Raw genomic sequence first — 72,089 nt, 5'->3', positions numbered from 1 at the left:
AGAATCATAGAATAGTTAGGATTGGAAAGGACCTCAAGATCATCTAGTTCCAACCCCCCTGCCATGGGCAGGGACACCTCACACTAAACCATATCACCCAAGGCTTCATCCAACCTGGTCCCCTCACCATGGATTAACCTGCGTGGGATGTATAGCTTCCTCTAGGGATACAGGAAGGACCTGGACTCAAGTGGAAAAAAGGAGCACAGATCGCATTTGGAAATCAACAGACACTCAGATTAATCCCCTTCGAGATGACAAGTTTCTTCAATTATGTTAGTTCTCCTAATGATAATATAGCCTAATGATAATATAACATAATCCGTCCTCCACGGGTGCAGGAACAAGTCTCGGTTTACTGAATTCAGTTCCCTGGTATTCTGGGGAGGCTTTTCAAACAGATCCTCTTCAGAAATGTACCAACCTATCTATGCTATCTAACCCTAAGCTTTTTGCCTTTGCAGCTTCTGCATGAAAACATTTCTAGAACTTTTCTACTGTAATGGCTCCTGTTTTTCTGGTTTCCAGCCAATGTAGCCTGTTTTTACCCTTCTCTTCCAGGAATGCATTTTCCCATGTCCTGCCAAGGGGAAGTTCTCTTGGTCTCATATTCCTTTCTGTATGTGAAAAATGATGGTATCCACTATCTAAACAAGATTTAGATAGAGTTTCTGAGGGCAGCCCAAGTTCCAGGATTCTTGGCGATTAACCAGTTGCTTAATTTTTCTATTGATATGGTGGTCTTGCTTTTATAGCAAACATATGCATTAGCTGTGTGTTCTCATATTTGTTAGGATCTGAGAGTGTTGAGTATGGTAATGTTAAATTTTCATTTCCTTAAACCAAAAGACATAGTATGGCACTAGATGAGGATTTAATTCTATTTACATCTCTCTAGGACAGATCTCTCCCTGTTCCTCCATCTAAACCCCCCAAACCCTTATGTACAGTGAACAAATGAAGTGACCATGTAATACAGAGAGTGTTTCAAAAGTACTTCCTGTTTAACATTTCATAGATTGTTTTTTTCTAGGTACCTGAGGTATTGCACGCTTGAGTGAAAAAGACGATAGTTTTTATCTGTCCATGACTATTTTTTGTGTCTAAACAAAGCTAAGCCTGAATTTCAAAGAATTTCTGAAGCAAAGAGTATGATTTTTCTGCAGCAAGCTCATATTAGGCACAGCTCTGTTTTTAACTTCTACAATAACAGATCAGTTAAAAATTTCTCTTAGTATCACAATGCTGTGCAGAAATAGTGAAGAAGCTCTTCTACCGGAAGCTGGAAAACTTTGAATAGTGCCATTGTGTTTTCCCTACATATTTTTCCCATTCTTTAAGGAAATGTTAATCACATTAATTTCAACATTTTAAAGCTACACAATTTCAGCCACATTTTTTTTTGTTACCATTTCAAAGTGGAAGAAACTGGAAAGAATTTATTAAACCTGGGCTATATTTTTATATGAAAATTAACAATTCAGAAAATAAATCTCTGCCAAATGACAGATGAGTTTTTCTATGGGACTAAAAGGGGCGATTAAATTTATATTGTGGCCTTCCACCTACCCCCTACACTCACCCCAGCCCTAATTAGGCAGCCTGGCCTTAGCAATTCAGTAGTTTTATACATTAAGTCATCAAAAGAGTTTATAAATTGGCCCAAGTTGTTCGGTCACTAGTGGGATTATGCTAATTTTGAGTCACTGTGAAGGCTGTTTCCAGCCTAAAAGATGATTTCATCATTATTCTGCTTTAACAACTACTTAATAAGTCCCCGTGACTTCAAAGGTTATTTTATTCTAATTTCAGGCTAAGCATATTCCCCTAGAATAGCAGGTCCCACTGGTCCCTTGCATGCTTGCTTGATTAATATTTCATTGCAACATCCGCACACAACCAGTCACAAGCGGACAAATGAAATTAACTTAACATGAAGAATCCACTGACCACAGAAAGCATCATTTACAAGTCTCAAAGAAAAATGCATATGCAGTACTTACAAAATCTGAAGCCCTGCTGCTGACCTTCAGCTGACCATGCTCTTCTCCAGACTGTTATTTATACTGCTACATCATCTTGTGCTTAATTTATGCTGTTAAACATTAAACAGCCTGATAAAAATTAGAACCAGCAAAAAAAAAAAAAAAAAAAAGAATAGAGGAGGAAACAGAGCAAATATTGATGAAATAGGATTTCTGAGGATCATTGCTGCAATTCAGCCAATGTAGCTGTTTCAGTCATTTAAATAGTAGCTGTGACTTTCTGTCTGTTTCCAATGACCATGTAGAGGAGCTCAATGCAAAATGCTGTGTAATTAGGATCTTACTCTAAACCAGGAGGTTGTGCCTGGAACCATTGGAAACAGATGTTAATTCTTGGTGTCAGAAGTCAGACTTTCTGTGCTGTGTTGAAGCATACATGAAGCTGACGATCACACATCAGAGCAGCTAAGCGCTCTTCCAAAGTCTGACCAGAGCTTGATCCTCAGCTTGAATATGGACTCTGAAATAATTTGCCTGTACCTTCTCAATCTGACTGTAACTTCATGCCATTGAAAGGATATGTAATAAACATGTTTTTCTGATGGGTTTCCTATTCTGACCGATGTGGTCCCTTCATATATCTCAGTTCTGTGTGCATCTTGAGTTTCTGCTTTGGGCAGCTGGTAAGAATACAAGTAGCAAATCGCTTTTTCTACCTCCACACATGCACATACTTCCTGTGTACAGGCACTTCTTCTCCTTGTCTGTCTCACACGTATTTAAACTGATGGAATGAAAAAATTACTACTCGTTTCTATTAACTTTTTCCAATAGAACTAAAATGGTGGTTGATCAAGCTGACAATTTTTCCAGGTAACAACAAAATCCATGATTAAGCGATGACATGAAATACATTTCCTCATATGTGACGACTCTTCTTCCTTTGTACTTGTTTACTCACATGTGTAATTTTGTCATTACAAACAGATAAACATGGAGACAGAACATAGATAAACCTTGTCTTGACACTCCCCTTCTTTGTTTTCCTCTGTTCTTTTCCCCTTTTCTTTTTACTTGTTCCTTCTAATTCTGGCTATGAAAGGTCACAAACACAGAGATTATTTTACTCATCAAAGTCTAGGTGAATGACAGGTCATGGTGGTCAAGGACAAGCTGTGTTACAAAATGGTTATAAGCCTCTTGGGTTTTTTTCCACTTGTGAGGCCTTTTAATTACTGTTTTGTTTTTAATAATGTTAAGCTACATTTTAACAAGGCATTTCCCTAGCATTTCATTATAGAAGCAGCAATAGGGTGCTTTGCCAGCTTTTAAACTAAAACAGTGAACAGATGCATGAGTGCCATGCGTACCACACATTGCCACAAGCCACTTACAGTCCCACCTCGCTACTGACCACAATTTAAACTCTAAAACTATGTTACCAAACCACATTAACTAGATTCATACTGTTCATTCATCTACTGAACTAGATCTTGCTTCTCTACTACTTATTTTTAATAGAAATCCAGAATACCAAAATAACAAAACATGGGTCTACGTTACCCAAGTCTCTGTTACTGCTGTGTGCTTTAAGTAGGTCAGTGTCTATACCACATCCCAATTCACATATTTACTTATTTAGTATAGACCTGTATAACATTTCACACATTTATCAACACCTTGCAAACAGCTTCCTGCTAGTTTGTTTTGTTTTAAATAAATTATTCCAAAGCATGCTTAAAAAGATCTTAATTAATCAGTGGCTGATATATTCAATGACAACAGAACAATTCAACTTGTCCAGTGTTTTTGATGTATTTCCACACCTTAGATAAGGAATTCTAGTTTTCATGTCAATTATTATTATTTAGCAATAATAATAGGTGTTCTGGGATTAGGGCTCACAGACATACAGGTTACTACAAATAAAAAAGTATTTATCCCTATAGATCTATTATATCACGAGTAACACAAATATTTGTAAGTATAAAGGACACAGACTACAAATATATTGACATATCGACAATATGAAGGAAACAGAATGTAGAATTAAGAAGGAAATGGACATTGCCTTCCCCTCCTTTCATCCCTGGTACTTATATGGTGACGAGAACATTCACACAGAGGGGAAAGCTCTGCTCACAGAACTGGTCTTCATTTGAATTAGCATCACTAGTATGAATTAAGTAGGGAGCAAGAACTAAAATAAATTAAAAAAAAAATCTACTACACTAACAGCAATGCTCAATAGTAAACACTCATCACCATTTTTTGGTTGGAAAACCAATGCCAGTTACAAATTACCTACTAAAATATAGCTGGTGTATTAAGTGTAAGGAGCACCAATAACAGCTAAACCTTCTACTGCTGCTTCAGAAGAGTGCAGATTGGCAGGTATGATACAGGACCTACAGCAGACTTGAGGTCTCCTTGAAAAGGGGCAGGACAGTAGACAGGTTGTTCTAACACTAAAAACCTTTATTTAGCACCCAGAATGTTTAAAAGAAGGTGTGTTTTTCATAATTTCTTCATGTAACATCTTGACAGGGAGTTTCTTTTCAGACTTGAGTGTTTCTGTAATACTAATATTAGTAACAAAATAGCTTTTGGAGATTTGCATATCAGTGATTTCCAACACAGGTCTTGTGAAAGAATAGTATGCCTTCCATTTCCTTTGCCTTCTAACCTCCCAAATAGTTGACAAAATAACCATGTTGCAATCTTTTTGACTACAAAGGTCTCCAAGAATATTTTTCCATTGCCCAAATACTGTTAAGGATTCTGGAATGATCAGGATCTGGGACTGCGTAAAGAGAGAACCACAAAATTTGGGATAGATTGATAGCTGTGTTGAGTATCTCAGCTTTGACTTTGGAAACATCACTAACACTGTCTGACAGTCTTCAGTTTTTTTGTCTGTAAGACACATCTAACTTCCTCATTGAGATAAGATGATGTGAAAATAAAAAGTTACTTTCAATGGCCTTGAGCATCATTTCAGTTCTTTATTGAGCTTAACAAAGACAAGATTATTTTTTATCTATTTGATACCATAGCAACTCCTTCAGTAACAGTGATACACAGTCTGAAAATCTGTGGTCTGCAGGATGAAGCTTTATGCCACTTCAAAGTGAAACTGTAGATGTTCCTCAGTTGCAAGCTTCCATGAAAAGTCCCCTGGACTTACAGAAAGTGTGTTCTTTCCTGGTGTGCTTAGCTCCTGTATCCAAGAGGCGTTAGCTATGTAGGTACATTACCACATGGGGAGAGGTGATTAAGCACACATATATTCCAAGTATTAATAATCTGAATGCTCCACATGACATTGCCCAAGCCAACACTTTTACCAGAATATTTTGCTTTCATGACTAGAAAATGCAAACATCTGTTGCCAGTACTTATAACACAAGAATCTTGAACAGGAAAATAGAGAAGGATAAGATCATTGTGCTCACTAAAAAATTCTTCACCCACCAGTTTCACCAGCAGTGACCATTTCACCTGACCCTCTTCATCTACAGCCAGTCTAGTGTTGTGATTTTGAAATCACACTATTCACCAAAAGTAAGGCATCTGAATCCTGCTCTGACTGCTTAAACAAAGAAAGGAAGGATGATCATCCTCAGCGGATGGTTATAAGCAGACAGGAAGCTAAGTTTATACAAAGTGAACTTGTGACTGAGCTGGGAAGGGAAGCAGAAACTCCCAAGTCCCAGCCCAATGCTGTGTAACTACTGGCCCATCCTTCTTTCTTAATAATGTTCTTGCATTAAAAAAAAAAAAAGAAATAAATTAATCAATTAATTATGGGTTTCCTGAAGCAATATAGTACTTAAAATTGTAATAAATGTGTGTCTATACAACATGAAAATATAGTTAATAAGAACCATCCCAATGAGTAATTTAAGACTTAAGCAACTAACATTATTTTGAAAGCCTTCATTAAAAAGTTCTTCTTCACCTTCCCATTTGGTCCACTGACCCTGCTATCTGGGACCATCTCGTGTGAATTGTTTCTTTTACCTCCTCTGTACTGAGCGATACCAAATCAAGTGCCTACCTTTAATCATACATCTGATCCAGTGAGGCTGATCAAAGAGGATTGAAGTAAACAGTAGTGACATTATTGTGTGACTCAGCAGCTCAGCTGCCCAAGCACACAATATAGATTTTGGCTAATGCTCAAAGAAAGGACCCAGAAAGTGGTCTTGCCAGCCACAAAGGCAATTTACCTTATTACTCCTTGCCAGACTCTACTTATACAGAACAACTCTGTCGAAAATGAGGGTACAAACACAGGACTCCACCAGGGAACAAATAGAAAAGGGAGGCAGGTCTCACTTTTATTTTGAATGGACATAGTGTAGATTAAGCTTTGCTCTAGCCACTGCTTTTAACTATGCTGGGAGAAAACTTAGGCCAAATGCATGACTTTTAAAAGTCCTATCCTAGATCAATATGCAGACAAATAAAAAAGCCATTTTCCTGTGTAATCAGCCATTACACAAAAATCTCAGATTTGTTAGTTTTAACAGAAAACTATTGGAATTGCTACTATTTCAGTACAGATCAAAACTTCCTTAACCCTAACTAGGAAATACTCTGTCTAGTACCTCCTACATAGTGATAACTGCTCTGACATCCTTTTCCTGCCTTTCTTCACATAACCTCCACTAACATGCAGACCACTCTCGTCTCCTTGGTACACCATGCCTCTACCAATGGCAAATACAGCCTGTTGAAGAATCATGGAGGAAGGCATTCATAAAGGAGTCAGAGAAAGATCCTTCATCAAAAGTCAACCTCTGGGGACAAGGAAAAGCCCAGGCTGATTTTCACAGAATACCCAGGCGTCTTCTTCCATAGAGCACCAAAGCACTGTGGCACTCCTAGGGCTGGGGTCAGCCATAGAGAGCAAAAAGCTTAATCAGGTCATAGGAACTTCTAGGTGGCAATGTCCTGATCTCAGGTTCATTGATCAGCCAGTGAGAGTTGGAGGTTGGGTTTTTTTTCTTTGATGATGCAATGTTTTTAAATTAATGCCTTTGGTAGGACTTAGGTGGGTGGGGATTAAGAAAACCAGTTTGAACTGGTCTCCAGCCTTTGTGAATGCTCCAGCTCTCATACTAATGATGATTGAATTAATGTCTTAACAAACACGTTTGTTTTTCTAATTCGCCTCCACACTCATAATTGCTGTAACTCCAAACCCAACACCCAAATATTAAAGCACAGATGACATCTAGCATCCCATGTTCTTTGGAACTCGGAACTATTGAGATTCCTCCTGAGGTAAACTGTGAAGCACAATGCCTCTCACCAGAAAGAGAATCCTGCAAGCCAGGAATGAATCTAAGAAGACTCAGTCTCCAAAGAAGGCATTTCTTTGCCAGCACATTCTAACTGCATTTCCCTTCGTAGTTTACTGTAAACCCACTTCTTTCAGCTACTGCTCCATGAGCACTCAGTGTAGACCCAAAGTTACAAAGTCCATGAGTCCTATGGGCTGCGGGTTCTTACTTCATCTTTGATGTTAGCAGGCTTATAGCAGAACTACAACTTCAGTGCTGCATTACTTACAAACTACTTCACAAGCACTCACTTCAGTTTTTTTCTGCGTCTGAAGAACTTTCATAGATCATGCAAATATCTAGATTCTTCCTGTAGCCCTTATTGTCCCCCTTAAAAATCCTTTCTCAGAAAAAACTTCTTGGAAGTTTTCTGAGGGAGCAATTTCCATGTAAGGAAGCAGATTAGAGAAATCAAAGTATTTTCAGGAATGTGTTGGTTTGTCATTTTCAAACAGAAATTATGAAAACATTCCACATTAATTTTTATTTTATAAGATGCTATCAGATGATAAACTTTTCTACAATTTGCCAATAAAATGGAAGAAAATTTCAAAAACATTTTCCAGAAAATTGTCAAGATTTTAAAATTTTCTCACAACTTCAGAAAATTCAATGTCTTGAAATTTCTCTTGGGAGGTGAATATAATTTATTGGATGTGAATATAATACCAATATGGGACTATGGACATTATCTAAAGGCTATTATAGCTAGAAAGAAGGTAATTTTGCAATAATGTCTAGATCAAGCACTTTTTGCCCAGGGAGGTTGTGAATGCTCCATCCCTGGCAGTTTTCAAGGCCAGGTTGGATGAAGCCTTGGGTGATATGGTTTAGTGTGAGGTGTCCCTGCCCATGGCAGGGGGGTTGGAACTAGATGATCTTAAGGTCCTTTCCAACCCTAACTATTCTATGGTTCTATGTTTTCTTTAATTCATGATGGAAAAAAATTTACATCAGTTGTAGGGGACCTGAACATCATAGAAGTCATTATTTTGCTACTCAAATTTTTATTTTAAGTTGCCTTTTTCCATAGACTAAACCCAGATTTGTCATAGACTGTATAAGGTGATAAATGCAGAGGAGGAATAGTTTGGAGCTGGCAGACCGAGAGCTAATTCTCATTAAAAAAATAATTAAAAAAAAGTTTGATATGAATCTCATGGGAAAAACTGGCTAGTAATGAGATACAGCCACTGAAAAACAACATATATTCAATAGAGAAATGTAAGAAAAAACCCCAAAAACATTAAATAAGAGCTATGATGGATCTGGTTAGAGTCTTCATGAAGGTTCACTGGTAAGTAGGTAGGCATTTGTGTGATTGTAAAAAGCATGATCAATGATTGTAAAAAGACCAAAACTGCAAATAAACATACAAATGCAAATTCACCTACTTTAATCATTCAAAGCATGATTAAAGACCCTTGTAAACCAACCAAAAGAACATACTTCTTTTTTTATAATGAATGCTCTTAAACTACTGAGTCATGTAGGTCAATTGATTTTTTAGATACTTCCCACTGAACCACTGAGCTGATAGAAGTGTTGCTGTTAATTGAGGAAATAAAAATGCTTTTAACTGCCAGTCCTATACTGTTGTTTTAGACACCCTCAGGCATAGAAAAAGGAAATAAAACACTTAGGCTCTGAGTTGGGCCCATAGATTCACAGTAAATGTAAAGAAAAGATTATCCAATTAGCTGTATAAAACTGACACCCTTAGCTTAAACTGAAGATTCATCTAGTTCAGTATCCAGAGCTGCATATAGTGTACACAGTGTGGGCATACCATGGCACAGTGAAAGGAAACACTGGTATTTCCTTTCTCTTTCTTCCTTTCTTCGTATCTTCCGCTGCTTGGTTTCCTTTTGCACTAACACTGAGCATGGAGATGACATTTTCAGTGGCCTAACCAGCATCATTGCAAAATCTCTATTCTGAGTAGCAATGCCTGACTTAAGACAGCACAACGGCATATACAAAGTGAGGGCTTCTTTCGTCCTATTATTTCCTATGTATTTGTTGGCAGTGATTTTCCTTTGCCATTTTGACAGTCACTGAGTACCATGAGACCCTTACCTATCAACAAGATAGAACCACCAGAAAAATATGTCACCTTGCAGTTCATTGAAGTCCCATCTAATCTCTTTCTGTGAATAACACATGCATGATCTTATTGCTTATAAAAGCTCTTCTCTCCATACTCATTTAGGGGTTTTTGAGATCCTTTGTTGAGTAGTCTTATCTCTTTTATGAACTATGTGACATATGTTAGTCGAACCATGACAATCTTCTTCACACATACTAACTCTTTAAAAGAATCATTTGGTAAAGGATTCTGGCTACAGCTGTAAAAAAAAAAAAAAAAGAAACCAATAAAAAATGCCTCTATAAATTAACAACAAAAGGAGGGCTAAGGAAACACAGTGACAAAGGATGAGGAAAAGGATGAGGTACTTAATGCTTTCTTTGCCCCAGATGTTATCACGAAGACCAGTTGTACTTGAGGTACCAAGACCCCTGAGCTGGAAGATGGTGATGGGGAGCAGGATGGAGCCCCCATAATCCAACGGAAATGGACAGCTACCTGCTACACCACTTAGACACACACAAACCTGTGGGGCCCAATTGGGTACACCCAAGCGTCTAAGGGAGCTGGCAGAAGTGCTCACCAGCCGCTTTCCATCATTTATCAGCAGCCCTGGCTAACCAACGAGGTCTCCGTTGACTGGAGCTTACCAAATGTGATGCTCATCTGCAAGAATGGCCAGAAGAAGGATCCAGAGAACTACAGACCTGTCAGTCTGACCTTAGTGCTGGAGGTTACGGAGCAGATCACTTTGAGTGCCATCACACGGCACGTACAGGACAAGCAGGTGATCAGCCCCAGTCAGCACAGGTTTGTGAAAGGCAAGTTCTGCTTGACTAACCTGATCTCCTCCTATGACAAGGTGACCCGCTTAGTGGATGAGGGAAAAGCCATGGAGTTTGCCTACCTGGACTTTAGTAAAGCCTTTGACACCATTTCCCACAGCATTCTCTTGGAGAAACTGACTGCTCATGGCTTGGACAGGTGTACTGTTCACTGGGTAAACAACTGGTTGGATGGCCAGGCACAAAGTATGGTGGTGAATGGAGTTAAATCCAGTTGGTAGCTGGTCACAGGGGGTGCTCCTGTGTTCTCAGTGTTGGGGCCAGCTTTCTTTAATATCGTAATCAATGATCTGGATGAGGGGATTGAGTTGAACCTCAGTCCGTTTGCATACAGCAGCAAGTTGGGTGGGAATGTTGGTGTGCTTGAGGGTAGGAAGGCTTTGCAGAGGGATCAGGACAGGCTGGATCAATGGGCCAAGGACAACTGTATGGGGTCCAATAAGGCAGTGTGCCAGGTTCTGCACTTGGGTCACAACAACCCCATGCAATGCTACAGACTTTGGGAAGAATGGGTGAAAAGCTACTCAGTGGAAAAGGGCAGGGGTGTTGGTCAACAGCCGAATGAAGATGAGCCAGCTTGTTCCCAGGTGACCAAGAAAGCCAACAGCATCCAGGCCTGTGTCAGAAATAGTGTATCCAGCAGGATCAGGGAAATGATTGTTCCCCTATACTTGGCATTGGTGAGGCTTCACCTCAAATACTGTGTTCAGTTCTTGGCCACTCACTCCAAGAGAGATATTGAGGTGCTGGAGAGTATCCAAAGAAGGTCAACAAAGCTGGTGAAAGGTCTGGAGCACAAGTACTATGAGGAGTGGCTGAGGGAACTGGGGTTGTTTAGTCTGGAGAAGAGAAGGCTCCGGGGGGGACCTTATCACTCTCTATAAGTCTGTAGTAAGGTGGGTGTTGGTTTCTTCTTCCAACTAACAAGTAACTGATAAGACAAGAGGAAGGGGCCTCAAGTAACACTAGGGGAGGTTTAGATTGGATTAGTGGAAAAATTTCTTCACCAAAAAGATTATAGAGCATTGCAACAGGCTTCCCAGGGAAGTGGCTGAGTTACCATCCTGGAGGTATTTAAAAGACCTGTGGATGTGGCACTTAGAGATATGGTTTAGTGGTGGGACTTTATGATCTTTAAGGCCTTTTCCAACCTCAATGATTCTATTATTCTGTGTTGGGCTTTTGGTATTTTTCATCTTTATCCATGCAACTACAAATTCTACAATTTCCAAAATACCAAAGCTGGGCTGACTGTTCTGCAATTCACTGCATGCTTGTCTGATCTTTTTTAGAATCTTACATCACATTTGTCACTTCTTCTTTCTCTGGTACAGAGATCTGTCTAACTGATGCATCACAGTTGAAAGCTTAATATTTTTCTTCTTGAGACAGTTAAGAGCTCTTGCATACATTCAAACAGTCCTGGCAATTTATTTTATTGTTTGTATTGTTTTGGTGTTTTTTTTTTAAAAAGTATTCTATTGTTACCTTAACTTGAAGTAGCTGCTCAGGCAAAACCACTGCAGAAGAATTAAACATGGACTGAGCTTTTCTGTTTTGCCAGTATCCCACTTGAGCACTTCTTTTATATTTTGAACATCTATGGTTCTCTCGGGCTATTTGGCAAATACCTTTCTGAGGTATCTGAAGAAGAATGTATTATTATATGTTATTAGGCTGTAAGGTCTTTTTTTTTTTGCTCAAAGTTGTCCTTTTCTTATTACAGTTTTAGATTTATTATTGTGGGGTTGTTCTGCATAAATATGCCAATTTCTTTTTTTCTTTTTAAGTTAGTTTTTTTGGATTTACATACAAATGCATTATTATACATTTTTATGGGAAAGCAAACTGCAAGACCGAATTATTTCAGAAAACTGTGACCTAGCAAGATCTGCAGTGCCTCTAGGTCAATAAAAAATTAGGAAGGTTTGTAAGAACTGATAAAAAAGTACCCTTTGTCAAGGTTTGCTAGGGATCCAGTGATGTAATCAAGGCCAAATGAAACCAAATTGACCATATCTGGTTTTCAGTTTGGGAAAAACTATATTTATTCCTTATTGCCCAATGTGAATGCTGCACAGATGAGTCTTCAGCAATTTTTATTTGAAAGTGGGCTCCTCTACAAGAATTTTACAGCCTCTAAGGACTTTTCTGGTTTTCTTCCCATAATCTATTTTAAAAGTATGATCTAGATGGTCCATATTTTGTTTCTGGAATGACAGCAGCCACACATGCTGGTAAATAGCTATTAGAGGGAGTCAGGAGAGAGCTTTTTAGAAGAGAGGCAAGACACACACATGAAGCTACACAGAAGCTATTCAGAAATAACATACTATATGCTTAACAGGGATTTACTCAGGCCAAAGGCAGAGGGCTTTCTGAAGCTTACAGGCATTATTGTGCTGATGTAATGTATGTGAGAAGTATATTAATAAGTATTTGTTCACAGCTGTGAAAAAAACCTGCTTGAATCATACTCAAGTCTTAACTCTGAATTAAAAAAATAAATAGCAATATTAGAAACTTTTTAATGTCATGTTTATTCATTGTAGTTCTTCTACCATAGTACATTTGTCTGCATGTTTCAAGGCTATACAAAGACTGGTGTTAATTCTTAATACCTATTAACAGACTAACCCATTTTAGTCAATAATTTACCCCTCCTGCAACCAGAGATCAGATATATACCACGAACATGAACAAAGAAATAAAATAATGATAGAAGTTGTGAAAACAGAAGACAAAAAATAGGAAAGTAAACAAGAAAAAAAATAAATAAGCATGTGCATTATGGATGTGACTTAGTATTGTGTACCTTAATAGTAAAAACAGATCTTTATAATATTGTGGCTATACTAACCATGAAGTGGATGAGAAACAGAGTACCAATGTTGTATTACTGGGCAGTCTGGGAACAGAAGGGGTTACATCAAGAGACACAGGTGTCACTGATGCAGTATAGGTGTTACTGGTAGGGTGCTTGATCCTACAGACAATACTGGAATGGTGCTGACTACCATGGGTAATCTCCCAGGGCTAGATGATGATGGTACCTGGGGGGAAATGGTTTATGTTTCCTGCTGCTTAGGAGCTTCTATAAGCTGGTTTAGGTGCAGGCATAGGTTAGAAGTAGTCTTCTGGCTGCTCTGTGCTATCTGTATGATTCACAAAGGCTGGCACCAGGGCACTTCACTGAACTGCAGAGATATCATCTACCTCTTAATTTCTTAGACCCAATTCTTTGACATGGAACATTTGCCCTGAAATGAGCCTGGCCTATAAACCCTGATAGAAACAGTGGGTAGGCCAGTATACATCTGCAGGGGAAAAACACACCTTCTTTGTGACCCCTTTGCAGCAGCCTAACTGGAAGACAGCTGAAAGGCAAGTATGTTGTAGACTCACTGGACAACTATGGTACTGTGCAAGGTAGTAAGCATAATGCATGTTAAGATCTATGACAAATATAAACTTCATGTTGGTAGGAAAATGGGCACAAGTAGTAGAGTGCCGTAACTTGTACTCATTTGTCAGTCAATTCAAAAAAAAGGTGAGAAGGCAGCCATGAGGGAAGAAGCAGGCTTACACAACCCTCTCCACCCACATGCTCCTCATCTTCCCTGCTAGAAGATGTATATGTGCTGTCAGTATCACACAGGCCTATTTTGTCCCAGATCTAATGACAGTTCTGCCTGAATTCAACCTTCTTAAAAAAAAATAAAAAAAAAAACCAAGGCCCAAACAAATATGTAACTATGACAACTTAAACTGATGAAGAGTCTCATCTACAAAAAATAGTTAATAACATCAGTTAAGAGATGGAGAGCCCTCGGTAGCCATGCCATACTCATCAGGTCAAACACTTAATTTAACAGTGGTGATCACTGCATACTTAATATGTACATCAGCTTAATCTTTTTTCAGAGGGTTCACAATTTTTCCCATGAATAGTATATTGCTTTCCAAAGTTATGACCATTAGGAAGGGCCTGTTGAATGCAATCGTAGCTGGAACAGACATAGGCACTATTTCCATGCCTGTGGCTGCTGCCGCTTCAGTGCCAGTCTCATCCACCTTTACCACAGCTTTATGAATAGCCTGTGAACAAACAGACATGTTACAAATCAAGGCAGTACAAAACTAGGCAGCTAAATAACAGTTGTGGTAAAAGTACCCAAAGAAGTTACTGGTAAGAAGCAAGAACCAGATGTGAGTCCACTGCACAAAGACAGCAAAACTGGAAAAAAATTCAGCAAGTTGCCTGCAGCATAGCTTTCCTAGCAACAGAGAGAAGTTCAACCCTGGTGCAGGGGAAAGCCCCTGCTAGTGAAAACTTTTGCTTTGTTTTTTTTATTCTCTGCTCCCACCCATGCAGATATGTGGAGCTAGACTGAAGGTTAAGAGAGCACAACCATATTTAATTGTCTATTAAAAGTTCATATAGTTGAAGAATTAACATGCAGATTAGCACAGTGAATCGTATTCTGAAATTATGTTTCCCATGTTCCTTAATGTCTTGGAAGATATGGAAGCAAAGTAGAAGGGTGAGAAATGGAGGGCTAGAGCAGAGAAACATATGTTTTACCTGGCAAAATCAAGACATTCACAGACCCTAATTCATTAACTTCCACCTGAGGTCATAAGGATAGTTGTTTTGTTCATATTAGATAATGAAATTGTACTGACTGTCAGCTTTAAACTCTAGGTTTATCAAAGTGTGACTTATCTGTAGCTTTTGCCTGGGCCTGACACTAATGAGAGCTTGTTCATAGGCTTGAAGTCAAATGTTTTTAATAACTGCATTTTCTTTTCCCCCAAAGAGTTTAAAAGCAAGCATTGTTTTTCCTCTCCCCTCCCCTCCATAAAACATAAGTAGTGATACATCCTACAGCTCCCTACTTGTCCACAGGCAGGCTAAAGAAGGTAGACACAAACAGAAGCAGCAATATAATGACTGTAACAACTTGCTGCAGGAGGGTACCAAGGTGTGGACATGCGATGATTTGTTCATGTCTGTTTTATAAGGTTGCCCCATGCAGATCAAAAAGGCCTCCTAGATTATAAAATTACAGACTTGAAACCTGCTCCAGCTCAATTGCACTGACAGAGCAAGCAACATGGGCAAAATATTCTGTATGCCAACAGCTACCTTTTCATATGATGCAAAGCCTCTTTACATGAGTTTTGCATCATGAATAGTTGTAAAGGAAGTGATGTAAGTATCAGTAAACATGGTTTCGTAAACCAAAAAGCAGTATGACTTACCTGGGAAATTCTGTGCTGGGGCTGCCCAGTGATCCCAGACAGGTCAGCCTTATCAGTGAATACATCCATGATACCCATTTTATATAAGATATCTTTCAGGTTATATGTCCCATAGAGAGTGAATTTTGGAAGATACACATTTGCTGAGCTGCCAGAAAAGAAGCAAAAGAATATGGTGAAACTTTTTATCAGGTTTCATGGTATAAAACAGATTCCTGAGATACAAACACCATTTTGCTTTCTCCACAAAGACATTTTGCTTGCAGATTCTCTCTAGCCTAGGAGATGCATAATGATATTAATATGGGGAGAAGAAAAGGTTTATATGCTGGCAAGCTGCTTGAGAGGATAGGTTGTAGGTTGATGGCTGTCAGTCTGCTGTAAGCCAACACATGAAGAATGAGATTGACCTAGTGATCATTCAGCTCAATGGAATAGCTATACCTCCCTAAGGGACTTCATCTGACATTTTCAGAAGTTAGAGATACATTATGCATTCTGCAGGAAGCTCCTTCATCATGCCGGTTACTGAGGATGCAGAGGAATCATCTTGTGAAAAAGTGTTTCTTTCAGGTGTCTCATGCTGGGCACAAAAACTCCAACACATCCAAGTTCACTGGCTACTTTTGAAAGAAAAAAAAGAAAAAAGAAAGAAAAAGGTAGGCCTTGCGTGTTTATCATGTAAATCTGGGCAGAGATGTATGGGTGACGAAGTAGAAAACAAAATCACATTGACAGAATACGGCATATAGTTAGTCAATAGATAATACCTTTTATATGCCAAGACCAATGTCTGATTTTTTTTTTTGGGGGGGGGGGGGGCGTGGGAGAAAGGGACTAGTTTGCTGCTTTCCATAAAATTAATCAAAGTTCTATATTTCTGACTCATTCCTCCCTTGCTCTTTCAATCAGGACCTAACAATTCCTTTTCAAAGGTTAAAATCAACATTTACAACTAGATGCAGTATAATGAGACAAAGGTTAGTGATAATGCTGACAGAAGGTATTGTTTTCTGGTAAGAAAACAGGAGAACTTAATGAAGCAATCCAAAGAGCTAGTCATGTAGTGGACAAGTGGGAAGGCAAGGCCCCATACCTTCAGCTTAGCACAGCATTAAATGCCAGGTCTGGCTGGTACCAAAAAATGAAAGTGTTAGTGGATTGATAACAGGTGGGTGATCTTGTACTTGTCTAATTTCTGACTGTGCTGATTGCTGTTTCAAGGAGGATGTGTTGAATCATCTGCCTTGCTATTAAATAAAGACACTCATTCACAAGCCCCCACTTGCTTTCAACATGCAGGAAAGGGAAAGCCATATGCACACAATAACAATGCAAATGCAATAGTGCAGGAAACATTGGGATACACTTTTCAGAAGAGAAAGTGATGCTTTCTCCAGAGTTCAGCCATTAAATAGATCTCAGCTGCCTGTACTGGCAATACATTGACACTATCCCATGTTCAGCAACCGAGAGCTGTAAAAACATTCCTCTCAATGCCTCTGCAACTGTGACAATTTCAGTTTGCAGACAGAGAAACAGGGACAACACAGCTTGCCCAAAGTCCTTAAATAATTTCATATCTTACATCAAACCATCCATCAAGACCTCCCAGAGACTCCAAAAATAGCAAAGGCATCGGTTGCTCTGAAAACTTTAAGGAAAAGGAAGAGTTTGTGTCGTTAGTTTGCAAGAGAAAACAGCCATGATGAAAAACAGGGAGCTGCATGTCTTTCACAGTGATGCTTGCATATAAGACTTGCATCTTCCATTCATGGCTTTTAGGCATATTATTCCAGCTTTTGGAGGGGGGGGGGGAGAGTATGGAGAGAGGACATATAAATCCTTCCAATCACTACATTATTTGTCCTACTGTGATTTTAGTCACAAACCACATAGCTGTTCACAGAAGTTTCAAAACTGAAGGTGCACAGAGAATTGCATACTTTTTTCTGTCTTTTTAATGAAAAAATAGATAATTTTAGTAAGATTTAGCATTGAATCAGAGTTAAGAGTATGACATACTTTTCTGTATAAGGATGTCACTTTTGTCTTGAGAATTGTTCATCTAAAATATGATTTTCAAATATGTATGTAGGAAGGTTTTTAACATGACACATCAAATTCATGAATGAACACAAAGACTTGATTTTGCAAACATGTTTTGCCTATGCTTTTATACATACTTTGTCCCATCAAATGCTACCACTACACATGATACTGAATAGAAAGACTCTAAAGTTGTTTTTATAAAGCATATAACCTTTCTCTCTTCTAGTCTCAAAGTTACCTTGAAGTAAGTGTAGCTTTTTCCGATTTTGCCAGTCTTCAGAGAACCTGAATACAGTAGCTCTGTTATTTGTCACTCTTATTTATGTATATATTTATATGTATATTATATATACACACCTTTATACCCTTATAATTGAGCTTTGTCCTCACAATTCCCAAAAGTTGTTATTTCACCATTAAACATGCAATTATGGGTAACTCTCATAGACAGAAACAAAGAAAGAGACAAGAAAAAGGGCTGAAGGAAAGTGATAGGAATTTACTTATAAATGGGAAAAAGCAGAAGACATCTTCCCAAAAATGTAAGAAGTTTTAAGACAGAAACCTGAAAGCTATGGAGAGTTGAAGACGGAAAACAAAATGTGGAAACAGCAAAAGACCTAAAGCTGTGAAGGTTTTCATTTGTACTGAATGTGAAAACAGAGGGACACTAGAGAGCCAGATTTCAGCTTTGGTTAGTGACAATTCTTCTGTAGATTAAAACAGAATTAAAAATAGTATCCTGAATATGCCCAGCACATTGGAGCTGATGTGTTTCCTTGCCTACCACCTGAAACAAGAACTGCAGAATTTTACCTTTTTGAGACTAATGTCCTCCACCTTGACATACGTTCACAAGACAATCGTTTCTCCAACTTCTTCATTTTTCCTTGATCAGGCAGAACAAAAAATGCCGAAGCACCACCTTTGTAATCCATTTGCACCACAGTGGAAGACAGCTGTTCATCATAGCCGTGCTTGAACTGGCCCATTCCAAACATCATTGGGACTTCAACAGCCTTGTTCCCATCCACATAGAATTTGTTCTTCTTAGTGTATTTTGTATCAAAAGGTTTTTCCCATTGAGCTTGAAATATAAGAGGCACAGTTATGGGATATTTTGAGGACATGAAACCGTATAACTTTTCAGCATAGGACACATTCATAGATGACAGAAACTGGTACAGCTGGATCAGCTTCAAAAACAACCCAGTTTGCAATGAACACTTGACTTATTGAATACTCAGAATAATCTAATAGCAGTACACAGTAGGTAGACTGTGATGTAAAACATCTCTCAGAAATTACAGCAGGTTGCAATAGTTTCCATTTAGATGAGAATTCATGTGTTCTAGTGTGCTCTTTTCCTTCACGACAACAATTTTAAGAAGCCTATAAAGCCCTCTTATGATGCAGCCTTTATCTCTTTTCTTTATTCCCACGCCCAAGTAGACTTGTAAAGAGTGACATGAGGGATGAATTCTCCATAGAAATGAAGGAATTCAAGTTATTTGCAGAGAGAAGGGTTTTATATCTCTCTCTAATTTATGACAAATAAATTCATATATAAATTAAGTTTATCAGACTGCTGGGTTAAAAACCAAACCAACAACAGAAACCTTTTGAACTGTCTGGAGTGCTTACAATATTAAATTTTCAAAAACGAGTTGCTAGACATAGTGAAACAAACTGTCTACACTGAAAATCTGAAAGATTCTTAGCCTCAGCAGAAAGGAATATCTAACCCAAATTCTAGCCATCAACCTCATCTGTTTCAGAGGCTGAGCAGATTAAAAAATGAGGAAAACTTGGGGGATGGGGACTGTTTGGTTGTTTCTTAAGAAAGCAATGTTACTCTGTAGTAAATTTTGCCTTCTAGAACAAACCTAACTTTTAATCAATTGCAGTAGGTAAAAGTAGAGCCATAATGCAAAAATAAGTGCTATCAAGGAAACCATGAAACAAGATGCAACACCTTTTGATCTCGGATTTCTATTTGAACAATGATTACTAGGCAGCTTGGTACAAATGGAAGAAATGTCATCTGCTGTTTCCACCATCTGTAAAATAGGCATAAGCAGTACTTATTTGGTATTTGGAAAGAGTAAAATTAGATTTAGATAGTGCATGTCTTGGGCTCCGAAAATATAAATTAACATCTAACAATAACCTGGAGATGGGAAAAAATGATCGTTTTATGGTTCTTCATTAACAGTGATGTATTCTACCACCAGGCGTAAAATAGGCAGGATTTCTGCCTTGATATGCTTAAGAAAAGAAAAAAAAAAAGAACAATGAACCACAGAAACATGAAGGACACAAGACCTGAAACACTCAAACAATCTTGATCTAGTGCTCAACTCAGTTCAAAAAGAACTTTGCTTGATTAAAAATTGAATAGGGTGTTAGGATTTAGCACACAGATTAGACAGAGATGATATTCCTTAATCCTTTTCTCCTGTTTCAAAGGAATTCTTATTTCTTCGCTCTCCTATCTCTTAGCAGACTACCTTATAGGGATGGCACCTTTCTCAAATACTTCATAGTGTTTAAGTTGAAAAAATGAACCTCAAAGTATGATGCTTTATGGTAACCAGGTTGCCCAGGTCATGATAAGGAACTGATGTGTACCAGAGTGGAATAGCATGCCCACTGGCTGATGGACAGTAAAATATTGCCAAATTTTGTCCTTAGGGAATGACTTCTACACTACAATATACTGTAAAAAAGGGGTAGGCGAGTCACCAGTACTGTGCAAGGAAGGTTCTAATGCACAGAGAATGGGCAAGAGCCTAGAAGTATAGACTGGTTATAGAGGTACTTGAGCTTTAATAATCCTATCCAGGTTAATCCCAGCCTCTAGATCAAGTAATGGTAAGTTACTCTCAATGTCAAGATAAAAATACTTTTTATAATGTTTCTATTAATGCTATTCTTTATCCTATTTTCTTTAAAACTCAAGAGCTGAAACTGAATCTCCCCCATCTTTTGGAGCAACTGGGAAATTATTTCAGTAATAAAACCCACTTATCTTTAGAACATGTAAAAGTTATTCGTAATACAAAGTTATCTTTAACACAAGGTTTCTCAGGCTTCTGACCTAATTGGGCTACTAAATGTACTGCTCCTTCTTCAAACATGTTTCAAAGAAAAATCAACAGCTATTTTGCCTGGTTTGAAAGATGGGCCTGATGCTAAATAAAAACCTACTTTGAAAACAGTATTTAAGACAAACAGGTATGTGTTCAAGGGAATTAAGAAACATCAATCATCTATATTTCAAACAGTTTAATTTAGCTGTGACCAGATCTTGAGAGCCTAATGCAGGGAGCATAAACACATATAAAAAGCAAAACAAAACAAAAATATGGTTGTGAATTACTTTCAGGGGAAGCCTCACACTGGAGAGGACAGTGGAAGCATCCCAAGGTTAACAGTTTAAAAAAAATTGTACCTCTTTTAAAAGAGTAGCATTTCTGCTACACCACCTCTGTTTCAAATCAAAAGCTAATGATATTTTTATCGAATAAATTACAGAATATTGTTTTTTTTCTGACTACAATTTCTTTGGTTTTATAATACAATAAAATAAGAGAGAGAAGGTTTGAAAGAAGACATAGTATCTGATTATGTCTGATTGATCCTTACAGCCTTGTTTCTCCTTATTAGATAAGCAGTCTGAAAAGCTTAGAGAGGATCTGTAGACTGTGTCTAAGCTGACTGCACAAGTTAATTTAGAAAAACAAGCTTATTGTCACTAGGCTTCTATCTAATATTGGTGAGTCCACCTCTTCACTGAAAAATATTAAAAAATGTTAATAAAAAAAAAGGTTGAAACTTTGTGCCTCTAGACACACAAGAAAAACAGCTGTACTATTGATAAGGACACAGTTAGTAAAAAAGAAAATGAGGAAAACATGAGTGTGAAACTAAAGCTGCTGTTACATGTTTAGCTTTGGATACATGAACATACTCAGTAATAGCAAAACTATAGAGTAAACATATTTTCTTTCAGGTAAGATGTTAAGTTTTATTTTAACAGTGTTCTTTTAATTTTAATTTACTTCCAAACTAGGACTAGATATTTTACTTAAGAATGCCTTCTTCAAAGTAAATTTCACTTAATCCTCATCAGGAAAGAAATATGTGTATTGAAATATATAGGAAAATTTGCCTTAAATCTTGCTGAGAATGATCATCACTGTTAAGCAGAACATAATTTCCAAAATCTTTGTTCATAATTAAGTGTAAAGGAGGACCAAAAGGAAAACAAGATGTGAGTCCCTCTGCAAAACCATGTTGTAAAATCACGTAAAGTCCAAGACTGATCTCAGGAAATAATATGTTAAGTAGGAGAGTATGATAAATATATCTTACCGTTAAAATAAATATAGCTAATAAGGAGAATTTCAGTAAGTGGATCGAGGTTATTTATAAGGTCCTTGATTTTCCCATTGGTTCTTGCAGCTACGTATTCGTTGATCTTTACCTGGGCTTGATCAGCCCTCTTGAAGTTCATAGGATAAGCTTCTCCTTCATAGAAGTTTCTGAGATTACCTAAAAATTTATCTTGTGGCTTCAGTCTGTCAAGTACAAACAGGACATTTCCCATATTCAGCTGTAACCCCTCATTTTTTCTGTTTACCATATTCATGAGTTGGCGATAACCTTCATGTATTTCATTTTCAGAAATCTCACGTGGGTTAAAGCTAAGGACCCTAAGAATCTGTGACAGTGTGTCTGATCTGGCACCCAGAGTCAGCATTGCAAAGGCAGTAGAGATGCTCAAAGGAGAGAAGAAAACATTTCCACTGTTTTGTTGAGAAGAAATCTCTTTGTAGAAACAACATGCGAACTGACAAACACTGTTCCCTACAATGAGCTGTGGCTTATTTCGGTTTTCTTGGCCTCTTTGATTTTGATTTCTTACACCTTGGTTATTAGGCTCATAGCAATAACTGTTGGAATGAATCCAAACAATTAAAAGACTTAGGAAAAATAAGATCTTCATGTTTCTATGACTCTGTAAAAGAAGAAAACAAAATGACATTTGGCTAAAAAAATCGTTTCACCTTGTTCTTAGCATTAAGTCAATCTGTTCACTGTACAGAGCTAGCTTGGTACCAGTGATTCCAAGCCATTCAAATTCAGGAATATCAGCTTTCTATTTCAAGGAAGCAGACTCTGGAAAATTACTCAACCTACTGAAGAAGTTATGAAAGAGTAAAAATTAAAGTCAAAGAGTGATGAAGTAATACCAAATACGCCCTCATTAAGGTTAGGCTACAATTCCTTTGAAACTGTTCTGTACCCAGTGCTCTGTTCTCAGTGTGGCTTTAAGTGATAAAAAGCTGTAAGCAAAAAAGTACAGGTCTACAGAGCAGAAAGTAAGAGATCGAGTCAAGACTAGTCAATTAGATTTAGGAAGATGAAAAATCAAATCAGAAGAAAGGCACAATATTACTCCTTTGTGAGAAGTAAAATATTACATATTTTTGACTGAGCTGGGTGTAAATGTATAGGCAGGGACCAGAGAGAAAGTAAATACATTTGTTAATGAGGACGTGATGAACTATTATGGTGCTTAAATAAAGTTTGAACAATTGAGCACCATTAAAAAACAAAACAAAACAAAAAGAAAGCAAACAAGCACCCCCCCATAACAATAAAAAACAAAAACAAAACAAAAACAAATAAAATCAAACTTCCACATACCTAACAGAAGAGAGAAAAATGCTTTGAGCAATTAGGAAGATATCAAAACCCTGGAAATACAGTGTTGATCACTAAGTAAGAGAAAATCAGCACCCATGTAGAAAAGTAAATGGAAACAAGCGTGCCTATTGCATGCGAAGACATGTCCAGCTCAATGACTGAATCAAATAACATAAAAATAATAATAATAAAAAAGAGGAAACTTTGGAACAATCATGGTGTTTATCATCAGAAAGCTAGCAAAAAGTGGTTTTGGCAGAAAAAGCTGCAATCGTAAAAAGACGGATGAGTGAATTCTGAAGGAATAAAGATACTAAAAGATGCAGATAGAACAGGAAAGCATTTTCTAAAGCAGCATGGAAACCATTCATTTCACATCTGTGGCAATACTTTTAACTCTATAAATTAACACTGTACTACACTTGGTCCACCTACTTTTGTCAACAGAAAGAAGAAAAAAGATGTGGAATATCTGGAAATCCAGAACATCTTCCTCTGATACATAATCACTTTATCTACAGAATCTTTATAAAATAAAGTACTCTTTAGAGGAAAATGTAAGGATTTTCAAAGGGGAAAAATACTTTAGGTTTCTGATTTGTAGTGAGAAATGGTATTCAGACTCTGCCCTGTAAAATCATTGAATCCTTACCAGCTCCCACCATGACCCTATATTTGTGTTCAGTTTCCAGTGTCTTCATTCTCTAAAATCCATTGAATTCAGAATGTTGATCTCTGATTTAATAATATATGGTATATACATATATATTATATATATATACTATAAATATTCCTTAATTCACACCTCATTAATATTATAGTTATAGCAATACTACTATTTCTTGAGGGACCTAAGACCCATGATAAACCACTTTCAGACAGTTCACTTTCGTATCTAGAACACATTTAAATTTGACCTCTTTGATTTGTTTGTGATTTGCTCCACCATCACTCTTACTCCAGTTTTATCCACAGTTTTTTTCAAACTCTCTAGAAGCTTTAGGGAGCAATCCTCAAGTCCCTACTTCCATTTCATTTAATTTCATGCCATATATTTGTTATTATCATCCATTTACTTCATTTAACTCTCTAAATCATTCAGAGATGCAGTTTTCCTAAAGAGTTATACCGTACAAACATGCCTATCTCACAGAGGATTTACCTTTTTATTTAAAAAACCAAAAGCATAACAAAACAATAAAAAAGCTTTAAACTGTAACTTGAATACGAATGTGGTAATTTCTCAACCAATTATTCAAAACTGTTTCCTTCACATAATGTTTGACAATTTTTCCACAGAAAAAAAATTCATTACTTACAAAAAGTCAAAAGGGTCCTGTTGTATTCACCAGATCTGCACAGGTCCTTGCTCAGTTGTTTATGCTGCTGAACACAAAGCAGGGTATCCTCTAGTAAAGGTTAAGATCATCCAAGAGCTGTGACTCACACATTATAATTTTAGAGATTAGGTAGTGCAAACAATGTTGAAACTAGTTTTACTGGACACCTAACTTTGCTGAATATATGTTTCACACGTGACTTCTTATTATTCATGACTATCTGATCGCCCTGGTTAGATTCAAAGCAACTTTCTTCAAAATGAATCTACTGTTTCTTAATATCAAACATTCATACACATCTTAGTTGCCCAAATCTACTATTTTATGAACAAAAGAGTCATCAGAGGTAGTAACTACAAAGAAATATCTTGAATATAATTTCCAGTGACTATAGCATTGTTGTCACTAAGGCAAGAGGACAAGGCTTGATGCACTGGGACAATGTGAATTTTTGTGACATAGTCTTCTTGTCTTCTGCACATCCATGCCTGGGCTTGATTATCTCCAGATGAAGCCAGTGATGATTTGAAAAGATGTAGGGCTTAAGACACCATTCTGCTACATTAACAAATGCTGCTGTAAATGTGCCTGACTATCTACTCCCACACAGGGAAGCTGCTGGCAACAAGAGCTGTGATAGCAACTGCTGGGCCACTTGCATGACCCTGTGCCTGGGAAGAAGGAATGTGGCTGGGTTGCCATAACACAAAGGTGATCCCAGTTACAAGCATGGCCTGGGGACAGGGGGCGGAAGCCTAAGAACATGGGTGTTAAATAGAGCAAGTCTTTACACCAGCTTACTATCTTGTGACCTGGGACATAGGGAGCAGGCCCCTCAGATCATGTGCCAAGTTCAGCTGGGTCAGATTCGACAGCCTGGTATGCTGTGCTCCACTCATTACAGCAAATTCCTGCAACTCTGGGGCAAGCTGATGGGCACAACATGACAGAAACATTGAAGAAGGGAACTCTGGAGACCTTATAGAGCAACCCTTTGCTCAAAGCAGGGTCAGTTACAGCGAGTTTCTCATAATAGAGTCCAGCTGGGTTTTGACTTCTTCCACAATAGATGGAGATTCCACAATATGTCTGGGCAACCTGATTCAGTGTTCAATGACACTTCACTACAATAGTTTTTTTCTCTACATTTAAATGTAATTTCTTGTATTTTAATTTGTACTCATTCCCCCTTGTACTGTCACTGGATGCCATTGAGAAGAAGCAATCTCTTTCTTTCCTCCTTCCATCAGAAATCAGATACACATTGGTAAGATACCCACAGGCCTTTTCTTCTCTGGGCCAACCAGTTCCAGCTCTCTCAGCCTCTCCTCAATATCCTAGCTGCTACAAACCCTCAATCACATTTATGGCACTTTACTGGGGTCAATCTACTATGCCCCAGTCCTTTGTGCCCTGAGAAGCACAGCACTGGGTGCAGCACTTCAGGTGCTTAGATCAGGGATGAGTAGAGAGGAAGGATCACTTGCCTTGACCTGCTGGTGATGCACTTCTTAATGCAGCTCAAGATGTTGGCTGCATTTTCTGCAAAAGGTTGCTGCTGAGTCATGGATTACTTGGTGTTGAGCAGAAATCTCAAACCCCCAAGTATGGCATCTCATGTCTCCATTTCTAAAATTAGATAATTTCTCTCATTTTCTCTTCAAATTGCAAGGATTTCTGGGGAGGGACCAACCCTTCTTATACACAGACTAGACGGAATGTTGATCTCCATGCTGTGTATAAGCCTGGTTGTAACACTAACCACAGCAATAACTCAGCAACATTTTCTGGGAGGCAAAGTTGCAACCAGTGAAAGTTGTTGATTATTACAACCTATCAAGCAACTCAATAGACTGAAAGAAAACTCTCTTAAACAAGTTGCTTATGAACTAAAGCTTGAGAAATAGAAGGCTTTGAGACAGTATGCTGGACTCTCACATGGTATGTTCTTCACAGATGGCCTCACCTGAAAGAGATACAATTTTCACTTTTTCTTCTATACAAGCCAAGAATCTCACTTAGAACTAACTTTAAATAATGGGCTGCAGTTTTCAAGGTACATAAAAACTGATTTCTGATGAAGGAAGGAAGAAAGCCCAATTAAATATAGACGCCATACTAATGACAAGGTGATGGATGAATGACTAAGCTAGATTTGAACACACCTAAACCACACCTTGGGACACTTGCAGGAGAAAGCCTGTTACTGAACATGGAAAAGCCCGCCCTGCAATTGGAAAGAAAGCAGAGAAAATCAATACAGGATCAATTTATATTAATAATGCAAAACTCTGGACAGAAGTATCAAAGCAAGTCCAAACTTGTTTTTAATGTGTTTCCAGTGTCAAGCTATGAGAGGAAGGTGTAAAAAAAGATAACTGTTCCTAATCCAACTGCATAATTTCTGTATGTCATGAAAAAGTTTCAATTACTATAAACAATCTATAACTATAAGCGGAATACTGATTTACAAAGATTTCAGCCATTATGTTTAGGTTTGAAGACTGGGATATTCCAGGGTAATGTTGAATGTGTTGAAGATATGACATGGATAGTGAACATGAAATTCCCTCACATGCACTGGAGACTTTTCTAAAACAGAGAAAGCTTGTAACAGAGCCAGCACTGAATTGTTTTTATGTGCTTAATCCCCAGCTGGCAAAATTTAGTGTAAATACATCTACTTTGAGCAAAGAGGTTTAAAGAGGTTTGTTTATGAAAGGTTCCTCTTTCTGCTATACCCAGTAACCACTGGTGGCACGAGCAGGGAATTCTACTGCATAAGCAAGGCCCAGAGCCTCTCCTTAGCCTGTGCTAAACCACAGATACCAGGTGTGTATATACTTCAAAGAGATGGAAGAATCTGTTAATTTGTTGTCCCATTGAAACTAAAGCACTTCCTCATAACTATAATTAAAAAGGGAGGCAACAGGGACTGCAAAACAAATTTATATTAAGTTGTACTTTTCCGGAGCTGGCAGTACTTTCTCTAGAAAATATAATATGGGAGAGTGTTCAGATTATGCAACCTGTGAAGTGTGATCCATCTGATTTAGGACCTCTATTTCCCTGCAATAACAAAAATACAGCGTTTTATAAAGGATTCACATCTTGAAGGATTTCTCAAAAACTATGGCTCACTAGGTAGGGTGCTATTAGAGATGACCTACAGAGATAGAAAGCACCCCAAGGCAGCTCTGTTAAGTTACGGAACTTTTCACAATCCCTTTAGTCCCAGGATTTCCTACCAGTAAATCCATTTCACCACACAAAAAAAAAACAGGTTGAAGAATTGAGCAAACTATCAGTGATTGAGTTAGCTTGGAGTGGACTGGCACCTCCAGAAAACATACAGCTATATTCTTTATGGTTCTGAAACTATGTGAAGCATTTCTCCACCTGGGAACATTACCCTCACAGCCTCTTTGGGATAGAATCACACTGGCATGCAGTGTTTGAGTCAAACAGAATAGATTTGCCTGTATTAATCTCTCTTTAAAAATTATAGGGAAACAAAAATACAAGTGATTGACAAACACCACCACCACCCCCCAAAGGCTGAACTATTCATTTTCTTCAATGTCTCGGTTTTATTTCCAAAGATCTTTCTCAGTCTCTCAATCCTTTCTCATCACTCTGTCTTTTCCAACAGCAGCCCGTACACTTATGTCCCTAAGCATCCCTATCCGTGATTCCCTTAACTTTCAATTTTCTTCTCCTGAGCCCCCAGATATAAATTCACACTTTTCCTACATTCACTCTTGAAGGACCTGTGCTAGTCACAAGCAAATACACACACCTTACGTTTTCACATTTCCCAGATACACTTTGTGATACTTTACCTATCACTGAAAATGCACAGCTGTAGCTAAAGACAAGCAACTGTTTTTTTACAAAGTTTTTCCTGAATTAGGTCACTATTCTCAAATCCAGCCGTGTTTTGTCAGAATGAGAACACCTTTCAGGAAAAGGGCAGAAGTGGGTATGGCTTGGCAGCTCTTCTCTCTCTTGCCCAGCTTCCCACCTTTTTTATTCTGGAGAGGAGGTAGGGAAGTATCCCAGCAGGTTTACTGCTCATGTCTTCTTCTCAAAGCCAGGGAATTGTTTTTGCCATGAATTTAGCTTCTTTAATCCTCAGCAAGTACTTCAGTTAAACATGTTTTTTCTGCTACAAAACAAAACTCCTTTTTCTCTTCCCAAGCAGTCTGTGAATCACTGTCCCACACTTCTTATGTTCTGCAATTTTAACAGCTTGCTTCTGCAAATTTTCTTTGATCTGCTTTTGGTAGAATTTTACAGCTTTTAGGTTTCTGTCTGCTGAGAAAATCCACGTAAGACCATTTTCCTCTTAGTTTCAACAACCACATTGTCCTAAAACACTAACACCTTGATAGCAGAAACTGAAGTTAGTGGCTTTCTGCTGTTAGTCTTTATTACCAGCTCTTGCCATTTCAAATAATAGAGGAGACAAAAAGACTGCAGAAAATAAAATCCCCCTATATTCAAATTGAGATTCACAGCTGATCACAAAAAGAAAATTCTCAATATTAAATGAATAAACCACACAGGGACAACCATCCCAAGAATATCTTAATTTCTTTTTTTTTTCTTTCTTGAGGTTTGACTTCTATTCTGAATGGCTTACTCAAAATAAACAAAACTGAAGAATTTCATTTCCTGCACAGATAGTTAGACTGGCAGCAATCCTGAACTAGAGTACTCTTCTGTCACAGTAAAAACATGTCAGACACTAGTATGTTTTTCATCAATGAATCTCAAGGTGCTTCATATCATCAAAGAAATATCAACAGCCATTTTGTAGAAAACATGCAGACAACAGCTTACTCTTGTCAGCACAAACAGCAGAAACTAGGCAAAAGGATGACAGTCATCATGAGATCATTTTTTTGGTTTTGGACAAGATCAAGTTCTTATGCATTTGGTTAAATGCTGGCTTATCTGAATACAGTATAATACCAATTATCTAAATACTCTGGAAACAGATGTAAAAATTTAGTTATCAACTATTGCTCATTCAATGTATTTGGAGTCATTTGATTAATTATATCTTCTTGTGGATGCAAGGGGAAACAAGACAGTCTAACCTAACCTTCAGCATAATACTTCCTCTAACTACTTCTGCTAGACGTGCAGTGAGACACCAGAGATTATGACCAGAGGAGGGCAAGTAAGAAGCTGTGTCTCAGAAAGGAGGAAGCACTTTTCTCCGTGTAGAACTGAAACATGGAGAGGAGACTTTTCACTGTGGGTTTAAAGGGGAAATAAAACTAAGAAAAGAGCTGTGATAAAGTAGGGCTGAAAAGCAAACTTTTCCATTTTTGGAGCCAGCCCTAGAGATTGATGTGCTCTGCAAGTCACTTGGTGGTCACAGAACTGAAAGCAAGCGAACTGAGGCAGTGACATGATGCTGAAACTGCACATGCCGCTAGAAGTCGTGATGGTTATGCTGATATGGCTGTGTTAATATTCAAATGTGAAAACTGAATTCTGCACAGCATGTTGTTTGCCATATATTCACACCAGCTAATTTAGAACAAACCTAGATGTCTAGCATGACATCATACTGCACAAATTGAATACAAATGCCAACTCTCTTATCCAAAAACTACTTCTGAATGGAGTTCAACACAGAAAAGATCAGAGACAGACTGCTGAATGCACTAATTAGCCCTACGTAGCAGTTCCAACATTTTCCTAAGGGAAGTTATGTGGTCCAGAATTAATCTTGTAGACAGTATTTTGCATGCTCTCAGATAAACATGAGAATCTAGAGTACTAACAAAATGGGAATTCCAGTCAGAAAGACACACCCTGTATCAGAGTGCCACACTGATGACTCCGTGACTTCACTGCTCCCGATACCTGACCTATGTAGTTTAGGGCTTCCTTAGATATCTCTGCAGATGCTTTGCACAGAGTAGACCTATTCTGGGAAGTAGGCAAATCTGGCAAGACTAGTTCACGATGCCTCCTGTGACAACCAGACCAAGGTAATACAGATCATACAATATGAAAAAAAACAGAATAAAAGTTTAATTGACCATACAACTTGGAGAGAATTTACAAGCCACAGCAGTCACATTGCATAATAAAGCCCTTGCCCTTTCTGACTACTGATCTGAAGGAATTTTTCATAGAAACACTAGAAAACATCACACCAGGAGATGAATTACTGATAATTAGAAAACAGGGAGGTCATTGCTCATTTTAAATTGGATGCTGGTACGCAGACCCATGTGATAATTAAAGTTCTGATATTACAAAATGATCTCGGGGTAGCGGAAATCACACAAGTGAAATTAAAAGTTTGCAGCATCAAGCTGATGTACACTGAGGAAATGTGTGAATTACAGGTATGGATAAATAAATGGAGGGAGGAAAAGTGTACTCCTTCCTGAAAGCAGGGTCTGTAAAAGTATATTACATCTTTGCTTACAGGTCTTAAGGCAATGAAAGGGAAATGAAACAAAACAACTCAGAAAAAACTTGAGCACATGTCCTTGAGCAAAGCACTCCCTGGAATGCAGATTAGATCTGAGAGGTGACCTCTCAATGGGACATATTTCAGACTTAAACAAACATACTTCTTAGAAGGACATACTTCATACTTGAGCAAGAAGCAACTTCTTCCCTTCTGGGAAGCTGCAGGTGAAGCTGGTTATTTCACACTGGTTGGAAAAATAATGTGTACTTTTTTCAAAGGATTTTTTTCACTCTTGAGCAATAGCCTTAGGGTGAAATATTACAGCTGCACATGTGCTTGTTCTACTAATCCATTGCACCAACTCATTGTTCAGGAGATAACGCTGTTTCCAGCTATGTTATTACAATCATTTGCAATTGTATTCAGGTGCTAAACTCCATTATCTCAACTCTGACAGGCTGAAAAGTTAAGTTCTGATCTGGACTTTGCACTGCTTAGCAACAGGAAAACAAATGAGCAAAATGGGATTTGTCAAGTGCAGATATTTAATTTAGCAGAAAACAAACATTCTGTATGTGTTTAATGTCTTTAAACTACAGCCAAAGGAACTGTAGGTCTGCATAACTCCAAAAGAATTAAATTGTTTACGTGGGATGTTAGATGTGCCATCACTTCATGATCATGATGAAAATCCCACTTATAAAAGAAATTAATCATCATAATGAGCACATGTTCAGTGGTCTATGGAGGTCATCATCCAAGGACAGACATGTATGCTGAAGATTAAACAATACCTCCAAATTCTCAAAGGATTTGCTGCCCTTCCTGAAAAGGCTTCTGCTAGGCAATGCTGACAATAACCCAGAGAAAATGAGCTCTAGGACAATAAGCAATGGGAGCAAACATGAATGATACTGGAAGAGTGAACTACTTGTCCAGAAGGCAAAGGACTTCAGGGATATACCAAAACTTGGTCAGTCAAGGTAACCAATAATCTGTTTCTGAGTGGCTGGAACTGTTTGCAATGTCATTGTGTGACTAATATGTCTGAAGTGGGAAGAAAAGATCTAGAGATTAAAATTGTACCTATCATGGTTTAATTCAATGGACACAGAAAATGTGGGATGTATCACTGAAAAAGTACTGTGAGTTACATCTGTGGTACTAAATGAAAAGGGAATTGCCTTCATTGTAATTGCCATGTAACATGCAGGAGATGAAGTATGGCCCAAATAATTCAGCTCAATTGTTCCACAGATACTTTTTTTGGCAGCAATCTATGAAAATCTTCAAAAGCTAAATACACCTTTATACCTGTTTGGAAGCAGAGAGATTATAACTGCATTGACAGTGGGCATGGGAAAGCTAGTTGACTTAGGATGTTCTGTAGACAAATGATGGCAGATCAGTATCCTTAATTCTGGGCATATCTATTGCTTCACAAACAGCATGCACCTTTTCAGATCCTGCGTGCATAGGCACCACCTCAGTATGCTGGACATCTTTCTCTATCATCTCTATCTACCAAGCATGTGCCTATGTAGCTCAGCAAGAAATCTCTCTGATGGACTGGCAGTTGGGACAAACTTTCTCTCTCTTCACAGAAAAGATTAACACATGTGGGTACCAGTAATGTGGATTTGTTAGGAAAATTCCAAAGTATCACAACAGGGATCTTCTAGAGAAAGAAAAAAAAAAAAAGAAAACCAAGTAACTTTGTTTTCCTCAGGCCATTACAAGACTGAAACTTCTCACAGACACATGCCCCTTTTTCCTCTTCAATCAATGTACAAGAATGTATGTATTATAGATCTATGTATGTATCTATTTTTAAAGTTGCTTAATGATGGGCTGTGGCATGAAGGGAAAGAAAAAAGCAACAGTTGCTCAAGAGCTGTTAAGTAAAGAGACACTGCAAAAGCTGCTAAAGCAGGAGGAGCTTTAGCAACTGTAGGACAGAAAAAATATAAAGGAACTCACATTTTGGCATCATCTGGTGTTGGCTACTGCTTCCTGAGGAGGACCTCACCCAAGCAAGCTAAATGACAACAGGAGCCCTTCTCCTCCCGATTTCAGCAGGGTCTGGATCAGGTCGGTCCTGCAGCACCTGCTGTGCTCCACCAGGCTTCCCGGCTGACTGCAGGGCAATCTGCAGGCTCATAAACAGCTCATGCGGTGGCAACATGATGTCAAGACTTTACGGTTTGCCTCAGCAGTTCATAGCCTGGTGCAATCTCAAGACATTATCTCTGAACTCCTGCAAGATTGCAGCAGCCTACTTTTACCTAATCCAAATCCAGCTGAAGTCAGCAGAGAAAATGCCAGCTGCTGTTTTTTCAAGGGAATCAAGTAAAGTCTCTTAGAGTTTCATTCATATATATCACAAACTTACCATTTGCCCACTGCAACAGTTTCGTAAACCCATAGGAATTAAACCAGGTTACTGCAAGACAAGGAAGGTAGGAGTTTGTAGGTGCCAGATACTCTCTGAGCAGACCCTGTATGTATGATGAAATCCTGCAGTAAAAATGCACTAATTTAATTTTCTTTCATGTAGGATCAGGTTACCTTTTGTTTACTGGAGGGTAACAGTGGTCACTGAAGTAAATATGTATAAGGCAATGTCCAACAAGGCGGCTCCTTGTACTCCAGTGCAAACAATACAACAACAACAACAACAAAAAGTAGGCAGCATCTCCTGCTTTTGTGAGATCAGTTCCAGGATTATTGGCTTAGTTTTTACAGACTCCTTGAGAAAATGGGCTGTATATTACAGATAAAAAGGTATGCCTGTGTTATTTTTTTTTCTCATCGAGTCATGATGAATTTCCATTTCTAAATAACTCTAAGCCCTAAAAGACACATTTTGTTCCTCACACCTGCCAGTTTTAAGGTACTTATCCAATGGGTTTGGAAGCTTAATGGGAATCCCGTCATAGCTCCTCTAAAAATACCATTCCAGGTTTTGCATTTTTTAAAAGAAAATCTGTGCTTGCCAAAGTACACATTCTCCAAATAGAGCAACCATTGTCAGCAGTCTCTGCACTTTGGCTCAGTATAGAATCATAGAATCATAGAATAGTTAGGATTGGAAAGGACCTCAAGATCATCTAGTTCCAACCCCCCTGCCATGGGCAGGGACACCTCACACTAAACCATATCACCCAAGGCTTCATCCAACCTGCCCTTGAACACTGCCAGGGATGGAGCATTCACAACCTCCCTGGGCAACCCATTCCAGTAGCTCACCACCCTAACAGTAAAGAATTTCTTCCTTATATCCAATCTAAACCTCCGCTGTTTAAGTTTCAACCCGTTACATTGACGGGAAGCATAAGGTAATATTTTCAGAAATGCCATAATGTTTACAGAGCCTATGTCCTATTTTCAAAAGTGAATGAAGTTTAAAGAAGTCAGATTTTCAAAGGTGTTTAGTACACAAAGAAATCTGAGTGTTCAGCAGTTTTTATACAGGCTTGTAACCAACTTGAGCCCTTTAAAAGCAAAGGGATATTTTTATTCCTTATTTTTATGCGAAAAATATTTTCAAAAATTCATTCCTTGAAAACTGCAGTTCCACTGCTTTAAAGAATTGGATTCTCAAATATTAGAATATTTTACTGAGCATTTGTTGCATTTTTCAGAAGGAGAACAAATAAATAAAAAGAGAAAGGAAATCTGCAATTACAAATACAGTTCTGGTAATTACATATTCACAGTTCGTAGAGTTTAACAATTAAGCCATAGATAACAGATATTTCAGTGCTAACAACAGTAAGTATGGATTTAGTTGGATTTCATTTACTATGTTATATAGTTTCTTCTCCCTTGCTTGGTGAAGCAAACGACAAGGGGCAAGTAGTATTAACACATTTTAAGTGAAAACTAAATGGAACCACTGAAAACATGAACTATTCCTAGTCCTTTTACTTTTTTTTAAAAAAAATCTAATGCAGAACTTTGTAACAGGAGATAAAAATAGAAGATCACCCTCCGTTTTAGAGGCTGAAGTTCCTCCAAATCTCTCATGAATGAATGAAGTATTATAATAAATACTTTCTTTGCCTTCTTGCAATAACTGAGTAAATCAATGTCTCTAACTTATGTGTAGAAAAACATTTCAGTAAAAAGTAAACATGAAATACTATTTGGCTAAAATATCTTCCAAAAATAATCCTGATGAATATTTCAGCCCACAAATTAGTTTCACAATAGCAAATGCACTGTATTACACACAAATGCAATACACTTTGCCCCTTACTAAGATGATACTGAGTTTGGGGTTGCAAATAATACTCTTCTAAACTCCCTTTCTGTTTGTGTACAACCTTCTGCTATCATAAATATATATCACACAAACAAGTTGCTAAGAGAAAACATAGATTGTGAAATTACAGTACATTAGCAGCAACTGCTGGGGTGCCCATGTAATCTTACCCCCATTGAGTGTACTGTAGTTTGCACCTCAGTGGATGGGTGGCAAAGACGTTACATGTACCATAAAGAGAAGCCATTGGGTGGGGTAGGTAACATACTGTAAATCCACACCCTAACTTGCCTCATGGTAATTTGTCCGTGAAGGTATCCCTCAGGTTACCGGGAGATGAATATTTGTTCACTCTTCAAAGAAAGCAAGGAAACTGTACCAGATGAAAGACAAAGTGAAATGTTTATATAAAGTAAAAAATACTTCACTGTTGCAAATAACTGAAAAGCTGCAAGTCATATGTGAAAATTTATCTCTAAGCAGAGTTATTTGAAACTATGTGTAATATTCAGTCATAATTAAAAACTGATTATAAGTTTTTCTAATAGAAATCTATCTTCTGATTTTCAAAAGTAAATATTAAATTTTGAAACCTTTATGAACTCAGAAGTCCCTAGCATGAAAAAGACTTGAAATGTTCAAGGTCCATGGTGCTGACCCTTCCAAAAATGAAACAGTTATACCCTGAATGATCTAGCACTACCATCTGTAGTAAATCCAGTTTATAATTCTGGAACTCTGCTAACTAGGCAAACTAAATAATTTTTAATTTTTCTTATGACTCATATATGTGTTTTATCACATGAATGAGCCAAAACCAAAACACTGAGAGGGCATTTTTGTTTCCTAAGGGTTTGGAGTTTTGGGGTTGGGTTTTTTTCACTAAACTTCATGATTCTAAAAAAGGCCCTGTTTTTCAAACATATTTGTATTTGTAAGTGCAGCATTACCAAATTAACAGTCATGCACAGAATGAGTATACGTATCAGGAGAGATATTTGTTTATCTGTGTGTCCTGGTTTGAGCAGTAGCAGTCATATTTCTCCTTCTTGGTAGCGGGTGCAGTGCTGTGACTTTCTGTGACTTTGACTTTTGGGCTGAGAACGGTTGCTGATAGCAAGTATGTTTTGAGTTACTGCTCAAATGTTTGGTTTGTCCAAGGCCTCTTCTGAGCCTCATGCTCTGCCAGGGAGGAGGGGAGGCCAGGAGGAAGGAGAGACAGGACACCTGACCCAGGCTAGCCAAAGAGGTATTCCATACCATAGCACGTCATACCCAGGATGTAACCGGAAGAGACCTGGAAGGGCTGGAGCTCTGGGGGGGTGGAGGAGGTATCAGTCAGTGCTCGGTCGGGCAGGGTGGGGTGAGTTATGGGTCGGTGACTGGTGAGGTGTTGTATTCTCTTCACTTGTTATTGGCTTTATCACTATTATTTGTAGTAGCAGTAGCAGTAGTGATTAAACTGTTCTTATCTCAACCCGTGGGGGCTACATTCTTTGGATTCTCCTTCCTAAGTCTCCGGGAGTTGGGGGAGCAAGGGGAGAGAGTGAGTGAACGAGCTGTGCAGACTTGGTTTTAACCACGACACTGTGTAATACACTCACTTTGCATTTGAAATTATATACAGCAATGTTTTGTTGATAACCACATCTCAAGTTTTATTCAGTTGAAGTTTAGTTTTAAAAGCAGATCAAAATTAAAGGTCAAAACCCTGTGGCGAGCCTTTTGACAGTGTGTAGGTCCTATTTAAATGGTTTTTACCCTTGAGAGAGAAACTACCTCAGCTGAATAAGAGTTGCAGGAGTCATCTTAAATTTTAAAGGATATTTTCAGCTAGAAAAGAGAGTAGAAATACAGGAAGAAACAGTTTGCATAGAAAAGTTGTGGCTGCCTCATCTCTGGAAGTGTTCAAGGCCAGGTGCATGGGGCTTTGAGCAATCTAGTCTAGAGGAATATGTCCCTGACCATGGCAGGGGGGGTGGACCTAGATGATAATTAAGGTCCGTTCCAACCCAAATCATTCTATGATTCTATGTGTTAGTATTTTTTACATACTCTTTTTACTCAATATATATCTCTTATTAAAGACATACTCTGTGCAGTGTTATACCAATTAGTATCTAACAGGAGGAGGAAGTCTGGGGAAGATAAAAAAGAAAAGCAACAGGGAGCAGAGAGGAATTGGCAGAAAAGTAAAAGACTGTTTATTTGAATGCCTGAATCTTCCAGCCCACAGAGCCTTAAACTGACTGACTAACTGCACCACTGCCTTCACTTGCTAACTTAACTTTTTTTGCATGCAGATCAGTTTTGTATGTTCCCAAGAACTCTCTTTTTCAGCTGGAATTTTGTGGCTTGAAAAGGAAACAGATGGCGGGGTATTCAGGAAAATTCATGATGCAACAATGTTGAACACAATAACTGCTTTGAACTACATGGAGATCTGTAGTATGGAAGGCCAAATAGAACAAAATCTGCCATGACCTCGAAAAAGCTACAATCATTTGCTTAGTATCAATACAAGGGCATAAAATAACAAGCACAGAGCCAAGCTCAAGCTCAACAGTTAGACAGGCAATCCCTACATATAGATGAAGGACTCTGCTCTGCTCCCCCCTGATACAGGGCTGTCAGACACACCCGCATCAATGACCGGAGAGAGATTTACTTAAGTGAGGCATGCAGGGCCAGTACAGCAGCGTAACATACAACAGCACATCATGCATTCTGCCAGGCAAAACTTCATAGCTATTTGAAGAAGTTCCTATTAACCTCTTGCCTCATTCTCAGTACCACCCTGAAGGAAGGAATGTGTTTATGGCACAAGTTAACAGGCCAGCCTACACCCTTGTCATGGCAGAAGGCACAGCCCAAGGAGCACAAAAAGAGGTCAAGCCACAAGATAAAACCCACAACAGAAACAAATTGTAGAAATACATGCCAATACCAACTTCAAAGGAGATAAAGCAACATAAAGCACAAACAACATCAGACCCAAAGATATCATCTGATGCAGTAAATTCTCATAATGGTAACAGCAGAATCATGCTACATGCTCCCTAACACAGCAACACAGTACTACATGGTTCTCACAAGTGATTAACTCTAGACCAATAGGACACTGGTGGAGACCAAGGTACAGCTGGAGAGACAGGGATGCTACCCTGAAAGCACAGAAAGCAAGACTGATCAGGTCAATTCATAACAAACAGCTGAGGAAGCAGTACTCCCTCTTCCCATACACTCCAGTCTCCACCTGCTTTATAGCACAGTCTTTCCTGTTCTCTATCATATACTTCCTCATCACTTCCCTTTTACCACACACAACTTTTCACTCTCCCTGAGATTATTCCCTCACGTGAGTTTGCTTTGATCACTCCCATTATAAAAACATCCCACCCTGGGCCAACTTGTTTCATCAGTATCACTCCATTTATCACTCCATCTTCTTTTCATTCTGAAGCTATTTGAACACAGCCTTTATAATTTCTATTTAGGGTTTCTCTAATTGTGTGGTTCTTCTTTTGCAACTGAAGCTCTTTTTACCAAAATATTTAATACTTCTTCTGTAGTCAAGAGGTACATCAGTAACCTGTGATTTATGAGAAGGGAGAAGGTGAACCTGTATACAATTTATACATTCTAGTTGATTTTTTGCAGTTGTTATAAAATTCTTCAATCATGGAAGGCCTCATTGGGAATCCACTATTTGTTTACAAAGGCTGCAACACATTCCTCCCAGACAAAGCACAATAATAGGTTGGTATGACTTTAATGATAACCTATTCAAAGAGCTCTGCACAATTAGTTGGATGAAGTCTAAAGAAACCAGCTGAATAACTACTCTGTGTGAAGTGCGGAGCAGAATGAAGGAAACCAGGCCTTCAAGGAAGGAAATCAGATTCAGAGGCTGGATAGAGTGACATTAGTAATGAACAGGAAACCTGGGCAGGAGAGATGGGTTCTGCATAGCTGAAGGAACTTAGGCCTAAATTAAAGCAAACAAAGCAAAATGCAAGGGACAAGGCATCCAAAAGCCTGAGGGCAAAAGACAGTCTTGTTCTCTTTGGACTTCTATGATTTCATCTAATTTTCTCCTGCCTTCCTTAAGTATTCTTTCAATATGTCCCTCAAAGATGACATCCTGTAAAAAGTCAAGGTGAACACAGACTTTTGGACTACTCATTGAACTGATAGCTGAAGTCACAAACACTTGGTCTTTGGCTAAACAAATCTTTGAAGAATCAATTAAATAATCAATGCATCACACTCAGTTTTGGGTCTTCAGTCAACCTTGTGCAATGCAGGTCATCCCCCCAGTTCATCAACCTGTCCCAAATGCGCATACCTTTAAAATTCTGCCGTGACTTAAGGATACAATTTTCTAGACTCTAAGGGGTTGTACATGCATTTGCATTTAGTAGCACTCCAAAGGCACAAGATAAACAAGACAGAATTGGTTTACTGGTCTTGTGTTTTGCTTAATAGGAAAACCTCAGAGATTACAAATCCTAATAAAAATTTCATAAATATGATGCCTCTTCTGCTAATTCTTGCTTTCTTTAGGAAACCCAGAGAGTCCATCTGTGCTCAATAAACCTGGGGAGGAGGGGGAGAAAAGGGCAAAGAAAGCAAATGGCTTCTTTAAAAAAAAAAAAATCTTTTTTCTTCATATTAACCTTGTATTTGCTTTCTCTTAAGAATGTGTGACTGACACTTTGCAAGGTCAAAGGCAACACATTGTTCTGTCTCTACCTATGATTAGCACTGATTCCTTCAGGATACAATATAACAATGAGTCAACTAAAGGCTGACACTTCCCTCCCACCGTGAGACAATCAGTATTTTAGAGGGTTCCTGAGACAGGTTGCCTCCAGAGTTGGCCAGTCCTTAACAGAAGAAAAGCATATGATTTTTTCAGTTTCTGAATCCATGTATATTTCTGTCATCCTGTCACATTCATGTTTCACTATTTAATTCCATGTTGCATGCAGAACTATTTCCTTTTGCTTGTTGTAAACATGGTACCTAGTAATTTACTTGGGTTCCTTCCCCTTAGTTCTTGCACTAGAGAAAACACAAAGGGAAAGTGATTCTGAGAAACATGAGCTGAGTGGAGGGATGGGGATGGCTTTCACACTCCTGCCTGCCCTCTGACCTACTCAAATCTTCCCCATGAAAGACCTGACCCATGGAAGACACTGCCCATACCTCTTCACTCACAACAGATTAAAGAAATTGAATGTCTTTCTTGAGAGATTCTGTCATATAATTTTTAGACATTCAAGCAGAGTACATCAAGGAGATCTATTAATCTGGGAAATGTGATTTGCTAATAAATGAACTATGCTGGTTGTTCCACCATACATCATAATTATTTCTAAGTCCACTAACTTCATCCTTTATTATAGTTCCTAATAACTTGCTTGGTATAAAATTTGTCCTTCATGGTGCACAGTTCCCTGGATCCTCCCCTACCCAAAACCCTTTAAAAAAGTCTAGGATCACATTTGAATGAAAGTGTGGTGATGTTCACTTGTATTTTTCCCATTTGCTCTACATCTTCCAGATGACTCATCCCCTAAAATAATTTCCTGCAGCATGTTTAAGTAGATTTCTTTTCAAGAAGATTGCTCTCTTGAGAAACCAAATTTCCTATTCTCCTTCAGAGGATCTGTTTCACTGTACAGGACATATGTCAATATTGACTCTGCCTAACCATCCTCTGTTACTGTGTTTGTCCCACCACCCAAAACCTCAGGCCCATAGGAATCTATGGAAACTACAGGAAGATCATGATCAGCTTTAAACTAAAACTAAAGCTTGTAATCTCAGATATAAGTAGAGAGAGCTCATGATGCAAAGAAAATACTTTATCTTGAAGAGCTTGTCTGTGATGTTATATGATCATTATTCCAAGTTCTAATGGGGATTCTATAGAATACTTTGTTTTTCCTTCTCCTCTGTGCCTCTTTGTTGGATATGTAATTCACAAACAAGAGCAGCTACGCTATTACTGAATCTCAGGTCCTCCCCTTTTAGCAAAGCTGAAGACTTAGCCTGTCTCTGTCATCTCTTCATTGCCTATACTCCACATCGAGCTCAGGAAAACAGAAAATCTCATATATTTCTTAAAATGAATATTCACTAATTACTACCATGCATGTAAAGCAGGGGCAACTGAAGTCTGAAATGTCTGCTCAGCCACAAGGTGATGACATTTACTGGGAGACATGGAAGCACACACCAGTAGAGCACAAACACCACTAATGCAAAGATTAAAACAGCTCTAGTCTTTCCTCTGAGGAATTATGTGCTTAGACACCATTACAGTCTTGTTTGCTTGAAAGACTCATAACTCGCATCTTTCTCTCAGATCTTCTTAAGGTTTCCACAAGCAGTCTGGTTTAAGCCCTGCACTTTCTCTTTTTAATGTAACATGTCTATATCTTGCCACTGCTGCCCATATGCACAGCAAAATTTTTACCCAAGTATACCACTGAGTCCTTTCCTATTCCTGACAAACATATTTCCGCAAGGATTTTTCAAAAATGTGACACTGTCCTTTCCCATGCATCTCTTCACTGTTTAACTATATCAAATACGAACACTTTATCTTCTTTACAGAACCTTTGCTAGTCTTTCTATGTCCTAAATCTCTCACTGAGTGTCAAAGGACAACTCTTACAGCTTATGATTCTCCCCATCATTCCCATATTACATTTTCAAAAAAGTACTTTCATATATTGTCACATCTTGACACTAATATTTTGAGGGAGTTCCCTTTAATAACTGATACAGCCATTTAGCCACAAAGACAACAAAAAAGTTTTCTATACAGTCATTAGCAACAAAAAGATGTCTAAGGAAAATCTTCATCCTTTACTCGATGCAGGTAGGTACACAGTGACAAAGAATGAGGAAAAGGACAATGTGCTTAATGCTTTCTTTGTCTCAGTCTTTAACAGTAAAAACTGTGGTACTTGGGGTACCCAAACCAGTAAGCTTGATGACAGGAATTGGAATTGGGCAGCGGGAATGGGAAACAGGTAGCAACCAGCTACACCACTTAGACACACACAAACCTGTGGGGCCCAATTGGGTACACCCAAGCGTCTAAGGGAGCTGGCAGAAGTGCTCACCAGCCGCTTTCCATCATTTATCAGCAGCCCTGGCTAACCAACGAGGTCTCCGTTGACTGGAGCTTACCAAATGTGATGCTCATCTGCAAGAATGGCCAGAAGAAGGATCCAGAGAACTACAGACCTGTCAGTCTGACCTTAGTGCTGGAGGTTACGGAGCAGATCACTTTGAGTGCCATCACACGGCACGTACAGGACAAGCAGGTGATCAGCCCCAGTCAGCACAGGTTTGTGAAAGGCAAGTTCTGCTTGACTAACCTGATCTCCTCCTATGACAAGGTGACCCGCTTAGTGGATGAGGGAAAAGCCATGGAGTTTGCCTACCTGGACTTTAGTAAAGCCTTTGACACCATTTCCCACAGCATTCTCTTGGAGAAACTGACTGCTCATGGCTTGGACAGGTATACTGTTCACTGGGTAAACAACTGGTTGGATGGCCAGGCACAAAGTATGGTGGTGAATGGAGTTAAATCCAGTTGGTGGCTGGTCACAGGGGGTGCTCCTGTGTTCTCAGTGTTGGGGCCAGCTTTCTTTAATATCGTAATCAATGATCTGGATGAGGGGATTGAGTTGAACCTCAGTCCGTTTGCATACAGCAGCAAGTTGGGTGGGAATGTTGGTGTGCTTGAGGGTAGGAAGGCTTTGCAGAGGGATCAGGACAGGCTGGATCAATGGGCCAAGGACAACTGTATGGGGTCCAATAAGGCAGTGTGCCAGGTTCTGCACTTGGGTCACAACAACCCCATGCAATGCTACAGACTTTGGGAAGAATGGGTGAAAAGCTACTCAGTGGAAAAGGGCAGGGGTGTTGGTCAACAGCCGAATGAAGATGAGCCAGCTTGTTCCCAGGTGGCCAAGAAAGCCAATATCATCCTGGCTGTATCAGACACAGTGTGGCCAGCAGGAGTAAGGAACTGATCATCTATCCCTCTCTACAAGTCTTATAAGGAGTGTCTGAAAGAACTTGGTTGTCTGCCCTCGAGCAAAGGAGGCTGAAAGGGGACCTTATCACTGTCTACAGCTACCTGAAAGGAGGTTGTAGTGGGATGGGTTAGTCTCTTTTTCCAACAAGCAATAGGACAAGACAAAAGAGTCTCAAGTAGCACCAGGGGAGGCTTAGATTGGATATTAGGAAGAATTTCTTCACTGAAAGGATTGTCTAACCTGTTGGAACTGGCTGTCAGGGGAGAGATTGAATCTCCATTCTGGAGGTACTTAAAAGATGGTAGATGTGGTACCTAAGGACGTAGTCTAGTGGTGAACTTGTCAGTGCCAGGTGAAAGGTTGGACTTGATGATCTTACAGGTCTTTTCCAACCTAGATGATTGTATTATTTAGTTGTTCTTTTTAAAATCTTCCTGTTACTTTCCTTTGTTATGGTGCTTCTATGGTAAAGAAGAGCAATTATGCTGTTCTTAAAGTTGTCATGTTCACTTAGTTTGAACACTGTAAATCACACTAGCCAGTAGTCATTGCTGCCACTGCTGCTTTTCAGCCTGCCTACGTTCATCTTTCCTCTCTTGTCTAATTAAAATGGAAATTCCTATGCGCAATCTTTTGTGTGTGTGTATTTGTGATTAGCAAAGTCAAAACCACAGTAGTGATGAAATACCACTAAAGAGTAAAAAATGTAAGGCCTGAAGAACGACTAATTCAAGCATGTTACATGCATATGACACAAAAACCGTGTCTGATTTCACTGAAGATAGAAAGGGAAATTACTGATACCAATATTACAAGATGGCATCCTTGAACACTCAAAAGCAGTTAGCAACATCCAGATGAGCAAGCATCTTTGTGATTCATTCCTACATGCTTGTTGATAAAGAGTATTACAGACAGCTATTGTGATTATCAGCTTCTCTGCCAAATGTCAGTAAGAATTCCATCCTCGCCCTGACCGCAAGAGAAAGGCAGTCAAAACAAACATGAACATAACAAGTTGTGACACTGCTGCAGTGGACCACCAAAAGGATCCTGACTCCCATGTACTTTCTCCTCCTCTGTGGTTTGCCACATACTTTGTTGCTTCCTATATTGCATTTTTACAGTTTTCCACATTGTGCATGTAGGTGAGATGTCATCATATCCCTGTACAACACAGCATTATCTGCTCATTTAGATCTTTCCTACAGCCCCACATTTTCCATGTTATTACAGAAAGTAAACTGAGAGAAGGAATAAGAAGTACACATGTCAAATCTTGTTTAATACATGGTCTTATTACATTGAGCTTCATCTTTGTATTCCTTTCAGTTCTGGTTTTCTAATTCACTGTAGCAGGTATTTTTTACCTCTTCTGCCAAGTGCTCTGTGCAAATCTATGGAAATGATAAATATCAATCATCACCATAATGCTAATAAATGCAAATTAAATGCTGCTACAGGAGCTATTCCCTCAGAATAGTACTAGCCAGTATTTATGTAGGACTCATACCCACCCCACCCCCCCACCCCCAGGGCTGTAAGTTAATTTGCAGTTAATTAATTGAGACTGAATGACAATGCCATAATTAGCCAAGCCTAGGCTGCTCTTAACAGTGATGGGGCTACCTCCATAATGAAGACATTCATGATTCCAAGGAAGTATCCATGGACATTTCCCTAGAGAGAAGATTGCTTATATATGGAACAATTGTTCTTAAGATGGCACCAAGTCCATTGTAAGAAACATGGGAAATAAATAGAAAGAGCTTGTGCCTTCACTCAGCAGCTGGTAACCACTACGTATGATCTATAGAAACAGTGTCTGAAGAACACAGGAAGATTCAACTGGATTAGACTTTCATAAAGGACAGCACACAGGGACTGACTATTGTATGTAGCACACATCATAGGGATAAAGATTTACAGTCATTAAGGAACCATATATCATTCAGAATATACATTAACCCTTGGAAATTTATGGAAAACAGATGAGTTTTTCCCATTTTGTTAGTCACAGGCTACCAATGACTGTCTATTCCAGGGAAGTCCTTTCTTTTTCCATGTACCTATTCTCTTAGGCAGTTAAAGGCTAAACAACCAACAAGCTGATAAGTCTAGTAACTTTTAAGAAACCAAGCTGTTTAGTGACAAAGTGGATTGCTTCAAATCAGCTGCATATATCTGATTGGGCTGTATCAAATAGAAATTAAATTAACCAGCTACTTAGGGCACCATGGTCTCTAGAAGGAATATACTCCCTGTCAAGAATGTGTGTCTACTGACACTATGCTACCTTCTGAAGTGAGTATGCCAGTCATACGTAGGACATAACAACCACAAATGAGGAATACTGCAAAAGTTTAGAGAGAGCAGGAGTGATTCAGTTCTTGATTTCTCACCAATACAAATGACACAGTCTGCACTATGGAATAACACTGTCGGTAGTGCTGATCCTCATGTTCAATATATACATAACTACACAGGTGCCAAGGAAGGTCATGCTACTATGCTACTGCAAAAGACGGTTTCCTCTCCTGAGATTTATTTTCAGTGTCACAGACAAACTTAACACAGGACTGCCCATGCACTGTCAGCTGTGCGCAAACCTCCCAGTCACACTAACTTTTCTCAAAAACTTTAATGTGGTGGGCATAGAAGCTATTTGCCTGGTGAGTGTACTTGTGTGCACAAATGGCTGGCATGCACTATTTCCTAACTCATCCATCATAGGTATACAGATGCAAACCTGTTAAATCCCAGAGATATAATAGCTATGAACAGAGGGCTAAATTCTGTTCTATGCCTTAGACTGTTGGAGTTTAAGGAAAAAATTACCTAAAACCGTTATAACAGCTTCTGAGTATCTCTTGCAGGTAGTGATCCTCTAGTATAATTAGGAGTTCTGAGGCTTTTCTCATTTATCACAGCATCAGATAAGCTGTCAACCTAATATCTCAAGGTCCACCTGCCTCTGATTCTGATTTCAGCTTGGAGGGGTTTTTTTAGTATTTGCTTTTTTCCCCTCTCAAAGAATAGCAAGTTGCAAGCTGTAAGAAAGTAACATGTGCTTTCTCCAGGCTGCTACTAATATTAAGAAATATCCCCTAGGTGCAGTTTTTCAGATTCCTTACTTATGGCCTGGAGTTCAGTAATCTGATTTTTCTTTCTGGTGTTTTGAATAGAAAAAAGATTCAGAGTCAAAGCCTTGATGTCACTGGCTTCCAAAAATTGAACCTATTTGTTTAGTGCTTCACCAGCTGGCTGCAGAATGACATGATATAGGAAAAAAAGCCAGTTAGAAAAATGGAATCTGTTTTTATGTATGTTGGAATCTTGTATCAAGTGCATCAGGCAATACCACTTGGAAAGGCTTGCGATTCTCAGCACCCCCATCGCTGATATTATCATCAAAAGCCATGAAAAAAGTTAAGTCTGGTGATAAGAGCTATGTCTGTCACCATTGAAGCATCACACAGTTATGAAAACACCAAATCACTGCCATCACCAACTGATGTTTATCCTGGGCACAGCAAAGCTACTTAGGCAATCAGACCTGAGCTAACCACCATGAACAAAATTAAGTTACATATTTTGCACCCACCTACTGGAGAAATATAAAAATATACTGGATACCCTTTGTCTACCAAAGAAAATGAAGTGACTGAATATAAATGCTATTCAGCAATGGTTCATTTTTGCATTAAAGCAGTTGAAGATTAACCTATTTGCAGTTTGCAATTTATTCTCCTCTTTCTGTGCTCATTCACTCTATTTATCATACTGCTTTACCACTTTAGCTGTAGGGATAATATAAATCCAATATATCTTGGTGGCAGTCTGTGTGAGAGCTCTGTATTGGAAGGCAGCAGGAGAAAATGTGATCTTCAAGGCAGTTTCAATGGGAACATTTGCCTTTTCCCTTGCTCTCAGTTCCTTCCTTTGGTAGCAGAATATACCTTCTCCTAGAAGGCCACTTTACTAGAAAAAAAGCCACTTTCTAATATTTTACCATGTTCTGAAGGTCCCTTTTACTTCCTAGAGGATGAAAGGAGACACAACTCAGCCACCTGATACTTAATACCCCGCCACTCAGGTAAAAGGATGATACTAGGCTCCAGCACTGGCAGCTAGAGACTACTATGATAAAAAAAAACAGAGCTACATCAGTCTTCATTAATTGAAAAGAGGTTTCCTATAATATTTTGATTCATGAACATCAAACTGTAGGTGATAAAGAAGTACAGCAATGCTCTGGTGAATAAACTGACCTTAACAAACAGAAGCGCCACAAACAATCCCACCAAAAAGTAGACTTTTGAAGAAATGCTGATGGTCAAGAAGTACACTCGCCTCTCATCACTCATTCCATGTGTGAGACATAGTCTTCTGCGAAACCTCTATCTGATCTGGCATGAGAGTTTAGACCACAACACAAATACAGAGACAATAATGAAGATGCTGATCACACAAGTGTGGTTTGATTGCCATTTTGATAACCACAACATCATAGTGTGAATGAACTAATCAGAGCCGGGCTGTACATGAGGAATCTTGCTTGTCACCAACAGGTTTCCCAACAGCGTACTGGAAAGGAGTACTATGTGTACCACTGTTAGATACCTGCACATCTACTGTTTCTGAAGTCCAGGAAGGAAGGGATATGAAGGCCATTGTAGAATATCTATGCAGCTCTTATCACTACAATTTCTTGCCTTATGGTGCTCACATTGAAAATTATGTTCTGGATGCTCTGCTTTCCTTCATCTTGCAACAAATGCTTGTGCACAGGCACACACCCATATTGCTCAGTTTCGCTTAAGATCTCTTCGTATCTGCCGTACAGTATGTAGGCATGAGTATGGACCTGTATACATACATATACACACATGCTTCCTACTACACTTACTATTAGTTTTGCTGATTATTTTTGTGACATTATCCCTCTTAGTCCTTTTGGCAAACCCTTTTGTTGCATACAGCATAGAAAGACTTGCGGGTATCCTGTTCAACTGAAACCTTAGGGTGGAGCATTGCTGTTGGCACCAGTGCCTCCTTTTTTCTCTCCTCCTTTAGGTGTAGTCCCACCTCTGATTATCTACAAGTCTTTATCACTGCTATTCCTGAACTCTGGCATTGTTCATCTGCAGATGACTTACAGGTCCTGCTTCACAACACTTCTAACCAGAAAGTCAAGCACTGTTTTACCTTACTTCACTACTTTAGGGACACTAGGAACCAGCATATTGCTTCCCCACTATCTGGATACACAGGCTGGGGAAAAGACAGTGCTGGGGAGAAGACAGCTTCTGAGATACAGAAACTATCTGATAGGCACAACCACAGGCATGCCTGTTCCTGGTACTGAGGGGCTGAGGTGATCAGAAAATCCCAAGAAAGCTTTCTGCACTTACGACTTTGCATGTTCTTTCTCTCTAGGACTGTCTGTTAGCTTGCTCTGTGCCTGATGTTCTCCATATCTCAGGCTTCTTCAGCAAGCCCTCTTCCCACCCTTATGCACTTTTCCTCTGCTCTGAATCTCAGAATATCTCATGTTAGAAGGGACCTCTGAAGATCATCATGTCCATCCTCCCTCCTCAAGCATGGTCACCTACAGCAGGTTGTCCAGGACTATGTTCAGGTGGCTTTTGAGTATCAGCAAGTTATCACAAATATCTTCTTTACAGGTACCCTTCAGGTATTTATGTGCATTGATGAGATTCCCCTTGGAGCCATCTCTTCTCCAGGCTGAACAGTCCCACCTCTCTCAGCCTTTCCTCGCGTGAGAGATGTTCTTGTCCCTTAAACATCTTTGTGGCCCTTTACTGGACACTGTACAGTAAATCCACATCTCTCTTTCACTGGGGAGCCCAGAACTGGACACTGTACTTCAGGTGTGGCTTCACCAGTGCTAAGTAGAAGGGAATGATCACCTTCCTTGACACACTTTTTCTCTCTCTCCTTCCCTGTTCCTCACAGTCCCTCCTCTATGATCCATGTTTCTCCCATTATCTTTGTGTCTATTTAAATCCTTAAAGACATTTGTAGAACTAGCATGCTGTAAAACAACTGCCATGCTTTTTAAAGTTTGTAAATTCTTCACAAACTTTGTCACCCATCAGACACAAGTATTTCATATGCAATGGTTTTTCTGACCCTTCATCACAATCGTCAGTAAAAACAACCAGGAAAAAAAAAATCATACTCCCAACAGACATTTTAACATGAACAACTTCTCCTTTTCCTGTGTTTGAAGTTCTTCTTCATTGGCTTTACCAAACAAACAAATAGGTAACGATGATGATGCAATCTAACCACTTTAATAAGCACAATTTTTTCCTCAATGATGCATACATATAACAACAGCTATGTCTTTACGAATATATCCAGAACACCAAGTTATGCATTACAGATATCCACTTCCACAGATGTTAACTAAAATTAGAAGCATTTGACTGATTTCTAATGAATATTGGGAGTTAATATGCATACTATTTTCAAATAATTGTATACTCTAGTTATTACTGTACTATCTCTGCAGTAGCACCCACAAGGGTCTTTATGAAAAATACAGGCAATGAAAAAACAGAAGCCCATACCAAAATACTTAGAAACAAGACTGTGAGAGATGACAGATGGAGAGGACAAATAATAAGCAGTAAGACAACATGTCAGCAGTGCTGTTGTAAGTACCAGGCAGAATGTATCAATTTTTTAGTTTTAGCACATCTTTTTGGACTAGCAGACTATCTTAAAAAGCATACTAATTTTGTTTTGTGTAAAATAGCTGTATTAATGTGTAAAGTACCTGTATTCATTAAAAAGTATTGAACATTGAAAGTTTTGTATTATTAATCTCCATTGGTTAAGTATAGTGATTTTTAAGCATAAATCCGTAGTATTTAAAGCCACAGTTTGCCACAGTATGCTGGCAGTTCTCCACTCTAATTCACAGGTTTTCCAAAAAAAGACTATGATAAAAGAAATAGAGTTTTAAAATAATAAATATATCATAAAAAGAAAAATGTGTTAAAAATATAAAACAGCATTTATGATTAGATAAGGATTAGATCATAATTAGGCAAAATTATTTATGTACATTAGACATCAATAGCAGACCAACTGTGTATCTAATATCTAAGCTATGCAGAACCATTTCGTGAGCTCACACCATGGGAACATTCAGAGCATGTCTAACACAAGATTTGTTTCACAATATAAAGTTGTGTAGTTTTGAACATGTCAGTAGAACCTTTCAATGCACCTACATGAGGCACAATTGTGTAAGAGGCTGTACAGATGAAATATATTTTTTGTGCTGTTGTAAGCAAATTTTGACTTGGAATCTGCCATTACGAATCTTACCACTACTTACTTATCTTAAAGTATACCTATAACTCGCATAACCCTGAAAATACTCTATATGGATTAAACATTGGAGAAGTAGAGATCATACAAATAAACTAATTGTTTAAAATAAAAAAAAAATTAAAAAATACAGCATCAGTGAAACCAATTCACCTTCACCAGAGTCTTCAGATTTCTTTCAGAAAGGCTGTTGACTTAACTTTTTATGTATCCCCCTTGGGTTTTTTTTTTTTTTTTGGTCACTGATGCAACAAATGAATGTTGGGGATTCATCCTGTCTTTTAGTCTTTTTAGGCCAACAGATTTTGAATATTTTTTCAGTTTGAAAGCATTATAAAGAAAACAACCAAACTAAGGGAGAGTAGAGACTAATTTTTGAACTGCAAGAAGTTGCAGAATAAGCATTAAAAAATTACTACACTCTTACTACCCTATAACCTTTCTTAAATCAGAAAGCTTTTAAAGAATTCTTAAATACTCTAGAAAGATCCAGGAGAAGAAAACTAAAGTGAAGAGAGCAACACAGGGTTAAAAAAAAAAAAGGGAGAAGGGATGAAGAGAAAGGAAGGAGAACAAGCTCACATACTTTTGACAGTGTTCACCTTATTACACTAAGTGCCACAAAGCAAAATATAAAGGAAACAAGATATCTAAATGCAGAAAACTCAAAATGTTTGAAAATATTTGAAAAATATTTTGTGAAACAAACTTACAAACTGTTCATTATCTATCATTGTAAAAGAGAAACAACTTCTAAATTTATATTTGTTTTTCCCTCCAATGTTTTGATCACATTTATAAATAAATACCTCCTGCCAGTGTCTCAAAACTCTGTGTCCTTTGTTCCCTGTCTCTTAGATGAATGAAGATAACTCTTTAACAAGTACAGGTTCCATATAAAACTCTCATTTTTATGGCAGATGAAAGAAAATGTGTAGAAAACAGTAGCTGAATGTAACAGGCCCTGGTACAACCTGGGTTTGAAACAAATGACCATGAACAAACAAGTTTGTGCTACCAGGAGATCCTAGAATGTCATTTAGCAATTTACATATCTCTCCCTCTGTTCCTAAGAGCTCCGATGGAGGTGGCATTAGCTAGCTGGCTAATCAGGTGTGGGGAATTTCAGACCACCTATTTCATCCTAGCTGAAGAAATTGGTATTTACTCTTTGATGTATATTCAACATGTATAACAGCAACAAAATAACCTCACTGGAAGGTGCCAGATCAGTTCTCTGTTAAAAACATCTGTTCTGTAATAGGGTAGAAATCCATCCTATCATGATGAGATAACCCTCACTTTGATCCCTAAAGTATCTTTACCAAGGTTGTTATTTACAAGTACCATAAACCTGACCCAAAAACTTGCAGACAGCCTTGAGCTACAAGTCCAGCAGTGTTATAAGATATCCTGCTTCTCCAGATTTGCCCTGTGGCAGAAGCCTAGACAGCAAATATTCAGAGGCAATAAATACAGCTGAGACAGCTTTACCTTGAAAAGCAACTCGCTGGTTACTCCTAAGAGCTTTCTAAATGGTATTTTGGACTTCCAGGAGTTTTCACTTTTAATTGTTTCTATTGACTGAAGTTTCAAATGTGAAAATTCCCCAAAGGGTGTCTTAGTACCAATCTCATAACACCCTCCAAAAATGGTTGCCATATCAGTATCTGGGAAAGGCAAGGTTAAGTTCATCATCACTGTAACACCATGCACTTCTTGTAAATATGTATTCTTGCAATAACTTGACTGCTAATATCTGGATTAACTGCATGACCACAACTCTGCACAACAGGGTGCTGTGAGCATAACATTAGAGCCAATGGTGCCACACATATCATGGGCTCCCCTTTCATGTGTAAGGTGTGTATATACATGAGTAGCATATAAAAATGGTGTGAGGGCTCAACAGTAGGTTTAAAAGGTAGTATCTAGTCTGGATAGCTCGATCTGAGGTTTCAGTCATGCAGAAGGAGAATGAAGGCAGTACTTTTAGACACAGTCAGAAACTTTAAGAGAGATATTCACACTCCACAGCAGAGATTAGATGAGTTTGCATTTGCCTGGAAAACACCAGAGGCAAGAGGGAATCTTCCAGACCCTGCACAAGTCTATCCCTGCCTACACCCCCGCTCTTAATTCCTCCTATTCTTCATTTCCATTATTATGTCAGTGCCTCTGGCACTATCGCTTTCCTGGTAACTCCCTGTGCCTCCACTTTCCGCCTGCTCCATGTACATGAAACTCCTTCTAGCTCATGGACAGGGAAAGGCAGACACCCTCTTTTCATCCTAATCCCTCATAAAACACACACCGCCTTTTCCTGAGCTTGCCAATGCAATCGGAAATGGTGCTACACAACTAGTAAAAATAATTATCAAGCTTTGATGATCATCCAGGATGGTTTTTATGTGTTTTCTCTCTCCATGTACACAGTAAGTCTCATAAGACTGAATTTAATTTTCTCTGCTTGCTACAAGCATTTGAAATATCTCATCAATAAAAATATCCAAAGAAGGGCTGCTCTCATGTTTAAGCCCAGTCTTGCCTATGAAGAATTTTATGCTGTACAGACTCTATGCAGTGTCACAACAGCTATTAAATTTGCACAAAACCATTCACTGCCAAAGAGTCACAAGTCACAAAATGCTTTTAAAGTTTAAAAGAACTGAAATACAGGCTCCTGTTTACATGAATGGAAAATCATTACCCCATCCTTAAAATCCAGACACAAAAGTAGCGATGAGGGCGGTGGGCTGTCTCAGGATACACGCAGCAACCATCTCGTTGTGCTTTCAGAATGAGCCAGGCACGAATCCCAGAAGAAACCTGCCTCCCCTGATGCACATCCCCTCTGCAGCACGAGCGTGTGCTAGTGCCATCTAGCAGCCACCCAAGACAGCCACACCACCAAAGACAAACTTCTCCTCCTTGCTTTTGCAGCTCCTTAAACACATCCTGCCTTTCTTTCTCTTCTATTTCAAATCTCTTTTTCAATTCAAGGTCCAATCCTCTGCACCTAAGACACATAGGAGTCATGTTCCGAAAGCTGTGAAGTATCAAATCATCAGCTTCAGTCTGTTCGCATTAGTAGCATCCTCACCTCTGTGTTGCCTCTTTTGGGGATTTTTGAGTCAGTCAGGGATAAACACAGCTCCTGAGCATCTCTGTTTTGGTATCTAAGCAGTGACACACAACTGGCAGAGTTCCTAACACAGCTTCCTCTAGTACTTAAAAGAGCTTTTAGGCTAGCATATAACTCAAACCTGACTTTCACATGCATTGGCTAAATCCTGCTTTCCCCAGTTTCCTTGGCCAAGTTCTAATATGTTCATTACATACAGAGAAGTTATATGAAAGGGGGAAAAGGCAATTATTTTGCAGGTTTTTTTTCTATTATACAACATGATGTGCCATTTTCCCAGGTAAAGAAACCTCCACATTTAACAGGTCATAACTGAGTAAATGTCTGTCCACATTATATTGACTCACTACAGTACAAAGGAGATTTTTTTGTAATTATATTTATGAGGGAGGAAAGTAATGAGAGGGGTCTTTTTTATCCCAACAAGAATTAACTATTGATCAGCCCTTCAGTTAATAAAATATATAATTGTCTCAAATCCTGTGTTGTTGTTCCAAGTCCTTGTACCAAAATAGCATTTTTTCCATCCAATTACTGATGACCTTTTATAGAATAGCTAGGCTGAACTGGAATTCCTTTTATGCTGGAGAGCAGAATCACATTAATCCTATCAAGCTGACAAAATCATCTTTCAAACAAGGCCAGGTAACATATCTTTTTTTCTTCTTTCTTTCTTTCTTGCATTCTTGCTGTTGCAAAAAATGTCTTCAACTGCATCACAAAAAGGCTGTGGTCTTGTAAGGAAAATTCTACTATCCTTGTAACCTCTGAAGCAAACGTGCTGTGATGATACCTGAAAGGAACCTACAGTGAAGAAACCGCCAGAGAAAAAGTGGGCGACAGAGAGAGATGGAGAGAAAATGAGCCATGATTCCCAGGTTGCCAGCAGGGTGGAGGCAACACCTGAGAGGACAGGGAGGTAGCTGGCTGATCTGGGACTGCCTTGTTGCTCTGTAATATGGCCCTGTTTTGTAAAGTAAGGAGCCAATCCGTACAGTCACCAGGGCTGGGATTCCCCATGAAAAACATGGCCACATGGCTGGCAAGGGAGGAGTTGAGGATGAGGCAAGAGTTTTGTCAGAATCACTCCTCCACATCTCAGTGTGGGATAAGTCTTCCAAGATACAGAGCAATTCTCCAAAGTACCAAATGCCCTGAGCTAAAATCAGCCCAATTAAAAAGAGTTGGCAACTTAATGGATGAAACTCTTTGCCAACTGGTTTTTAAATACCTGGAATGAAAGATTTAGTGTGAGAGTGTATTCTCTCTTGAAGGAAAAAACAAACTACCCTACCAACAAAATAAACAAACTCAAAACTGCACACTATGCAAGGCAACATGTCCATATCTGTTGCAAGGCAACAGATCCAAACCCTCTGACTGACTTGGCATTTCTACTTAGATCTGAATTGGCCAAAATCAGGTCAAAACCCCTTAAGATACAGAAGTTTAGTGCACTGTCAAACAAATTATTTCAACCAAAATGCCCACCAGGGCAATATAATGCAAAATGTGAACGTTACTCTCCTGTTTATAAATTCTGCTGTCATCTAGTTACCATAAATAGAACTTCATTAAAACTGCAATTCATTATTTAGTCAATGTATTCTTTATACGCGTTCTGAAACCAAATCAAGCTAATTTGTGCCATCTACTGGTAAACCAAGTCTTTCCAAATCCTAAGTACTTTAAGTCTACTTTAGAGCTAGTTTATTTGAAATCTGTTTCTGTTTATTTGAAATCTGTTTCAGTTTATTATCCCCCCTACACAAATGTGCTAGTTCATTGCAAGCAACCTCATCTATGCCCTGTTTGATAGAGAAGATTGTTCACATTTTCTGAGGATGATCAACAGCACCATATAGGACAAATTAATTCCTGGGCAGCTTTAGTTAGAGTGACAATATTATGATTCTATTAAAAAATCTCAAAGGTGTAGTTTTAAACTAAAACTTTCATGTAGTAATTTTGGACAGTGGGTTAAGACCTTTTTTTCAGTTTGCACTATCTTTGTGCTTATGAACTGCAGTTTTTATACTGTGACAATTGCAGATATGCTTTTTTCACATCTGAGTTACCAGTTAAATTCAGAACCGCTATTCAGAACCACTATTTTGAACCAAGGTGTTCACAGCAGAGTTGAGGCACTGGTATGATCTCACACTGACATACTGCAATCAAACCTCACTATACAAAGTCAAGAAGGCTGAAGTCAAACTGTGACCAGCTTGCTCAGAGAAAGTAATCCCTGGAGAATGGAGACAACTTTATAGGAGAAAACCCCAAAGGATCTAGCTTGAATAGTGTAGCAGAATGAATAAATAGACAGTCTATGTCCTGCATTAAGGGACTGAAGTTAAGGAGAGAGAACATATTTTTTATTCAGCATCAGGGTAGTGTTGGCAGAATAACAAATGGGCGTCAGCTGACCATGAATATATTTAGGTTGGAAATTAGAAGGCTTCTAACCATCAGAAGAAAGAGGTTCTGTGACAGCCAGCCAAGGGGAATGGTGGGGACAAATGATCTAACTATTTTTAAGATAGATTTTGGTAACTTAATGAAAGGGATTATGAAACATGGACGTCTACAGCAGTAGAAAACTGGACTTTATGACCCAGGCAACCCCTTTTAGTCCCCTGTTCCCACGTTTCCCAGAATGTTCCTTTGACTTCAACATGGTGCCGAACTTCTGACAGCAGTAGATTTTGCTGCCTGTCAGGAGGCTCCAAATTGCCAAATAGTTCTGTCTGTCCCAAACCCTCTCATTAGTTGGGATGTGATTTGGTAGGAGTGGCCAACTGCGTTTTGTCTTTAAATCCTATGTTGCATTTGTCAGATCTGCCTTCTAAAGCTTTTAAACATTGTTTGCATTCATTTTTATTGTAGGCTGCAGGCAACTGATGAATTAAAAGTGAACTAAGCAAAACCAGCCATTTTTAAGTACAATAGCCAAGAGATCAACTAAGATGTAATTATCTGTCATGTTTAACAAAATTGCCACAACAGAAAAAAAGGGAGTGGGGGAGTCACTGTAAGTACAATTTGCAATGTAAGTAACTTAGTAAAAGAAGATGATTTATTTCTAAATGACCTCATGTTGTTTTTAATTTGGGGTATGCCTTAGTATAAATGAGAAAGTAAAAAGGCTAATGGATCAGAGACATGACCCAGTGTCTGCAGACATTGGAGGGTTGCTGTTAACTGCCAAAGACATGCTGTTCGGGGGAGGGGAGGGTTTTTTTCCGAGCTCCCAAATTTCCAGCTGTAATTCACAGAAGTCACTGGCTGACCTCTGAATAAAAGAAAAGAGCCCACAGTCTCTCAAACTGAGCACTCAAAATTGTAAATCATTTTTGAAAACTCACTTCTGAAGTAAACATACAATTAAGTCTACCAGCTGATACCGTTAAGAACAACCCTCTGCCTTTCTCTTCTGGTTACCATTACACCCTCCCCAGCTGCTGCAGAGATTGAGTATAATAAAGTAGCAATACAGTGCTCAGGAGGTGATATAGAACTGTGCATGCCTGTGAGTCCATGTACAAAAGGCAGAGGAAACGTGACACATGCAGCTTCCCAGGCACCTTCCTGGAATTCTGCACCTCCTGCTGCCTGTGATTAAGCACACAGCAAAAGGTTTTTACAACAATCCTCTGAGAACCATTTCACTTTGTTTTTCTGAAGTAGGAATATGTCAAAGTTCTTGAATTAGTTTGTTCAGTTGTCGAAATGAATCATATTTAAATCTGAAAAAGTGTAAATACAAGAAAGCCAGCCTAATACACTTTCAAATTGTATTTAGCTGATCTTCCCCTTTTTGGAAGGATTTGCTGTTTGGAAACATTTAGCCTGGCTGGACTCTATTTAACAGTCAGAAAATATAGAAAGAACAATCAATCACACATCTCACAAAAACATTCCTCTGATATGTCCAGCTGTACTTTCCATACAGAGTGGAATTATTTGGGAAAGAAGAAAACTGGCTCTAGAGGAGGTCCTCTGCACTAACTTTCTATCATACAGGTATGCAAACTTACTGTTTACTGAAATAAAGTGAGCGGGGCCAAGAAAGGCCCACTGAGCTTAGTGGAAAAACTACTGCAAGCAGAATTTGGATCAGAATATTACCTCTTTGCCCAAAGTTGAAGCCACCCTCAGGCAATAAATGAACACATTAACGTTAAGCTGGTCGTAGCCTCTGGGGAACACTCCTGAGAAACAATACAGATAAATATTTCTCCTTTTGATTAATTAGTTCTTCCCTTCTCTACACAAACTGCAAAAATCTCCAAAATCTCAGCATTCTTTCCTTCTGGGTTTCTACTTCCAGCCCTTCAGACTCAACAAAGGAGGTGCTGCTGGGAAATATCATGTAGGCAACGACCAGGCTGTGAGAGTGCTCCCTAATGGGTTTTCAAAACGGTTCTGTAACTTTGCCTGTTTCCCTCCATCAATGCAGGTGTACAGTATGCCGTTACTGTTTAGCCATTGATTACATAAAGTATGTCCTGAAGCAAGCTCTGAACATTTCCCTTTGGGCTGTATCATTATCTACATCACACATAACAATTTCTACTGACGTACTGTTTCTTCAGATGGCCTCCCTAGAAAAATCAGATCTTACTATTACTAGTTTGTATTGTTGACTCATAGCTTAGATGGTAACAGTCTCAACTACTGCTTGGGTTTTTTAAAGTCATTACTTAAGAATTAATAAAATCTTCTTTACTGATTGCTCATTATTTCTCAACCTTAAAAAATTAGCAAACAACCACCAAGTGGGGAAAAAAGACCACATTGTGGCATGCTCAAATTTAAATACTAACACATATAAAACTGTTTCAAGACAGATGAATAAGCCATGTGGTTATTAAGATTCTGGTCTTTCTGATGGCAGCAGGAATTATGCCACTTCCTTAAAACAGGTTTATACTTTCAAGTATAAGATGCCTTATTCTCATTGCTATACCCTGCACCTTTCCTTCTTTGCTGGATCACTGATTCTCCTCTTTTTAACTCCTTCAGGAATTGTTTCCTTCTTGACTAAACATTTATAGCATACTTTTTTAATAGAAAACACCTTCAGTGATGAGATTCCGGAAAATACTTTGCCTATTTCATTTTGGACTTACATATTGGATTTTGTGACACTAACAGCCAAACCTTTTATGATGTCATTCTCAGCTTCATTTAATTTTAATTCCGCAGTTTAAATGTTGATGATAATGGCTGATTTTCTTGGTATTTAGTGCTACAGTAACCTAGAAGACTGATTGTGCCATTTGCAAAATGGGTTATGTCAGAGATGCTTGCATGTCTGTAGATCTTATGATTTGCAAAATCAATAGAAGTAATATACAGCTGTGATTTCCCTATATTTTGAAGGCAGTAATTTTAACTTAAGCTAGGGTAATTGTTAGTTAATACATATTTAAACCATTAGTTTCACTCCCATGTTATGATCACAGTAACAGCAGCTTCCCATTTTATAGTTTGCTTTCCTTTTTTCACTTCCATGGAACTGCAAAAACTGGCCAAAGTGCATGCTAGTTTTTTTCTTTTTGGTTGTGAAACTCAAGAAGTTGCATTTCATAGAGAGTTTTCTGATGTGTCAGATGCTAACTTTGCATTTCTTTATTCCACTACTAAATTAGATTTTACCACTAATTTAGTAACATTTCTTTGCACTTCAGATATTAAGACCCTGTAATTTTGGGGCACAGACGAAAGATCAAAAGCAGTTGGGTTATCCCAGTTTGACAACATACCACTTAGCTACGCTACCTGATCTTGTTCTCCTAACCCTTTGCATATGTTAGGAAAAACATGGTAGGGTAGCTTGAATCTTAACAACAGCATTTCTGGACTCTTGCTTTTGCAGGTCTTCATCTTAAAAACAAAACACAGATTCTGGAAAACCACAAAATGAGAGGAGAAAATAGAGAATGCGGCAATTATAAAAGAGGCAAACTGCTCTGTAGCAGTGAATATAGAAGGAATATGCCTACAGAGAGTACCCATTTTCTTCCAGGAGACACAAACTTCCTAAAACAAAGGAAGAATCCTTCCACATGATATGTAATCTGCCCCTTTGCTATCATAGTTGTTGTTTCCACAATCTTGTTTCAGAAAGATGGTGCTCCGTGACTGAGCATAATGAAGATGCTAAGGTACTTATGAACATTATGAAATGTTGACTCATAATGTCAGTGCTCATGATGGGAGGAGGTTATATTTGAGACAGTTTCGTGGGTAAACCCCTCTTTCCGCATTTACTTAGTTTAGACAGTATGCATGCAGAGAGGAAAAACCCTCTAAATAACAGCTCCATAGATACAGGTTAAAAATTTCCTTGAACAAATTCTATCTATCAGGGACAGTCTGTACTTGTAACTGCATGAAGCAGTTGTTTTATGTGTACATGAAGCAACAGTGACTGAGAGTGCATGGGAGTCAGTGGATTCCTGTCAGTGAGAGGTTTGCTTGGTGGCATCTTCCATTCATTTAATAAGGACCTGAAAGTTAACTAAATTTTGTGGCCTTAAATGAGAACATGTAAGGCCATGATTTAAATGGGCAGAAATCCAGCTGGAATGTGAAGATGTGGTGAGTCTGTTCACCACATGGAGCAGCAAAATTTGACAAAGCAAGGGCCCAGCTTCCAAGTCCATATTACATATTGTAATAATCATATTTATTTGAATGGACCTACTGAAGAGGTGAGTCAAAACTTCCGGATCAGGCTCCAGATAATTAATTTCCAGTAATTTGGTTTGGCAGACACAGCTGATCTCCAGCCAAATACATGAGCAGCAGCAATTCTTAGGGGGCTGAGGGGAAGAGGTGAAGATTCCTAATTAGCCAGAGAAAGTGTTTTTATGCCAGAATTGTACATTTACATAATGTTCAGTCAGCATTAAAGTAGAAAGCGCTCTGTACTGTAGTGCAGTACTTAACGTAGGGTGCTGAGCTGCAGTCATCTCCCCCTGCAGCCACAATATCTGCACAGTGTTTGCAATCACCACTTCAAAGCACATAGGGCACACAGCACTCCCAGCTAGGCAGGCTGCAAAACCAGATACAGCTAGGATCTTGATAAGTGGGTTCTCTTCAGTGGGTTTCACCACTGCAGAAATCTTGCTGCTGCACACTTTTGCTGCATGGTAAGGAGTGAAACGTAGCACCTCACAAAAGCGTAGCCTGCTTGAGTAAAAATACTTCAGTGATAATACTGGTATCTTCATTCAGGCCAGCAAAAAAAATCAGTGGTGACGTAAACAGAATGGGAATCCAAGCCTTACCTGGGAGACTAACTGATCTAAATGGAGGAATTTTATTGACAGTATCACATTAAACATCACATTACACAATTACTTTCTTGAATCTATACACTGGTGGATGGAAAATATGACAGATCTGCTTTCTGCCTATCAACAAGTCTAAAACTCACAAAAAAGCCAGTGGAGAACTGTCTTTGTTTATACTGAGTGCATGTGAAAAGTCAACAATATGAATATATGAAGTGCTGGCATGATATTATTCATTTTCACTCACCTTGAAATCTACATTCGAAAGATGCACCAATGTCCATCCAAAGCTCTGATTTTAAGGAAAGGGGTTTTTTTCTATTTATTTCCCATTTTCTCTCATACGTACATGCATTTTGAGATCACATATGGTTCCTTTTTTCAGCATATGGACAAAATGCAAAGAAGATAAAAACACTTCCATCTATTGCTATAGATACGTAAAATCTAACGACAGGGCTTTAGGGCAAAATTTGTCTCACAGTTTCACCCAAGAAGCTACTTTTACCTTCAGAGAAATTATGGAAGTATAACTCAGAGAAAACTTCAGCCACAGGTTAGCAGTGAGACTCCATTTAGGGGGGGTCCTTTCTTCAGCATTCAAGACCTTCGTATGGTTTCCAGAAGAACTTGCATTGTACAGTTGTTAGACAAATGACACAGAAAGTACCTGCAGTGGGGGAAGACACAGTATAGCAGGTTTTTGATGCATTTTTCAGTACATTATGGTCAATAGAGACTATGAAAAATTTGTTACCTGTCACACTCATTTTCTTCATTTTTAAAAATCTTGTGCCAGAAAACAGAAGGAACACTGCCTTGCCCAGAGAGAAATTTATTCCAGCAATCAGGAACTCCCACCTAATACAGATTTTGTGCTTCCACACCATTTCCACCTTCCCTTATATATAACTTACGGTTATTTCCATTAAGTCATGTAAATGTTTTGAGGTTTAATTCACATGTGTTTCTAAGGAGCAGACAGACATGGAGAGACTGTTTTGTGTAATGACAAATAACAGCACAGAGTGGAGCACTGACTGCCAGCAGGAAATGCAAGTTGACAGATTTGTACAAATGGCAACACTTAAAAGAAGTGGGCAGTTAGTTTTGCATTTGCATTCCCTACGCCAAGAAGAGGAGGGAAAAGTGTCTCCTGAGAAATGGTGTGAAACACAACTCCTCACATCTTGCTACACAGGTGCAGTGCCATCAGGCTTAATTCTGTCAGCACTGGCCAGACAGGAGGACTATCTCTTTGCATGCCTGGTACACCTCCTTTAGTCATCATTTGCTATGCTTCTGGCTTGCCACCATTAAAGTACAAGAAAAGCTAAGGGCAATACTGAGGTCTCAAGCCAGTATCTGAAGGCAGCCAGCATCTGAAGGCAGCCAGCATCTAGCCCATCATTTTCATATACACCAACCAAGCAAGAAACAGGCATAGGGCATGAATTCTGGAGAACAGAAGTTTTATGGATGCACAATGAAAAGATGGTGTACAAGTAAAAAATTGAGGGGCAAAGGACAGCGTGGATTTACAGCACATAATTTTTTTCTTTTAACAGTAAGTGGATCTATATGCATTGAGACTCATGTGGGGTTTGGAACCCAGTAGATAAATACAAAGCAAATTTTGTAGAACTGAAAGGCAGGTAAAAAGAAATTTCTTTCAGGGAAATATGTAGATCAGAAGCCTATCAGCAGCCTTTGTGCATTAGAGATCCAGAGGCTACTTAGTAGCTGCCAACAAAATGGTTGGTGGGATCTTGCCAAAGAGCCACATGTTGCTGGAAAAAATCTTTCACAACTGAGCTTGGCATGTATGTCTGAGACTGCCAGGGAACAAAAGACACTAGCCAAACTGCACACTTTTCATTGACGACAATTAGTATGAATGCACTTAAAATTAGGAATGTGAATGCAAGCTACCAGCAGCCCTGTACTTCATCTGTACGCATGTCTGTCTGTAGTTCAAGCACTGTCAGGGTAACACCCAAGGAAATGAACTGAGAGATACACAACAAACTAGAACTAACACCAACAAGTTAGGTGACAAGGCAGTGCCAGATCCCCAGTCTCCCTCTTCTGAGAAACATGTGGTCTTGTTTTTCAGCTGGGAGCTGGCAAATAGTAATAAGGACATGCTGCTGTGTGAAAAAACATTTTCTCTGCTGGTATCCAGAAAAGACACTGACTGATAACTCAGACTTGAGGCCTCTGGCCATCATGGGCTCCTACAGACACAGGCATGTTTTCAGAAGTGGGCACATATTGGCCATCACCCAGGGCCCAACCTAAGCCTCATTCTTAGTCAAGGGTCACACAGAGCATACATGTCAGCACAGGTGTCCAGCCATGGAGAGAAAAATATTTTCTTTTTCATCATACAAAATTGGGATGAAGAGTTATTTCTAGGCAGTTGAATCTCCTGAACTATGCAGCAGTTTGGAATAACCCATTTTTAAATGTCTGAAATACCAAGAAGCTTCTACATCACTCAGTTTTATTCCTTTGGTACTACATGAAAGAACCATCTCCACAGCTGACAGGTGATATTACTGTAGCAGTTACTCTGTAACAATCCCTAACATTGATGGATATCAGCGTATCCAATATATTTTTCAAGTGAGCAACAGAATAGCCTCAGACTTGTAACCTATTCCTGGGATACAGAAGTTTAATGGGAATCACATGATACAGATACTGCTCTAGACTTAAACTCCTTGACATACACATGGTGAATCATAGGTCATTTAAACAGAACAGAAGACTGTACATCACTGGGGGGGGAGAAAAGAAAAAAAAAAAGACAAAACAAAGACCACCTATATAAGGTATATAGAAAACCTTTCCAAATGAAGTCAACAGGAAAAATCTTTTTGGTTGTATAACAAGCAAAGCAAATTGAAACCGTAACAGGATATTCCATTTCTTACACTTGCCATGATACTTTGCACACTGAAAGACTACAGTAATTTCTCTGCCTAGACAGAACAACTTCCACTATTTCTAAGAGGAAATAGTCATTTCAGGTTCCCATCTCAAGAGCATCGATCTCCAAAACCTTTCTTCAAAGCAAATTATTCATGCATGCCATTCAATCAGCAGTACCCATTTTTCTTGCAGAATGTTCCAGACACGACTTCCAGGTCCCAGCTACCTTCTTCCTGTTGGAAAAAGCTGAAGTCTCTTCTACTTTTTGGAAAGAAATTGCTTCGGAATAGATTAGTAAGTTCTGGAAATCGTCTCAAGAGAGTCCTGAATGTTTCCTGGTTCTTTAGACTGTACTCACAACTAGTGCCAAGTCTTCACTCAGAAACTGCTAAAGAACACTCTCAAAGAGGGCCATAAGCAACTGCTCCAGGAACCGTATGAGCACAGATCCAAGTACATTATAATACTTCCAAATAATGAAATTATTGTTATTCGTCTTTACTCATGCTCTGGCTTAAAGACTTGCATAAAATCTGAGAGATTCAGGGGGTGCCTGGCCTTAGGTTGGATGTCTTAAAAAAATAGTCTCGTTTCAGATTTCTATTACCAGTTATTTTTAATGATTACCATGAAATGAGGTGCCAAATGGGTACCAGAAGATGCTGTAGTACAATTACATACCTAATAATACACGTGCTTTACTAAGCTTGCTGAAGGTTGGAAAGCAAATACAAAAATAAGCCATTTCTTTTCAAAGTTTCCAGGGCTGCTTCTAACTGAGCAGATATTACCACAAAAATATTTCAGCTGTAATACTTGATATAAAGAAGGACAGATATACAAGAATGAGTGGAATTCAGTTAAACCCACAAATGGTAAAGGCCAGTCACAGTACAATAGGTAACGGCTTCTAGTCATCACCATGCTGAAGGAAACACACTGATGACCTCACTCTTAATTTAAAGTAACCAGATCTATGCAACATTGCATTCTGTTAAACACACTGTTCTCATCCGGAGCATTCTAGGCTGACTTAATTGCTTGGCTGAGGAATTCAGTGTGATGTTTCCCAGACCCACGCAAAGCGACCTTCTCCCCCATAAGCACTTCTATGGCTAAATTGCAGAAATCAAACAAAGACCCTTCTTAGTCAAGCACTTGCATACCTGCTCTAGTATTACTGGTAGTAGTAGGACTTGATGTTCTAATAATACTTCAACTTTGGTCTAAGCTAGAAAAAAGATTTTGAAGCTCAAGGATGAAACTTAGAAAAATAAATATTTGCATCAATGATTAGAGATCATCAAATCCTTAAAAAGTGAAAAATAAGAATAGTAATAACTTCATTTTTCATATTTAAAGCATTTCATAGTGCCAACATTTTTAGCTGCTGAAACATCAGCTACAGCAAAAAAGTAAGCAACATCACTGATGTTTAATACTTAATGTAGAAAGAAACAGCTGAAAGTAATTTGACTCACTAAGTTACTTTAGCAAACTATGAGTAGAATTCAGGAGCTTACAAGATCCTACCTAGCACTTGTTATTTAGTACCCTCTGGTTTGGTGCTTGTTTGTATTACAGGTAGTTAGAACAATAGGAAAATATAATAGCCACGCTATGATATATTTGCTTTCTAGGCCAAGCAATGAGTTCTACTTGGCACAATAAAAAAAAAAGAAGAAACAGTGGTGGACTGGGCTCCCACTTATTTTGCAATGATTTGGGCAATTTCTCAACAAAAATTCTTAGACTTCATTGTAACCATAAATAACAATGGTAATCCAAACAATAAGACTTATTAAACAGAAGTAGTGGAGGAAAAAAAGAGGAGTGATATTCAAAACAAGATAGAATTAAGCAAATCCATGTTCCTGATAAAAAAAATTGACAAGATTATTGACAAATTGCAAGATTAATATTATAAAAATATGCTAAGCCCTTCAGAAGAATTCTACAATTATACCACCCACATGTAAAGCAAATCCAAACAGAATTTCTGCTATTTACCATTTGTATTATGCAAATTGCTAAGCACACCATAGACATAATAAATTCATAGCCGCCTTATATTGATCTACCTGCAGGCCCCTGCAAAAGGGTCAGTCCCACCCTTTTCTGCAGGTCCTATTGCAGTCTTGGCCCATACTTTGTTTCAGCCTCAGCAATTACCCAGTTTCATTGCACATCAGATCATATCACTGAACTGATATAAAATACTGCTTAATTTTCAGGTAAATTTCAGCTGGATGAATGATTTATTCCATGGCCTCATGAGAGCTAGAACTGATGTAAAGGAAGTGGCAGGAGCACGTGGCCAGGGCAAAGGTGAGCATGGACCTTGCAGGCAGCATAGCCTTACATCAGACAAAGCTGTTTATGAAACCCTGAGAGGATGTGAAAGCAATGCAGCTACATAAAAGGACAGACAGATGTGAAATCAGGAAGATCAATTCAAAATCAGCCTTAACTGATCTGAATAGCTTCTGAGTAAATACATTTTATGCAACTGAAATATTAATAAGTGTTTGCTATTACTATATTGTAGTAGTTTTGGAACTGAGTCAAGGTGTTCAAGCATTCAGTTGTTTTACACAAGAGCAGGGTCCTTGAAGTCCTGCTGATGTCCTTATATAAGACACCTCCCTGCTTCACCTGTCCTGATTTTCATTTCTTCACACAGCCTTGCAAAATCATTAATAAAGTACTACTTATTTAAGGTGAAGCAGGAATTAGTTTCTAAGGAGACGTTCACAACAAATCTCACCTTCTGCTGAGAAAAGCTCTCGCCTCAGAGACAAAGATATTGCTGTTTGGAATGGCTGGTTTTAAGGTTGGGTTTTTCTAAGTTATTTAATACATGTTACTTACAGTTCATGTAAGACCTGAGCCCCAAAGTAGAAGAGATCACAACTTTATGTATATCAAAAGTAAAGAGATAACATAAAAAAGGATAAGCACTATTCCAAAGGGAAGGGTTTGATAAATAGACAGAAAGCCCAGAAAATGCAGATCAACTTCCTGTACAACTCTGAACAAAAAGAGAAACAAATCCAGAAGAGAACCAGATATGAAAAAGAAAAAAAAGATATATGATGATCAAGGGAAGACCTGCTGAAACCAAACAACATCTGAGTCATTAGCAACAAATCATCCACTGTAGCTTGCATCATGGAAATCCAGCTAGATGACATTTCAAATCTTGTACTAATCAACTTATGCTTCATTCCACAAAGGCGGGACAAGCCATCTCCCAACACACTATCTATCTTCTCCACAAGCGTCATGTTAGAAAAAAATAGGTCCTTATGAAAGGCTAATACCGCTGAATTCATCTACTTCAGAACAGAAACAAATTCAATATAAAGACACATAGAATGATAGAATCATAGAATAGTTAGGGTTGGAAAGGACCTTAAGATCATCTAGTTCCAACCCCCCTGCCATGGGCAGGGACACCTCCCACTAAACCATGTCACCCAAGGCTATGTCCAACCTGGCCTTGAACACTGCCAGGGATGGAGCATTCACAACCTCCCTGGGCAACCCATTCCAGTGCCTCACTACGCAACACACACATTATCAAAGACAGATGTCCAGACTCCAGAGTTCACTTCTCTCACTCTCACCTGCAGAATCCATCTCTAATCCAGCTCTTGAAGCCTTTCACATCTGTGTCTTTGCAAGTGCTACATCTCAAGCACAGTCTTTCATACGTCTTTAAAACATTAAAGAGACAGAGACCAAACCACAGAAACGTAAGATAAGAAAGGACCACAGGAGATTTATTTTAATTTCTAGCTATGCAAAGGGAGTGTGTGAACATAGAATATCCTTGACACTCATCTGTTCTTCAAAATTCTAATAATGAAGTGTCCCCAACCCACAAAATCACACCTGTCCCACTGCTAAAATGTCCTACAAAAAGAGTTTTCTAGTATTTAATCTGGATATCCTTTGTCCATTTCAACAGATTTTCTCTGGTGTTATCTCAGCCAACATTTTTAACAGTTTACCTTTGGCCTTTTTGTCATAATACTGAAGAATTACAAGGTCTTTCATAATTGTTCTCAGACTTGCATAGGGTAAAATTTTAGACTCCCTAACATAAGACTAAAAAATTGTGTGGAGAGCATATCAGGAAAAGTGTACTGGGCCTTAAGCAATTTCTAATGGGATCAGGTCAGATAAGGTAAAGTCTGGTGACAGTGTAGATGATGCCATTTCTGCCCACTGTTCCCCTCGTTCTCTGAAACATCTGGAACTCAGGGCTCTCAGATTCATCCTCCTGGACTTAAAGTCTGAGCCAGCATGGCAACTCTTAAAACTGTGAACAGATATTCAGAAAACTGTAACACCAAGTTACAAACACATCTAATTCTTTGCAAAACAGGAACACCTCAAGAAGATTTTAGTTGTGAAATGTAGCTGCATGCCCTGATCATATTCAGAGAGTATCCTCCTATGTATTTTTCTACAGTATTGAAACTCAGTGGTGATTTTCTGATATTGTAGACAGTGATCCAAACACTGAGATATATTATTTATATATAAATTTATATTGGGAAAATACCTTAAGTGAAGATCAAAACATTGAGTTCCCCTACTCATTACAGGCTTCATTTATATGATGCAAAGGCAATTTGTCCCCAAAAAATTTTGCAACAAAACATGCAACACCTGATTAATTTTCAGGATGGTTTTGCTGGAATAAAAATATTGAAAGAGGGAAGGGAAAACATACTGTTATTAAAACTTAGTAGATTAATAAAAAACATTCTGTTTATTAAAAAGTAATTATAAGGTTTATTCAAAAAAAACCGTGATACTGGATATAGCATGTACAGTTTACAATTCATTCTCATCCATATGAAGTTCATTTCCAAATTCACTTTGATACTATGTCTGAACTAGAAAGAGCAGAGGTTAAACAGTAATGGAACAGGAAATGGAACAACAAATAAAAGCTATGAAACAAAACCCTATGTTTTCTGTAATCTAGTCACTAATGGCTTTATGCAGCAGGAACACTACACATGGAGTTGGGGCATAGAAGGCAGCAGACTGTTGTTTATCTGACTCCTGTGCCCTGCCAACCTACTCAGCAGAAAGCTGGCTGTTGTCCAAAGGTCTAAATAGGAAATACAAAAATTTAGTTTGAAGAAACCAACCTTTTCAAGCTCCATGATCCACATTGCTGGATTCTTCTGTTGGACTTTTTTTTTTGGGGGGGGGGGGGGGGGCGTGCAGAAACAGCTGCAGAATTGTGGGATTTTTTTAATACTTCAGAAGTTTACCCCCCAAAAAATGGATTAGAAATGACAGATCTGCTTAATCTTAGACCAGAAAGCTTAAGGCAGATTCTTTATAGACATTTCTGGCAACAACTCATGCCTCCACAAACACACAATGCTCAAACATGGCCTCTTGGCTGCCTTTACATATAACCATCTGTTAAGCAGAATCACCCATTCACAAACTGTTCCAGCCTGTTTCACAATAGTTTCGAACCCAAGCTAATACTGACTGAGATACACAATTGCACTGTTGCCACTCATAGGAAATATCTTTTGCCTGACTGTAATGCCAATCTGTAGATTTTATCACACATAACAGAATTTACAGACAGAATGAGCAATGAGTGGATAATGAGAAAAATGCTTTATAGGCCCTTGTAGTTCTAGTGTTTTGTAGTAGAAGCTGCTTAGTAATCTAAGGAAATTAGGCAAAGAACTGGTCCCAACTTTTGCTGATGGATGAGCAGTGATGCTCAGCTAATCTCACCTCAAGCAACATTAGATTTTAAATTCAAGTATTTTGATTTCATATGGCTATAAGCAACATGAGAACAAGCTGTGAGCTGCATGATTCTGTATATAAAGCCTTAAAAGAGAATTTGCATGCAAAAATAGGATGGAACCTTGTTAGTAGAGGTGTAGGAAGCACAAATCAAAAGTAAATGACCCAAGTGAGACCCACACTTATGTTTTAGTCAAACTCAATGACAAATCTGTGGACAGGACTAGTGTTTCCATTGCTTTGAAAGACAGGCACATCTAACTCCAAATTTGATGGCAATGTTGAAAAGCTCCTCATAGTTAACGTTCATGTCTTCACTATGAAGTTTTCCATTTAAGTGGTTTCTTAAACAAGAGAGGACAGGTGTCTGATAAACATAAAATAGACTTCAAAAGGATGAAAAGTGAAAGATTTTTTTATCATTTCTCTGGGATAGATGATTCTTCCTTAGCTTTGGTAAGGCAAAACTATTGTAAAGTAATACCTTAATTAAACCAAATAGTATAGCTGTAAAAAATGGATATGCTTTCAGCACAACTGCTGAGTACTTTCATTATCTGCCTCTAGCACAGGGTGATAGTCACCAGAGGAGGTTACACTAGCTCTTTCTTACAGAAACGTGTGATTCTGGAAGCTTGCTCTCATGAGAGGTTGCCCAAATTTGGAAAAGTATTTTGGCATGTCTGAAAAATCAGAGCACGTTATGCATGGAAGTCCTACTATATTAAAAAGAAAAAAGTTAAGCAGGTGTTCAAGGTAGCAACTACACTCAGATAACTGATTCTGACAAAGTCCAAAGACTCAAGATGCTCTATCAGTGTATTTTATTCTTACAGCAATCTCAACTGCCTGTAAATCCTACATTTTCCAACAGCAGACAATGGTAGAATCCTTCCATGGGACATCTCATCCACGACTTTGCCCTGTCCACTCCCTAAGACACCCTGCCTGTCCAGCAACACTCTGTAATATCTTTGCAGGACCAGATGGCAAACACAAAGAACAAACTTGAGGTTCTCTTCCCAGTCGTCTCCAAGCCTGACTTCAGTGAGTACATATCAGTGAAACGTATAGGTGATCAGTGAATTTGGCTACTTTTAAAAGACAGTGAAGATGTAGCTGCTGCATTTTGCTGGACTGGGAACAAGGCTACTTTGCAGGAATATCCAAGACGTGAATCAGTTTAGGAAGTTACTCTGAACACACAAAAAAACAGACTTCTTAATGTGTCCTGAAAAATGAAATGCTATTTGGGTTATATGGTGGTATGGAAGTCAATACTGTCATGTCTGATGTCAGAACAGTCTTAAGACATGCCAATTAAACAGTAGAAGCCTACAATACCTAAGCTGCCAAAACTCAGATTTTTTTTTTTGTTGAACATAATTTATACATCTTTCAGCTGAGCATAGGCATCCACTCCAATTCATTAGAAAAATGTAGAATTCCTAATTGCATACATCAGCTTGACATTAATTTTTATTGGAGTTTTTCCTCATCTGCAATATAGTCAGTCTATTCATTGGCACATCTGAAAGAACTGCACATTTTGGAGTTTGTCATCTGACTTCTTGTAAACTTCTCATTTGGCACTAAATGCAATGACCATGTTGATTAGAGCAACCGTATGACATGGGGGTGGAATTGCTGTCAACTCATTACAAAAATATATAAGGCCTCACTTTTAATTACTCACTTAGTAACAGATTAGTTCTTATTGCCTGCCAACAGCATGACCTCTCTCTCTTTCAAGGTCAACATAAATCAAAAGAAATCAGATGAGCTTGAACTTGTCATTTGTTCACTTCTAACCTTTTCATAAGAAAATCTGTTTAACAAAAAAAGCAAGTCTCCATTCAATAAAGAGACCATTATTAGGGCTAAAGAGCTGAATTTCCTGTTGTGTTTTTTTTGCTGAATAGCCTCGAGTAATATTCCAGGAAAAAGGCCTTGATACTGTTTTCTTTGTGGAATAAAAAGAAAATCAGCATTAGAAACATAAAATTGCTTACAGGTTTCAAATACCAGTACAAATAACAGTTTCCTGGTTCCATGCTTTAAGGATAAATGGTATTAAGCACTACAAAATTATATTTGTCATGTTTACTTT

The 72,089-nt window shown here is 38.6% G+C and overlaps 1 protein-coding gene across 4 annotated transcripts; it reads right to left on the bottom strand.

The window, feature by feature from the left end:
• Positions 1 to 12,791: 12,791 nt before the first annotated feature.
• Positions 12,792 to 53,582, bottom strand: LOC101868540 (alpha-1-antitrypsin-like). Of its 4 annotated transcripts, none has more exons than XM_005149655.3 (6): positions 53,499 to 53,582; positions 24,622 to 24,688; positions 21,965 to 22,610; positions 18,404 to 18,674; positions 15,536 to 15,683; positions 12,792 to 14,368 (listed from the first exon to the last, which is right to left on the bottom strand). In XM_005149655.3, the coding sequence occupies exons 3-6, from the start codon at positions 22,596 to 22,598 to the stop codon at positions 14,180 to 14,182; spliced, it is 1,242 nt and encodes a 413-aa protein (XP_005149712.1). In that variant the 5' UTR covers positions 22,599 to 22,610; positions 24,622 to 24,688; positions 53,499 to 53,582; the 3' UTR covers positions 12,792 to 14,179. The 4 variants fall into 4 exon arrangements, with proteins under 4 accessions (XP_005149712.1, XP_030905321.1, XP_030905322.1 ...); XM_031049461.2 differs by having other exon boundaries at positions 24,622 to 24,685; XM_031049462.2 differs by lacking the exon at positions 53,499 to 53,582 and adding an exon at positions 33,068 to 33,179.
• Positions 53,583 to 72,089: the final 18,507 nt, after the last annotated feature.

The sequence above is a fragment of the Melopsittacus undulatus genome, chromosome 4 (assembly GCF_012275295.1).
Source record: "Melopsittacus undulatus isolate bMelUnd1 chromosome 4, bMelUnd1.mat.Z, whole genome shotgun sequence".
In the NCBI taxonomy this organism is placed as follows: Eukaryota; Metazoa; Chordata; class Aves; order Psittaciformes; family Psittaculidae; genus Melopsittacus; species Melopsittacus undulatus.
This window is presented reverse-complemented; position numbering and strand designations above follow the sequence as displayed.

What these genes read in the sequence shown, in the direction of transcription:
- LOC101868540 (XM_005149655.3), bottom strand. Translation starts at nt 22,598, where the DNA reads ATGAAGATCTTATTTTTCCTAAGTCTTTTAATTGTTTGGATTCATTCC. An exon ending in TAGCTATATTTATTTTAACG is followed by an intron (nt 18,675 to 21,964) that starts GTAAGATATATT and finishes TTATATTTCAAG; the next exon opens with CTCAATGGGAAAAACCTTTT. An exon ending in CCCAGCACAGAATTTCCCAG is followed by an intron (nt 14,369 to 15,535) that starts GTAAGTCATACT and finishes GTTTGTTCACAG; the next exon opens with GCTATTCATAAAGCTGTGGT.